General features: G+C 44.5%; 2 protein-coding genes across 4 annotated transcripts in view; both read left to right on the top strand.

Annotated features, from left to right (window-relative positions):
• Positions 1-14,388: 14,388 nt before the first annotated feature.
• Positions 14,389-44,511, top strand: ADA2 (adenosine deaminase 2). Of its 3 annotated transcripts, XM_023548974.2 has the most exons (11): positions 14,389-14,515; positions 17,117-17,211; positions 17,306-17,635; positions 19,008-19,233; positions 20,343-20,553; positions 31,770-31,897; positions 33,857-33,947; positions 39,486-39,594; positions 43,036-43,193; positions 43,787-43,989; positions 44,252-44,511. In XM_023548974.2, the coding sequence occupies exons 3-11, from the start codon at positions 17,314-17,316 to the stop codon at positions 44,343-44,345; spliced, it is 1,542 nt and encodes a 513-aa protein (XP_023404742.1). In that variant the 5' UTR covers positions 14,389-14,515; positions 17,117-17,211; positions 17,306-17,313; the 3' UTR covers positions 44,346-44,511. The 3 variants fall into 3 exon arrangements, with proteins under 3 accessions (XP_023404742.1, XP_023404743.1, XP_023404741.1); XM_023548975.2 differs by lacking the exon at positions 17,117-17,211; XM_023548973.2 differs by lacking the exon at positions 14,389-14,515 and having other exon boundaries at positions 16,924-17,211.
• Positions 44,512-65,942: 21,431 nt separating this feature from the next.
• HDHD5 (haloacid dehalogenase like hydrolase domain containing 5) overlaps positions 65,943-71,628 on the top strand; it is a 22,478-nt gene continuing 16,792 nt past the window's right edge. The window contains exon 1 of the mRNA XM_003410612.4: positions 65,943-66,068. Coding sequence (XP_003410660.1) covers positions 65,943-66,068 — 126 coding nt within the window. The remainder of the gene's footprint in view (positions 66,069-71,628) is intronic.

Raw genomic sequence — 71,628 nt, 5'->3', positions numbered from 1 at the left:
CCTAAAATAGTTCTTATCTACTGTCTAATTAGTGAGAATCCCTCTCCCTCCTTCCCTCCCCACTCTTGTAACCATCAAAGAATATTTTCTTCTCTGTTTAAGCTATTTTTTGAATGTTTGTAATAGTGGTCTCATTCAATATTTGTCCTTTTGCAACTGACTTATTTCACTCAGCATAATGCCTTCCAGATTCCTCCAAGATGTGAAATGTTTCACAGATTCATCACTGTTCTTTATCAATGTGTAGTATTCCATTGTGTGAATATACCGTAATTTATTTATCCGTTCATCTGTTGGTGGGCACCTTGGTTGCTTCCATCTTTTTGCTGTTGTAAACAGCAATGAACATGGGTGTGCATATATCTGTTCATGTGAAGGCTCTTGTTTCTCTAGGATATAGAATCGGAATCTTTTAATGTGTGTAGATAATGCCTTGTATTTTTATTTAATTTTCTCATGTGGACATGTCTGTATCCTGAAGTGCAGTGGTTTTTTAGCCCTGGCTGCACATAAGAATCATTAGCAAGGCTTTTTAAAAATACCACTGCCCAAGCCCCAAGCCCAGGGACTCTGATTTAATTGGCTTCGGTGGGGCTTTGACACCTGTATCTTTTACAAGTTTCCCAGAGGATTCTATTGTGCAATCAGGATTGGGAGCTTTCAGGGCTGGAACCTGGTCTTATTTTCCTTGCATCAGAGCTCAGCATTCAGTAGAGCTTTCTTAAGTCTATGTGGACTGAGGAAAGTCCCTGGGTGGAGCAAACAGTTAATGTGCTTAGTTACTAACCAAAACGTTGGAGGTTCAAGTCCACCCAGAGGTACCTGCCTTTGTTATCTAGTGCTGCTATAACAGAAGTACCACAAGTGGATAGCTTTAGCAAAGCGAAATTATTTTTCTCACAGTCTAGTAGGCTATAAGTCCAAATTTAGGTTGTCGTCTCCTGGGGAAGGCTTTCTTTGTTGGCTCTGGAGGAAGGTCTTTTTCATCAATCTTCCCCTGGACTAGCAGCTTCTCTGCATAGGAAACCTGAGTCCAAGGGACACGCTATGCTCCCAGGACTACTTTCTTGGTGGTATGAGGCCCCCAACCCTCTACTTGCTTCCCTTTCCTTTTATCTCTTATAAAAGGCGGTGCAGGCCATACCCCAGGGAATCTCCCTTTACATTGGTTCATAGATGTGACCTGAGCAAGGGCGTTATAATCCACCCAATCTTCTTTAACCACAGGTAGAAATCATGATTTATAACACATAAGAAAATCATAAAATGGAGGACAACCACACATGACCTAACCAAGTTGACACATATTTGGGGGGGACACAATTCAATCTATTATAGCACCTTAAAAGAATGGACTACCAATCTACTTCCAGAAAAGCAGCCATTGAAAACACTATGGAGCACACTCCACACTATGAGTTGGAGTGGACTCCAAGGCAACTGTTTTGTTGATGGTTGGATACGGACTGAAGTGTTGATCAAGTGGTCCGGTAAAGAGCAAGTGGCCTGAGGACTTAAGCTGGCATTTGCCCCTCAGAAATGGTAGGGGCAGGAGGCAAATAGAAGTGTCTAGTAAGAAAGTGGTGATGGTGATGGGTAGTGTGTGGTGGGGCATTGGCTAGCTTGTTCACTCTATGGAGCTTGTTCATACTATGATGCACTGAGAAGGAGAGCATGATGCAAATACAGACTCCTGGCTTCTTCTCTACCCCCAGCGTCTGACTCATGATGACTCCGTACACAGCAGAATTTTTGTGATGAGGGTTTTCATTGGCTGATTTTCAGAAGTAGATTACCAAGCATTTCTTCCTAGTCTTAGTCTGGAAACACGTTCAGCATCACAGCAACATACAAGTCTCCACTGACAGATAGGTGGTGGCTGCACATGAGGGGCATTGGCTGGGAATCAAACCCAGGTCTCCCACATGCAAGGTGAGAATTCTACCACTGATCCACCACTGCCCTCTTTCTCCCTCTAGGAAGCACTAAGCGAAGCCCAGGTTTAGTGTAGTGGTCATGGCCCAGCCACTTATTATGTGATTTGAATCCAGTTTATCCTCTGAAGTTGAGTTTCCTCATCCGTCAGATGGAATAAAGCACTTTATAACGTTATTGTGAGAGTAACTGAATGAGGGTTCTTGTCCTGTCCTATTAGCCGACTGAAATAAGATGAACGCCACACCACCAGTTGTAAGGGAAACAGCAAGTGGAAATTTATTTTCTGCACTGACAAGGAGCAACGGGGTCTAGTGACCATAAGGCCACGTGCTTGCTGTCTGAGGGGGTTGGGGAGCTTTTTATTTCCAGTGGCATCTGGAAGTTGGATTTGGTACCCTGAACTCTCCACCTTTAGCCCTCCCATGTCCACATTTGGAGGTCAGGATGTTGACTCATGTCGGTGATGTTTAGGTCCAAGGACAGACCAAAGACACAGCTCTTCAGGTCCTGCGTGTGCTACAAAATCTTGGTTCGTGCATGCACAGGATTCTGGCGCCAAATTCAAACTGTGGTTATGGCCGCAGCATGGTCGGGCCAAACCACAGTTAGAAGCTGTGGCTTGGTGGGCTGCAAGGGGAGCGGGGAGCTTCGGCAGTGGGGGGTAGGGGGGATGTCTCGGCAGAGGCTTCAAGAGGATTTCAAAAGATAATCTGTGTAATAGGCCCAGCCCACAGTAAAGGCTCAGAGAATGTCAGCTACTGCTGTGTTTTTACCTGGTCTCACCCCTTGGTAGCTACAGAATTGGCTGTAGGCTGCTTATTGAATGCTTGGGGCCTCAGTTTCCTCGTCTTACACAATAGGAACAGTAATAGTTACCTCACAGAACTGTAAGGCATTAGTAGGGAAAGGGCAGAGTAGAAAAGAGGCACTCAAAAAGTGTTGGTTCCTGGGCTCCTTTTCCTCCCTTTATCTCACTTGCTCCTCTAACTTCCTCTACCTCCTCTTTCTCCTTCCCCAGGCTCCTCCCTTGATTCTCCTGAATTGTCATAGATTTGGAGGCTCTGGATTAAGTGTTTAATTTAAAGAAGAGGTAGAAAGATGTGGAACAGGGATAAGGAAATGCACTTTAGGGATAAAGGACCTGCCTAAGTCAGTAACAAAGAGTCTGTCAGAGAAGAGTTCTTGAATCCCCTTTTCCTGATGTATCCTCTGTGACAAGCATAGAAGCCTAAAAGAGGTTAGGTAAACCATGTGACTTGTTCCATTCACTTATTCCTTCACTAAATGAATATTGGTGAGGTAGTTATTATGTGAGGAGCCCTGGTGGCACAGTGCTTAAGCACTTGGTGGCTAACCAAAAGGTCGGTTGTTTGAACCCACTAGCTGCTTTGGGAAAGAAAGATGTAGCAGGGAGCTTCTGTAAAGATTTACAGCCTTGGAAACCCTATGGGGCAGTTCTACTCTGTCCTATAGTGTTGCTACGAGTTGGAATCGACTTGAGGACAACAGGTTTGGTTTTAATTTTTCTAGCTACTATGTGTCAGACATAGTGCTTGGCAATGAGACCGCCTTTGCCCTCAAAGAAGGTGCATCCTAGTGGTGGAAACACACAGGTACCTGGAATGAACATCTCAATGTGGTGCGTTTAGTGCTAACATGGGGGGCAGAGCTTGGGAAGGACACCTGGTTTGGTCTTGAGCTTGGGGAGGGAGGGAGACACAGTCTCTGAGAGTAAAAGAAGTCTAAGCTGAAATTGGAAAGCTAAGTTGGAGTTGGCCAGGTGAAAGAGGGAGAAAAGTCTTCCAGGCTCAGTGAACATGTGCAAAGATCTGGAGGGCTGTGGGATCTGGGCTTGTTTGGGGAGCTGCAAGTGGTTCCGTATGACTAGCTAGAGTTCGTGTGGTGAGCAGGAAGGCTGGGGAGGTGCCATGGGGAACTGGAAGGGTTTTTTGGAGGGAAGTGATGCAATCTGATTTGCATTACTAAGGTCTCTCCAGCACAGCAGAGAAAATCCTGGAGGAGGTTGTGGCTTTACAGGGTAGGCAACATGGAATCAGTGGCTTAGAGGTACCAGTCAGCTGGACGTTGAGATGGTTTTCAAAGAAAGCTGGCTCTTTCCCTCTCCAGTGGCTTGAGAGATCTCCTCAAGAATAGCAGCAGCCATCAGACCAGGGGGTGTGGGCCGTCCTCTGTGGTCCTGTCAACAGGTGGAATTAAAGTGCTTCACCCCCAGAAGGCCATATAGTCCCTGTGTCTGAAATAGAGATGTTGGCCAAAATGTGCATGACCACACTAGAGGCCATTTTTTGTTTTTAAATTCAGAACCCTCTTTGAAAGTGGAAAGACAGAGGTGTTGGCATGATTGATGATGAAGCCCTGAACTACCTAGAGGAAAGGACCAAAATACAAGGTATGACAACTGTAATAAGGAAAAAGTTGCCCCTGTTTAAAAAAAAAAGAAAAATAAGAATGGAACAAAGTTATGGAGAATGCAAAGGCAAATATTGATGCTTGCAAAAACTCTGTTGGAGACTGGAAACAAAAACAAAAAGACTGGAAACAAAAGCCAAAACACAAAGTGGCTCTGCCTGATCCCTAGAGATACTTCAGTGTTTCACTGAAGATGGATAAAAACCTAAATATGAACAAGAAAATCCAGTCCAGGTTTATCGATATGCCATTGGCATCTATCATTGGCTCAAAAGCTGTCACGAGTGATTGTGCAGGTTGAGCACTGCTCAGTTCTAGAGGCCATCACTTATACCCCCATCATCACAGGCTCATCTATTTATTATAAGGAGCCCTGGTGGGGCACAGCAGTTAAGAGCTCAGCTGCTAACCAAAAGGTTGGTGGTTCCAATCCACAGCCGCTCCTTGGAAACTCTACGGGGCAGTTCTACTGTGCACTGTAGAGTCACTATGAGTCAGAATTGACTTGATGGCGACAGGTTTGGTTGTGGGTTTGGATTTATTATAACCCTTTTTCACCAGATGGCACACAAAGATGGCATACAGGTGAGAGGCTGTGCTGACTATCCTGCAAACCACTCTGGTCTCATTTACCTTTCCCCCATTACATCAGGTTGAGAAGACACAAATGTCCATTACCTGCAACAAAAAGCAACAGATACTCAGAATTCCCTTTCTTGCCATTCATTCATTTATTTATTCTTGAACGCCTGCAACAGATATTTTTTGGCTACCTACAATGAGCCAGGCACTGAGTAGACCCAGAGGACACAGGTGTGAACAACAGTTGGTGCCTGTTCTCAAACAGCTTTCAACCTAATATGGAGACATGTATTATACAAGCCATCACTGAAATATATAAATACAAAACTACAAATTGTGATACTTGCTGTGAAAAAAAAGAAAGGGATACTATGAAGAGTGGAACAAAAACCAAACCCATTGCCATCGAGTTGATTCTGACTCGTAGCGATCCTATAGGACAGAGTAGTGAAACAGAGGGTCTCAATTTACATTGGCTGGGATGGTCATTGAAAACTTCCTTGAAGAAGAAACATTGACACTGGGGCCTAACGGATGAACAGGATTTGTCCCTCTAAATGGGGGGAAAGAACATTCCAGCATAGGGAATTACAATGAAAATTCTTAGAAGAAGGCTCATGACATTTGATATGCTAAGAGAAGATTGGTCAATGGTTAAAAGGCAGTGGGTAGAAGAGAGGGTGGAGAGATAATCCCAAGGCCAGGTAAGGCATGGTGTCCTACAAGCCAAGAAAAAGGGTCTGGATTTTACTCTCAGTGTAGTAGGTAGGGTTTGAAATGTTTTCAGCAGAAGGGACATGATGAGATTGGTGTTTTTAGATCTGCTGAGTGGAAAATAAATTGAAAGAGGGCAAAAGTAGAAGCTATTAGAGTAGGTAAGAGATAATGGGGCCTGGTGTTGGGGCTGCAATTGTGGAAATGGAGAGAAGTGGACAGATTGAAGATACAAACATACTGGAAGGAAAATAGGCAGGGCTTGGTGAAGGTCTGGTATGGGAGTTATGGTAGAAATCAGCTACCTCCTCATCTACAGTGGGAATCAGGCTTCTGGCACATGAAGGTGCCACTTACTGAGAAGGGGGAAACTGAAAGAGGATCAGGTTTTGTGAGGAAGAAAGGTCAAAAGTTCAGTTTGAGATCTGAAAGTTTGCTCAGTTACTTTGTCACAGTATCAAGAGAGTCATGAGCTTAAGGACTTCTCCCTCACTAGGTATCACTTTGTGTGTTTGTGTCCCAACAAAAAGGACAATAAGAGCAAATATTTATTGAGCACCGTCTATGTGCTGGCCCTGTGCAAGGTACTGGCAATTCAGCTGGGAACAAGATAGCATGGAAGGCAGTAGAAAAGAGCGGCAGGGAGAAAGGCCCCTGGAGTCTGTCTACATGAGTTAAAATATTTTACTGAATCTGAAACTGCCCTTCTGCATTTGTGAAATGGGAGGATCACCTGCCTCACAGAGCTGTCTTAGGGCTGCATGAGGTAGTGCTGAGATTTGCCTTTTTAGATCTGCTGAGAGGAAAGTACTTCAGCATAGCGCCTGGTAACCAACCAAAACACCAAACCAGTTGCCGCGGAGTCGATTCCGACTCATGGCGACCCCATGTATTTCAGAATAGAACTGGACTCCATAGGTTTTTTCAATGGCTGTGACCCTTCAGAAATAGATGGCCAGGACTTTTTTCTGGGTAGATTTGAACTTCAAACCTTCTGGTTAGTAGTTAAGCACAAAATATTTGTGCCAAACAGGGACTTAGTACCTGGTAACCTGTTGCTGTTGTCACTGAGTTGATTCCGACTTACAATGACCCTATATAAATGTTAACAATTTTTGGCCAAATGTTTAATAAATGTTATAAACTTAATGGGGAAGATATACATTGAACAAATAATTTAGACAGTAATGAGTTTTATCTTTGAGTCTTGATTTTTCAGAGTTGGCCTTTTAGCATCATGAACTGATTGCTCCCCAAGAATTTTCCATTCTGGTTAGTGATAGTCTGTTGGGCTCTGATGGGGTGGAACATCTTTTGTTTGCCTATGACACTATTGATTTCTCCATTCTGCTCCAAGGTCACTTAACTGGCAAACCCAAGAGTCTGAAAAACAGGAAGAAGTCACTTTAATGAGGGCCATGCACTCATGCCCATGGTTTAAAGAGTCAAAGATTTCCACAACAGTCAGACCCAATCCCCACACCAACTAGTTCATGCTCTTCAGAAGCAGTGCTTTTCAAGTGTTTTAGCTGAATCTTTTAGTTATCTCACTCCATATCCTTAATAAATGTTTATATTGTTTTTTCTTGATTTTTTCCATTTTAGGCATTATTTGCTGGCTTCCCATTATAGAGGCTGAAGCTTTAGCTCTCTCTCAGCTCTGCCCTCCAGCACCAACACACACATACACATTTTCTATCACTCCATCATCCCAATATATTTATATCATAATTTTGCCAGCTCTATATTCAGTGTTTATATTTGTATGACTATATATAGATACCACGAAGCTGTGTAATTTACTATGATAACTTTTCCTTTTCTGCACAACTCTCTTTGTATTCCACGGAATTAATGATTGTCATACTTTTTCTTTGACTTCATTTTCGATGTCCTTTTTGTTCATTCATCCTCAAATTCTCAACTTTGTTGTGTGAAACTCTTATCAGTACAGTCAAACACATCAGGATCCTACCAGTTTAATCTTGAAAAACTCTCTCCCAAAGGCTTTTTTGCCAGCTCCAGCTGGTCAAGGACTGTTGCCCTTAGGCCTGCTGTATAGCTCTAGTCTTGGCATCTTCATCTTCAAGCTGGAAATTTCTTCTGCTTCTCTCTTGTGTTGGCTCCTCTAGTTCCTAAAATCGGTAATGATTTGCCATTGATTCTGACTCATGATGATCTCACGTGTGTCAGAATAGAACTGTGTGCTATAGGGTTTCCAATGGCTGATTTTTCAGAAGTAGATCACCAGGCCTTTTTTCCAAGTGCTTCTGTGTAGACTTGAGCCACCAATCTTTTGGTTAGCAGCCAAACATGTTAACCATTTGCACTACCCAAGGACTTCTCTTTTTCCTGGATCCCCTGATTTCCTTTTTCCTGGTTTACTCTCTTGTTTTGGATGATTTTAGATTCTTCACTTGTCCCTAGTGTTTTGAAACAAGATTATGATGGGTATTGTTGTGGTCAATTTTCATCCACTGTGCTGGGCTTTCCTAGTGCCCTTTCAATCTTGACTGCCGTGGCTTTCAGTTCTAAGATATTTTCTTGAATTATTTCTTTGATGATTTTCTCCACTTTGCTTTCTTTTTCTGGAACACTGAGTTTTCATTTATTGGATTTCTTGAACTATTTATCCTATATATATATTTTTAATCTCTTTCCTTTAATTACCATTGTATTTTTGCTCTACTTTTTTTTTTTGTAGAAGATATCCTCAATTTTATGGTTCAACTCTTTTATAGATTTTTTTTTTTAAACTCCCTTATTTTTACTTCCGGAAACCCTGATGGGGTAGTGGTTAAGTGCTACGACTGCTAACCTAAAGGTTGGCAGTTCAAATCCTCCAGGCACTCCTTAGAAACTCTATAGGGCAGTTCTACTCTGTCCCATCGGGTCACTATGAGTCAGAATTGACTCAACGGCAACAGGAAACGGGTATTTTTATTTCCAAGAGTTCTTTTTCATTCTTAGACTATTCTTCTTTCATAGTGTCTTGATTTTGTTTCATGGCTGCAATACCTTATCTCTCTGAGGTGTTAGTATTAGATGAAGTCTTCTCCCCTTTATTCTCTTTCTTCCAAGATGACTTTTGTTTATTTCTGAGTAACAGTGGCTTTCCTCGAATGTAGTGAATCTTGGCTTCCTGCTTATATTTTAAAGTGGGGGTACTAAAAGGATACTATAAGCTGTGTGTGTTGGGGGGAAGGAAGTTATCGCCTGTGAGTTTTACTATATAGTGATCCAGTAAATTCCTATCAGTGTCATCAGGTCATTTCACTGGGGTTGGTTAAAGCTGCAGAGAAGGTTTTTCCCTTTTCCTGCTTGCAGGTATAAGTTAATTGCTGTTGTTTAGGAGTCTAGTAGAGAAAGAAGGCTTAGGGAATTCAGTGTTCAATATACAAGATTTCAGTAATCCCCTCATTTTTAGGGTGGTACCCTCATCTTCTTTTTTTTTTTACCCTCATCTTTAACTAGACCAGAGACTCTCTGTTTTACATTCTTCAGAAAATAAACCTGCACCGGAAGAGAATGTCTGTGACTGCAGTTTTTTTTTTTTAAAGGTTTTCCAACCATCCCTTCTGTTTTGGACCCAGCTTCACCCCTATGTCCAGAGGCATCTAATGTTGTTTTGGCTTTTCTCACTGCTGGTTTAAGACTCAGCTTTTTTAAGTCTTCTAAATCATCAGCCCTTGTTCATTTACCTTCTGGCTTCCAAAATTTTGTTGCTATTTTCTCCTTTCCTGTTTTCTTCATCCTTGTGAATATGTGCGTTTCAAAAAAATCTCATTACTGTCATTTCAGTGGGGTTTTGGAAGGGAACTAAGGTTAATGCATGTTTCAACTGCCATCTTTAACTGAAAGTAAGCACATGCACTTATGAATATGCCCTGGCTCATAGGGAAATTGAAGAGCCTCTCACTCAGAACCTATGGACTATGACTATATACACAATCTTGCAGGTTTGGTTGTCTGGCTCTTCTGCCCAAAGACAAGAGATAACACATCAGAAGCAGAGACTGCTAGAGAACAGACCTGCAGGAGTAGCACCTTAACTGCTTGAGAAGGGAGAGAAATATCGTACGAAAAAAAGCACGTGCAAGCAGAACAGTCTAAAGCCATTTAAAACAAGTTCAAACGGTGATACATACCTCAGTAGCATCACTAAATATCATGATAGTGCAATAGCAATACAAAGTATGGTAACGAATGCTCATAACAATGACCCTGAGTCATCAATAAAAGGTCAAATTATATTTAGCTTGTTCTAAGATGCCAGAAAAAAACATACTTTAGAAATATTTGTGCAAGAAATATTACTTATTCTGTATAGTTGTATAGTTATTTTACTTTCAAGTTTTTAAAACATTTTCAGATATATTATTTCATACATACACACACACACAAATTTAGTTGGGCAAAAACTTAGCAAGAGCCACATGTTTTTTCTCTTATTGCAGATAAAGCACGAAGGCTTTAGGTTAAAAAAAAAAAAATTAGTCGAAATCACACAGCAGTTCAGTGGAAGAGTTAAATTTTCTGCTTCCTAAAAATATTGTGGTGATTAAAAACATAAGCTCCCATGATGAATCCGCGGAACATCTCATAACATGGATGAATCTGGAGGACATTATGGATGAGTGAAATTAGTCATTTGCAAAAGGACAAATGTTGTATAAGACCACTACTATAAGAACTCAAGAAAAGGTTTAAACATAGAAGAAAGCATTCTTTGATTGTTACGAGGGTGGGGAGGGGAATTCACTAACTAGATAGTAGACAAGAATCATCTTAGGTAAAGGGAAGGACGACATGATGCTGGGAAACTCAGCACAACTGGACCAAAGGAAGAGCTAAAAAGTTTCCTGAGTACAACCAAACTCTTTGAGGGGCAGAGTAGATGGGGCTGAGACTTGGGGGTTATAGTTTTGGGGGACATCTAGGTCAATTGGCATAACAAAGTTTATTAAGAAAATGTTCTGCATACCACTTTGGTGAGTGGCGTCTGGGATCTTAAAAGCTTGCGAGCGGCCATCTAATATGCATCAGTTGGCCCCAACCCACCTGGAGCAAAGGGGAATAAAGGATACCAAAGACACCAGGAAAATATTAGCCCAAGAGACAATGGGACCACATAAACCAGAGATTGTATCAGCCTGAGATAGACACTAGACACTAGATGGTGTCTGGCTACCACCAAAGACCACCCTGACAGGAGCACAACAGAGAGTCCCGGACGGAGAGGGAAAAAAGTGTGGAGCAGAGCTCAAATTCACATAAAACAAACCACAATGTTTTCATTTGCCAAGTGGGGATACCGATAGATGCTACCTTATAAGATTTCCATAAGAATTAAATGAGTAAATACACGTAATTCTCAATGAAATTGAACAATTATTATTTCCACTTTCTTAGATCCTGGGGGCAGAGAACCTTACTTACTTACGTAAAAATGGTGTATCCAGCACTTTAAACTTTACAGGGAACTCTCCCTTGGCTAGAACAACAGCATACAACTCATGTTTTGGTGGGAAGAAAGAAATGTTTTAATGAAAATGACTCTGATATATTTGTGTGGACTTACACCATCCCTAACTTTGAAAACGCCTGTCTCCAACTTTGGGGTCATAACCCACTTGCCTTTTTGGGCTTCTCTCCCTTTAGGCTTAGTTTTGTAGTAATTGAAAAGATGCTTTGAAGAACATCAAAGACACAAGGTAATTATGAGTCCAAGAGACAGAAAGGGCCACATAAATCAGAGACTACATCAGCTTGAGACCAGAAGAACTAGATGGTGCCCGGCTACAACTGATGACTGCCCTGACAGGGAACACAACAGAGAACCCCTGAGGGAGCAGGAGAACAGTGGGATGCGGACCTCAAATTCTTGTGAAAAGACCAGACTTAATGGTCTAACTGAGACTAGAAGGACCCTGGGGGTCATGGTCCCCAGACCTTCTATTAGCCCAAGACAGGAACCATTCCCAAAGCCAACTCTTCAGACAGGGATTGGACTGGACTATAAGATACAAAATGATACTGGTAAAGAGTGAGCTTCTTGGCTCAAGTAGACACTTGAGACTATGTGGGCAGCTTCTGTCTGGAGGGGAGATGAGAAGACAGAGGGGGACAGAAGCTGGCTGAATGGACACGAGGAATACAGGGTGGAGAGAAGAAGTGTGTTGTCTCATTAGGCAGAGAGCAACTAGGAGGCCATAGCAAGATGCATATAAATTTTTGTGTGAGAGACTAGCTTGATTTGTAAACTTTCACTTAAAGCACAATTAAAAAAAAAAGATATAAATAAATAAAAAGAAAAGATATTTGGTCCTCATTTTCTGCCCTGTAGATTTTCAGATTATGAGTACAATAAGCCCAGTTTTTGCTGCTGACAATCTTCTTCAATAAAGCTTAAAAACGACAGCCCGTTTCGCATTTTACGGTGCCTGCACTTGACAGAATATTCTTCCAAAATGGCCTCACAATTTTATACCCTGTTTCCTGCTGTCATCAGATGCTACACATTTTCTGTTAGACAATGTTGAGTCACACCTGAAAGAGGCTGACTCCTTTTGGAGGTGGCTCCAGACACAAAAGGCCCCCCGTGGAGATGGTTCTACCACAAAAGACCAAGATGTTGGCTCAGGACTGAGCAGCCACAACCTCAGCAGCATTGCATACCTCCTTTCAGCTCCTCCTGGGCCTGCTCCCTGCTCCAATTCATTGTTTCTGATCCTGTGACCAGGTACTTGCACCCAGCCATTCTCCTCTTTGTTTCTGCCTCAAGATCTAAGCTTGAGAAGGTTCTGCCCAACTTAGTAAGTCCAGCTCAAGGGCCACTGCTGCCAGCTGGCTCACCATTCTCCTTGGCGAGCTCATGAGCTGCAATCCCCAGAGCCAACCTTTGATATGTGAAAATTAGTTCCTGCTTCTAATCAAAGCATTTAGAAAGAAAAGCTATATCTTTAGTTCTGATCTGGGATTTGAAAAAAATCTTCAAATGATTTATTTTCAAAACTGGTGATTTGCTTGCCTTACCCTTCTGCTTGAATCGTCAACTTTGTTTTTCTTTTCTATTTGTGCGTTCCTTTTGATTCCTCTGACTTCTTAAAAATTAAATAATTTTGAACTTTGGCACATTCTTAATGGGGAAATTCCTAATTCCTTTACATTTTCACTTTAGAATTTCTTCTTTACTAAATGGATGACTCCTCACGTTTTTGAGAAGATGGCAACAAGGAGCCCAGGAGCTCCAGAGGCCTAGGAGCTGAAGAACTGAAAGTGCTGTGGGGTTTGTAAGTCAATGTAGGGGCGGAAGGCTGTGAGAGTGGGCCTGGGAAGGAGTGGGGTGCAGGCCAAGTATATAGACCATGTACGTGTCATAGAAGTCACTGGCACGGTCTCACATTTCTTAATTAGTGTGACCTGCATGATGTATCCCGACAGTCACTTCCAATAATTGTTATTAGTTGCCATTGAGTCAGCTTCGACTTGTGGTGATCTTAGGTGTAACACAATATAACGTTGCCTGGTCCTGGGCTGTCTTTACGATCATTGCTATGTCCGAGTCCATTGTTTTGGCTCTTGTGTCAATCCTTCTTGTTTTCATTTGCCCTCTTCTTTACCAAGCATGGTGTCTTTTTCTAGCAGTTGGCCTTTTCTGATTATGGGTCCAAGGTAAATGTGCCAATAATTGTAATTCCTGATATTTATTGAGAACTTACTGCACACCAGGCTTTTTGCATGTATTTCTCATTTAATTCTCATAATGACTCAGTGTGGTGGGTACTTTTATGATCTCCATTTTCAGATCAAGAAACTGAAGAGAGGGTAAATAACATGGCTACGGCCACATAGCTGGCAGGGGGCAAAGCTAGATCTGTCTCCAGCATCAGTGCTCTTAAACCCTCTGGCTCCTGGTCATCAGTGCTTTGTCCACTTACTCCCTCTTGGAGCCATTACTCTTCTTGTCAGTCTCCCCCACATCCCACCCTTGCTTCTTCCCTCTCCTGGTAATGCCCTGTCCCCATATCCCTGTGTTTTCTCCCTAAATCATTTACATTTTATCATATCTGCCTTCTACCCTCTGTCCAATAGGTTGCCCCAAAAGCCACAATCACATTTTGAGGAAAGGCACACTTCCCAAAGTTCATGATCAGATTTTGGAGGGCCTATTTGTGGTGCTTGTTGTCCAAAAACCTGCGTTCTGGACCTTACAACACGTACAAACATATGCATAAACCGACCTGTGCATATATACACACACCTTCACATACAAACACACATAAACTCATTCATACACATAAACCCGTACAAACACGTGCATAAATCCTCCCCATATGCACACATACAAACACACGCATCATCCACCTACAAACACATGCACAAACACATGAACTTACATACACACAAACACATAAATATACACACATGCAGAAATCCACACAAATACACAAACACAAATAAACCTATATGCACATACACAAACATATATAAGCACACACGTAACTCACACACACAACATAAACCCTCATATACACAAGCACATAAATACATATAGCAACATATGTACACACACACACCCACTATTCCCCACAAACACACAAATAAACCTCCATGCACACACAGAAACACACACACGTACAAATATGCTCAAAAACACACACCACACACACTTGCTGCCTAGGCCCTGTCAGACCTCCTCTTCCCTGCCTCCCCGTGCAGTGTGAGGCTGGAGTGAAGTGAAACCTGCCCTGACAGGAAGTGAAACTGGATGGTGAACTTTTCTGGTGCTTCTGACACAGCTGTTGGGGGGACTAAGCAAACAGTCTGTAGTTTCTGGAGCTGCTCTGAGGTAACTGGGATTCCCTGGGGTAGGGGTCTGAACAGCGGCTGTGAAGGTCTGGGTGGAGCTCTGGGCTTGTGAGCTGACAGCTGGGACTTTGGGGTCTTAGCCTTTGTTTACTTGTCAATATCCACCCAGTCCCCCGTCTTAAATCAGTTTCTAACTCTCAGTCAGGAGGAAGAACATAGGTTTTTTTCCACAACAGTCTTCTGAAAATGGTTGCAGGCCCAAGGACTTTTATTGAAGTCACAGATATACACCGTTTGTTTCTTTGTTCTTGGTCTAGAAACACACTATTTTAATTAAATTTTCATACACCCTCTTTTATAAGTAAAAGAAAAATCTGTGGAGACAGAGAGAACATGAGGTAGGTAGACCAATAAATGTTGATATAGATTATTTTTCCTTGTGTTTGACTGAGCTAGTCCTGGCCAATATTAGACGAACTTTTGTCTGGCTGGTCAGGAAAAGTCCCCAGACGATGTGCCACGTAATTCTGGACCAGTAATCCTCTCATTTTTTTTTTTTTTTTCCCTCATATTTTCGGGTCCTTCTTAGGGAGGACAGCGATGAAAATTTCTAAACTTGGTGGCTTCGGCTATAGGGAGAGAGGAACAATGGGGTGGGGTTGGTAAGTGGAAGATGCAGCAAGGGGTGGGTGTGATGGTGACTTAGATGTCACTGCCCACTTTCTCTGGTGATTTCAAATGAGGGCAAAGACTTACTTGGTTGTAGTCTGAGGAGAGATGCAAAGACTTAATGAAGTTGAAGGCATTCTTCACAAGTCTAACTCTCTGATTCTCAAGGTATATACCTTATGGTAACTGTGATACTGGAGTAAACAGCCATCTAGTTCTTCCTAAAATTCCCTCTCGGCATTCGATTTACCATAGAATAATTGAATGCCAGAGCTGGATAGAATCTTGCATGTAATCTAGTCCAATGTTTACCAAACTTTTATTTGTTGTCATATCCCTGTACCTCTATTTACTTAACATTTTTCTTTAAATTAACTTACTTAAAATTTTTTAGTTCAATTTAAATAACAATGCTAAAAAAACCAAACCTGTTGCTGTAGAGTCAATTCCAACTCGTAGTGACCCTACAGGACAGAGTAGAACTGCCCCATAGGATTTCCAAGGAGGGGCTGGTGGATTCAAACTGCTGCCCTTTTGGTTAGCAGACAATGCTCTTAACTACTGCACAACCAGGACTCCTAAATAACAATAGTCATAATGGGTGTGAGGTGCTAATACGCTTTTTAATACTACATGCTTATCAAAGTAATTCATAGTCATTATCAGCAAAACTGGAAACCCTGGTGGCGTAGTGGTTAGGTGCTATGGCTGCTAACCAAAAGTTTAGCAGTTCGAATCCACCAGGCCTGCCTTGGAAGCTCTATGGGGCAGTTCTACTCTGCCCCACATGGTCTCTATGAGTCAGAATCTACTCGACGGCAACGGGTTTTACTGATGATACACACATCACACTTTGGGAAACAGTAATATAGTCTAATTCATCCTTTTTACAAGAAGGGTGACTTGGACTATGTATGAGGAAACTGATATACACTAAGTAATTTGCCCAAGGTCTCACAGTTAAAGACTGATACTAATTTGGGACTATTCCTGAAGTCTCCTAATTTATAGTCTTCATTCTTTCCAATATACTGTATCATCCTTTCTGTTCTGGTACATATAATTCCAAGTATTCATAAACAATTCTTAAATGCAATTAAAATAGATAACCCATGTGAAATGCTTAACATAGTACCTGGTAAAAGAGAACTCTTAATAAATGCAAGGTTTTTGTTTTTCCTTCCTTCGCTAAATTCCTGCTCACTGTCAACTTGGACTAGGCACTCTCTGGAAGCTTTTAGAATATTTTTTAATGCCAGTGTTCTGAGATATCAAGACAATGTATCTTGGCATGGGTATTAATAATTCATTGTGCTATGCTAGGTACTCAACAAGTCTTTTCAATTTTGAGACTCAGGTCTTTAGCTCTGGAATAATTTCTTATATTATTTATTTGATTATTTCCTCCCATCTATTTCTTCTTCTTTTCCTTCTGAAATGTCTATTTCTTGAGTGTTGGATTTTCTGGCCCAATAATCCTCTCATTTTATTTTCTCCTACTTTTTAAGTGTTTTCTTCAACTGTATCTTTTAATATTTTCTATGTAAATTTTTAGACTTCAGCTTTCATATTTTTAATTTCTAAAAACTTTTGTATTTTCTGTTCATTTTTATAATCTGTTTCTGTTTTATAGACACAATGTCTTTTTTTTTTTTTTTCTAATTTCTCTAAGGATAATAGTTGTACTTCTTTTACATTTTTTCTTTTATTTCCTGAATTGCCAGTTTCTTCCTGGTTCCCTCTCTCTGTGTGTTTTAGTTTGGTCTGTGTGTGTCTCTCTCTCTCTCATGTTAGAGACTTTCCTCAAATGTCTCGTGATCCACTGTTCTGAGCTCTGGATGTATTTAAAAGTAAAACTCTAAAAATCTGATTGCAGTTTCTTTCTCTTTGTGTGAGCAAAGCTTGCTGACTGAAAAGCTTCCCTATAATGAGACCTCATATTTAGGAACCTCTTACATTTCTGTACCTATAGGTCTTTTCTCTGGGGTCTCAGAAAAAAATCCTTCAATATCCTGCCTGCTGGTTATCTGAGAACAGGGTGGGAGAAAGGAAGTGAGAGTTCCACAGGTAAATATGTAGATTTTCACTTACTCATTCCCCCTTTCTAAAAAAAATTTTTTTAGCTTTGTTGAGTCTCAATCTGATCAATTTCCTCTTCTAGGCATCGCAATGTCGGTGGGTGGCCCATCTAGGCAGGCAGCCCTGCTCCCCCTCCTTTTGGCTGTGGTGTTGCCTTTGTCCTGCTCAACCATATCCATAGATGAGGCACGGAATGAGCTGATAAAGAGAGAGAAGATGGCACGGCTGGGTGGGCAACTTGTGCTGAAGGAAGAAGAGGAACAGGCCAATGGGAAGCTCATGACATTCAAAAAGGCTGAGATAACCGAGGCCATGAGGACCCAGAGGTTCCCACCCAGCATGCACTTTTTCCAGGCCAAGAAACTCATTGAGGAAAGTGAGGTGTTCCATATCCTGAAGAAGATGCCAAAAGGTAGGTTTGGAGAGGGGCAGTTTGGGGGCCCCGGGAAGGTATGGGGAAACTTCTAGCTGCTTATTGGAAGTCTGTGCTACTTATTATTCTTAACAAGGACAGTATCTAAAGAAGTACTCAGCAGAGTAGCTGGGAATGCCACTCAGCAACCCTGATCCATTGTCCTCTCTGGAAAACTAGGAAGGCATGTTTGATGGTAGCTGCAGGTTCACCCTCAAAACCAGAAACCTTGCTTCTGAGGGAACTCAGCTTCAGAGAGGCAGTAGTGGGGTTGTGTGGGTGGGGAGTTGTCCCTGGTTGTTACTGGTCTTCCCTGACAAAGCTGGAAAAGTGTCTGGCCATAAGACAGTGTACAGGGCCTGTAGAATATTGTTATTCCCTTCACATCTTTCCTTTCACCTCATTCTCCTGTTCCTATTCCAGGGACTCAGTCACCAAATAGGATACAATATGATATAGTATCACCAGGTGGTATAAACAAATTTCCATGAATAGTAAAATAATTATAATCTCATACATAGAAATAGCAGTTTGCCACTTACTTTTCTATACCTTGCTTTATTTAAATGTTATAAGTTAAGATTAAAATAAAAATAACTGTGAGATTGGTAGAGTGTATCTTGTCATTCTCAGTTGACGGGGAACGTAAGGCTTAGAGATAGAGACGCTCCAGCCTCACACACCTGGGACACCTGCCACAGGTTCAGTGTCAGGACCAGGTACTGCGTAGAGCAGGAAGAGCAAAGGGACAGTGTATACTGTGCCTTGACATGCACTGGGGTCAAAACTGGCAGAAGTCTGAAGGGCCAGCATGGGGCCCCAAATGGCAAAGCCTGCAGGTCAAAAGCCCCACAGGTACTGGCCTTCAGCAGAGAATGAGAAGCAAGCATGTGGGTGGGGGGCTGGGGAGAAGAGTAAGGGGACCAACAGCAGCTGTACAAGCAGGGCCTGGGTGCCTGCAGCTCACTCTTGTTAACATCCCTTTATCCAGTGTGGGATGCAGAGGCCTTATTTAAAGACATGGGCTCCAAACAGAGAGCTAGAAGCTGGTGGAGCACCACTTGAACTCTAGTCTTCTGATTCCACACCCGACACACTTATGGTTTCTGACTAATGAGCGAGGAAGATAAGGAAGCCTCATTCTTTGCTACAGCAAAGAAGGCAGTGGCCGTAATGGGAAGACAAAAGCAAGAAATAGATCAGGTCTTGGAGCTAGAGTGATAAAGATATATTTTTCTCCAGAAGAACTTGGCCAGATAAAAATTCTTACGCCTTCCACTTCTTGTCCATTGGCACCATCCTCACAAGCCCCTAACCCTGAAATCAGGGCTTCCCTTCTTTCACTTCCCTCACCGTCTTCTTTCCCTTCCAGGGGCTGCCTTACACCTCCATGACTTTGGCATGGTGGATGTGGACTGGCTGGTGAAAAATGTCACCTACAGGCCCCACTGCCATATCTGTTTCACTGCAAAAGGGACCTTGTGGTTCAAATTTGCTCACCCAACCCCTCCCACCCCCAGTCAAGAAGGATGTTCAAAGTGGATTTTGCTGGAGCAGTATAGAAAAGATCTGAAGAACGTCACTGAGTTTGACAACAGGTGAGTGGTGATCCAGAAAACAGGGGTTGCACACCTGTCATAGGTAACATGCAGTATGCAGGTGTGTGTCACTTGGTACAAACTCTTATACAAAAATTTGGCCTAAAAAAAAAAAAATCAGGAGGTGTTTTCTTTTTAACTTTACAGACGAGTATTTTGCTTCACAAAAGCTTTTAGTGCCGTTTCTTCCCATAGTAAGTTCCTGGTGCATTTAAAAACCTGATTTGATCAGCAACGCTGTTGTTGCATAAAATGAAATTTGTCTTGATGATCAATGAGGCCAGCTCCTGGGATGATAACAAGCAGCTGGTAGATGAAACAGTTTAAAAACACGCTAAAGCAACTTAACAAACTTTTATAGTAATATTATTATAAGTAGTAATATTATAATATATACTATAAAAATAGTATATAATAATATAAAGAAGTAATATTATAAGAAATCATAGTATTGTTACTTGTATAGTAATGTTATAAAACACTTCTTTTAGTCATAGAACAACCTACAGAGTACTTTCATGAGGCTATTTACCTTTATGAAATAAGAAACATGAAGCTCAGCATGGTTAAGTAAGTGGTCCAAGGCCACACAGCTCATAAATGGCAGATCTGGGATGTAAACTATATCACCCAAAGAAGGTCAAACCCACCCAGTGGTACAAGAGAGGAAGGCCTGGTAATCTTCTTCCACTAGGAGAACCCTATGGGGCAATTCTACTTTGTAACATGGGATTGTCAGAGTCTACTTGATGACATTGGGCTTTATTTATTTATTTTTGTACTACTCAAAGAGAGCTTGGTCTCAATGTAAGTACCTAAAAGTCAGATGGGCTAAGCAAATGGAGGGAGAATAGGAGAGCCTGGCTGGGTGAGCCAACCTCCTGAGCTGCCTACTGGGGAGTACAAAGGCTACAGCCAGCTACCTGGTCACGGGATGGAGCCCTTGGGTCGGAGAGCCAGGGATACTACCTTTTGCCTCCTCCTTATCACCCTCACGTCCTGGTTTGCTTTTGGGTGGGAGAAGCCAGGCGTGTAGAAACCCTACAGGTGCCTGTATGCAATGGCCTGAAGCGTGCTCCTTCACACACAAACGCTTGTGTCCTGGGCAGCTTGCTGAAGAATTTCACTCTGATGACTGAGAACCCCGAGATGACTTATGCAAACCAAAGTGCTGTTTGGGCAAGGTTTGAAACCATCTTCACGACAATCACTGGCCTTGTCCATTACGCACCAGTGTTTAGAGACTACATCTTCCAGGGCCTGGAGGAATTCTACCTGGACAACGTGATCTACTTGGAGCTCAGAGCCAAGCTGTCTCAGGTGAGCTGGCCTTTCTCTCCTTTCTTCTCCATTGCTCCTCTGCTCTGTGCTTGACTTTCAGATCTCACCCTGTTGGTCTTCATAGAGTCCACTCTAGTGCTGGTGAGAAGACTGAATGCTCATGAATTCCTCCCCCAGGTCACTAGTACAAGGGGATCCCCAAATGGACTGCACTGGCCTAAGCAGAACTGTGGCCATTACCCTCACTGCTCTTCTCCCTTCCACGGGCTGCACGGTGCCTCCTAGGTGCTGGGGGTTCCCTGGTCTTGGACCTTGGCCTGGATGCTGGGACCTTTCATGACATGTCTTCTTTCACATCCCTGAGTCCCTTACAACAATGCTTTTGCTGATGAATCTGGTCATGGATCTAGTCCCATGTGACAATGGTGGATGAGCTCCTGAGGGGTCCTTTCTGTGGAACGTAGTTGCATTTTAAGTGGGGACTTCTATAGTCAATCCATGAGTCCGGATCAACTCAATGGCAACGTGTTTGGTTTGGCTTTTTATGGGCAATGCTGTAGTCACAGAAGCTGTCAGAAATAGAATTGGGGCAGGGTTAATGTGTAAAAACAGGTTTCATACTAGCACACTGGTTTTATTTATCTATCTATTTATTTATTGTGCTTTAGGTGAAAGTTTACAGATCAAGTCAATCTCTCAGACAAAAAGTTATACACACCTTCCTGTGTACTCCTACCTGCTCTTCTGCTAATGAGACAGCACATTCCTCCTCTCCACCCTGTATTCTCTGTGTCCATTCAACCAGCTCCTGTCCGCCTCTTCCTGCTCATCTTACCACCAGACAGGAGTTGCCCACCCACATAGTCTCAACTGTCTACTTGAGCCACGCAGCTCACTCCTTACCAGTATCGTTGTCTATCTTACAGTCCAGTCCAATCCCTGTCTGTTGAGTTGGCTTCGGGAATGGTTCCAATATTGGGCTAACAACGGGACCGTGACCGTCAGGGTCCCTCCAGTTCAGTCAGACCATTAAGCCTGGCCTTTTTACAAGAATTTGAGATCTGCATCCCACTGTTCTCCTGCTCCATCAGGGATTCTCTGTTGTGTTCCCTGTCAGGGCAGTGACCGGTGGTAGCCGGACACCACCTAGTTCTTCTGGTCTCAGACTGATGGAGTCTCTGGTTTGTGTGGCCCTTTCTATCTCTTAGGCTCATCTTTACCATATGCCTTTGGTGTTCTTCATTCTTCCTTGCTCCAGGTAGCTCGAAACCAATTGATGCATCTTAGATGCCTGGTGGATTCAAACTGCACACCCTTTGGTTATCAGCTGTAGCATTTAACCACTACACCACCAAGGTTTCCTTTTGGGGGGGAGGGGGTTTAGATGGCTGCTTGCTGGCACCTAAGACCCCAGATGTCTCTCACCAAAGTGGGATGCAGAATGTTCTCTTAACGCATTTTATTATGCCAGTTGACCTAAATGTCCCCTGAAACCATGTCCCCAGGCCCCCATCCCTGCTACTCTGTTCTTTAAACCATTGGTTATATTCAGGAAAATTCTTTGCTTTTTATTTAGTCCAGTTGTACTGACTTCCCCTGTGTTGTGTGTTGCCCTTCCCTTCAGCTAAAATAATTTTTGTCTACTATCTAGTTAGTGAATATCCCTCTACTTCCCTCCACACCCTCGTAATCATCGAAGAATATTTTCTTCTGTGTTTAAATTTTATCTAGAGTTCTTGTAATAGTGGCTTCAAACATTTGTCCTTTTACAACTGACTAATTTCACTCAGCAAAATGTCTTCCAGATTGTGCCATGTTATGAAATGTTTCACAGATTCATCATTGTTCTTAATTGTTGTGTACTATTCCATTTTTTTTTTTTTTTTTTTTATGTAAACATACCATAATTTATTTATCCATTCATCCATCTATGGCCACCTTGGTTGCTTCCATCTTTTTGCTATTGTAAACAGTGCTACAATGAACATGTTGTTGTTGTTGTTAGGTGCCGTTGAGTCGGTTCCGACTCATAGCAACCCTATGCACAACAGAACGAAACACTGCCTGGTCCTGCGCCTTCCTTACAATCGTTGGTATGCTTGAGCTCATTGTTGCAGCCACTGTGTCAATCCACCTCCTTGAGGGTCTTCCTTTCTTCTGCTGACCCTGTACTCTGCCAAGCATGATGTCCTTCTCCAGGGACTGATCCCTCCTGACAACATGTCCAAAGTATGTAAGATGCAGTCTCGCCATCCTTGCCTCTAAGGAGCATTCTGGCCACACTTCTTCCAAGACAGATTTGTTCGTTCTTTTGGCGGTCCATGGTATATTCAATATTCTTCGCCAGCACCACAATTCAAAGGAGTCAACTCTTCTTCAGTCTTTCTTATTCATTGTCCAGCTTTCACATGCATGTGATGTGGTTGAAAATACTATGGCTTGGGTCAGGCGCACCTTAGTCTTCAGGGTGACATCTTTGCTCTTCAACACTTTGAAGAGGTCCTTCACAGCAGATTTGCCCAATGCAATGCGTCTTTTGATTTCTTGACTGCTACAATGAACATGGGTGTGTATATATCTATTCGTGTGAAGGCTCTTATTTCTTTAAGGTATATGCCAAGGAGTGGGATTGCTGGATCATATGGTAGTTCTATTTCTAGCTTTTGTGTATAAGAATTCCAGTCTCTCCACAACCTCTGCAACATTTATTATTTTGTGTTTTTTGGATTAATGCCAGTCTTGTTGGGGTGAGATGGAATGTTATTGTAGTTTTGATCTGCATTTCTCTAAAGACTAATGATCGTGAGCATTCCTCATGTATCTGTTAGCAGCCTGAATGTCTTCTTTGGTAAAGTGCCTGTTCATATTCTTTGCCCATTTTTTAATTGGGTTATTTGTCTTTTTGTTGTTGAGTTTTTGTGGTGTCATATACATTTTAGAGATCAGATGCTGATTGGAAATACCATAGCTAAAAATTTTTGCAAGCCTGTAGGTAAATCTTTTTACTCATTTGGTGAAGTCTTTGGATGAGCATAAGTGTTTGAACACACTGGTTTTTAAAGGTATAAAAGGGTAGGGAGGCACTGGACAGCCTGTGCTCCCCCTGTCTCTCATATGCCCATTACTGGTGGCTTCCAGCAGAAGCAGAGCATTGCTGTTGGGGTCTGGCAGTGCTGGCTGGGTATCTGCAAGGAGGGCAAGGGCCTGGTGACTCCCAACTTCCCTTTTTCCCAGCCTGGGGCTCTCTCTACTGGAGTCTGCTCAGGATCAAGGCCCTGGAGGCTCCCTGCAGGAAGCCTTCCCCTGGCTCTTCCTGCCCTTTGAGTACTACCAACCCTCATTGCTGTTTCCTGTCTGTTCTACTACGGAAGCTTCCTCACTGATTTTCCTCCAAACCATTCTACATCCAACCTTGTCTTTAATCTCCCTGAAATATACTTTTTTGTGATTCCCAAGTGTTGATGGAATAAAGTTCAAACTCTTTGGCATGTAAGGAAAGTCACTCATAACACAGAGTGTATTCACCACCCCACCCTTATTTTTCAATCTTTCTCCCTTAATCCTTCCCCCCTCCCCTTTCATCAAACACCTGCAAGCTCCTGCTCTGTGTCAGGCCCTACGCTAGGTGCTGGGTGAACAAAGGCATATAGGACAGAATCCACACCCAATCCTTTCTCAGTGGGGAGACCAACAGGTAAAGAAATGAATGTAACCAATATTCTTATAGATGTTAAAGAACTGTTTATGCGGTATGGTGAGAAGACAAAGAAGAAAGTGGCCAGTGTTACCTTTTGGAGAATCTGATGAAACCAAAAAATTTCCTATTTAAGGTAGTGTTTCTCACACTTAAACCACATACATCTGTAAAATGAAACAAAGGTTTCAGGAAACATTGCAATATAAAATGACTGATATTTTACATTCTTTTTTTTTTTTTTTTTTTAGTGCTGGTTAACTCAGTGCCGTCGAGTCGATTCTGACTCATAGCGACCCTACGGGACAGAATAGAACTGCCCCATAGAGTTTCCAAGGAGTACCTGAGTTTCCAACTACGCCACCAGGGTTCCCTAATGCTGGTTAAAAAAAAAAAAAAAGGACCCCCTAAATTGATTTCACTACTCCCAGATTGATTTGAGGCACTGGTTCACTGGTAGAATTTTCACCTTCCATGAGGGAGACCCAGGTTAGATTCCTGACCGATGCACCTTGTGCACAGTCACCACCCATCTGTCAGTGGAGGCTTGTATGTTTTGTTTCTATGATGCTGAAGAGGCTTCAGTGGAGCTTCCAGGCTAAGGCAGACTAGGAAGAAAGGCATGGCGATCTACTTCTGAAAATCAACCAATGAAAATCCTGTGTGAATCACAGCAGCCTGATACCATTGTGCATGGCGTCACCATGAGTTGGAGGACGACTCAATGGCAGCTAACAGCAACAACACTCCCAGGTTGATGTAAATGGCTCACAGGCTCCCTAATGAAGGATGAACCTGGCCCCCAAAAAACCAAACCCAAGCTCACTGCCATCTAGAGGCCCTATACCAAACCTCAACCATACTCGTTGCCGTTGAGGAGATTCTGACTCATAGCCACCCTATAGGACAGAGTAGAACTGCCCCATGGGATTTCCGAGGAGCAGCTGGTGGATTTGAACTGCTGGCCTTTTGGTTAGCAGCTAAGCTCTTAACCACTGTACCACTGGGGCTTCAGAGGCTCTTGAGTTGATTCTGACTCATAGTGACCCTATAGAGTAAAACTGCCACACAGGGCTTCCAAGGCTGTAAATTTTTATGGAAGCATCTTTCTACCGTGGAGCAGCTGGTGGGTTCTAACCATCGACCTTTCAGTTAGCAGCCGAGCACTTTAACCACTGTGCCACCGGGACCCACACCTGCTTCAAGAACCAGTTATTCTAGTTGTGGGTCAGGGCTCCCTCTCTCTTTGTAGGAAACCAAGCTTCAAGTCTCAACTCTCCTTTTTCTTTGCCTGCGGGACTGACCCACCTTTTTCCTTAGATATGTTAATACCTCAGTAAGGTTATCTTTAGGCTGGGCCCTGCTGAGTCCAGCCTCCCAGGAGACTTTGCATATCTCCACTTGGATCTGCTGTCTGTTTGACAGTTTAGCTATCTGAGCACACACTTATAATCCTTTTTCTGAGTTCTTGAGAGGTGAAGTGAGGCTGTCCTTGGCTCCTCAGTAGAGCTTTCATCAGTTTTGTGAGCGGAGTAGATAAGACCTAAAAAAAAAAAAAAAAAAAAGACCTAGGTACAAAAAATTATGGATCAGTGCATTCAGTGCTAAATGATAAAGAGAACAATCCTTTTAAAAGAAGAGAGAGGCCCTGATCCATCTTCTGGAGAGAACAGGATTCTTGAAAGAGATGAGCTGGCACAATTTATTCCCATGTGTTTGGCCTGGAAAACTCTTCTCTCCACCACAGACCTGCCCCATCTAAGCCCCAGCCTCCTCTCTGGGCCCACTTAAGTCCTGCCTCCTTAGTGTATCAGGTCCTTCACTGCCTTCCTTGTCCTGTGGCATTCAGTATTCCCCTCCTTTGTCTTCCTTCGTGTTTTTCTCCAGGCCCCCTCTTTTGTTACCTCATGTTATTTATGTCATAACACATAAGTACTGATTTTCCAACTAAATTGTGGGTTATTTCAGACTGGCACCAGCTCTTATATTTTCTAATATCCTCGGCAGGCACCAACAATGAAATCACACTTGTTGGTGGTAGTTCTCAAACTTTGGGGTACATAGGAGTACTTTGGAGGTACTCTTTAAGGTTCCTGCTTTTGGACCCTGACCTCCCAGAATTCTGATTCTGAGTGATGCTGTAGGGTGGGGTCAGGAAACTACAATGTTAACTAGCCCTTAAGTGGTTTGATGCAGATGGATGACCCAGACCACACTTTGAGAAAGGGCTTAATTCACTTTGACCTTTACAAAGCACTTTGCCTACAAGGCATCTGAGACTGAGTGGAAGAAAAGATATTAATTCATTTCCTAAATGTGGAAACTGAGGCTCACTAAGGCCATGATGGTAGTAACAGGTGACCAGATAGAGGCTGCACTCCCAAATTCAGTGCTTTTCCCATTGCGCTGGGCTTTCTGAGCTTCAGGGCAGCCACCTTCATCTCAAAAGAAGCTCTCAGGGAGGATATCCAGCTTTTTTTGTTTTGTTTTGTTACTTCCTGAGGGGAAATGACATTCCCTAGGATGAGCTGAGTTGGTGCTTTACCTAGAACTAGCCCCTGGCAGGGGAGTAGCTTCCCACTGGACAAATCCCGGCAGTGTCTTCAGCGTGAGTGCTGAGAGCCATCTCTTAATCTTATACAACCTCCGGCTCTTGGAGGGTGACAAGAAAAACAAAACAAAACAAAAAAAACCCCAAACCCATTGCAGCCAAGTCGATTCTGACTCATAGTAGAGCCACATAGAGTTTCCAAGGAGCACCTGGTGGATTTGAACTGCCAACCCTCTTGGTTAAACAGGCTTAGTACTTAACCACTATGCCACGAGGGTTCCCAAGAGAAGGGAGGGAAAAAATTGCTGAGATGGTTTGGCTCTTGGTGGGTTTGAGGTCTGTGACTTTCATCTTGAGCCTAGTGGGGATGTATCTGGGGAAGTTGCTGAGAAAATGGATTGGAGAGAAAGGCTGAAGCAATGCTTTCCTGTTGCATCCCTCCCCCTTTACTGTGGTGGGTATTTTCTCCTTACTGAGTTTGACATGACAGGAGTAGGACTCTAGGATAGGCAACTTGCGGGAGGACACTGCCTCGCTCCCGTCCTTGCTCCCCTCTTTACACCCCCCACCCCACTCCAGCCAGCCTTCCTAGAAGGTAGAGGGCTGCTGGGATTTCTGATTCCGGTGGACACTGAGGGGGATGGGATAGACCATTTGTCCTGGCCTGACCCTCGAACAAAGGCTTCTTGCAATGGAGAGTCTGTGCCTTAATGCCCCCCATTAGCCAGAGTAGGGGGAGCCATCAACACATTAACAACTAAAAACAGTCTTCACTGGAATTCTTTTGCTGAGCCGCATTACCTCCCCCTTCTTGGCTGTGGGGCTAATTCAGAGCCTGGGGATGATGTTGATGGACTATCCTGGCTGCTCAGCCTCCTATTGTGTTACTAATGCTCTATAACAAAGGCTACTAGCCTATAGCAACAGTTGCTAGGCGGGTCTTCTGTCCTGGGCTCCGGCCCCTTCCCCCACTGCCCAAATCTGACGCTCAGACTGGGCCTAGGCAAGTTTTTGGTGTGGTACTCTTAAGAGACCCAAAAGGATTAGCAACAGCAGACCGCCCTGCTGGCACTTACTGATGGGAGACATGTCGGTGGGAAAGAGAACCTTGATGGTCGCCCCCAGACATTTTTGGTGGATGCTGTGTGTAACAAGCGCTCCTATTGCCCTCCTACCACATCCCCAAACACACACACTTTTTCCTGGATTCTTGGCAGAAGGAAACCTTGGTGGCATAGTGGTTAAGAGCTACGGCTGCTAACCAAAAGGTCAGGCAGTTCGAATCCACCCAGGCACTCTTCGGAAACCTTATAGGGTGGTTCTACTCTGTCCTATAGGGTTGCTATGAGTCTGAATTGACTCGATGGCAGTGGGTTTTTGGTTTGGTTGGCAGACAGTTTTTTGAAAATTGTTGCTGAATACTGGTGTTCTTGGTGTTACTCTGCAAGAATACTATCGAGGCTAGGGCCCCTCTCAATTGCTCCTCTTTGTGGTAGCGCTTATTCTACTATGTTGTAATTGTGCTGTTTACTTTTCTATTGAATCTGCAGAAATGGTAGCGCTAGACCCTGGCTATCAACGGTAATCACCTGGGGAGTTTAAAAACACCGGTTTCTACCCCCAGAGATTCTGATTTCGTTGCTCTGGAGTGGGAACCAGCATCACCAGTCCCTGTGATTCTAGTGTGCAGCTGACGCTGTCTAGAATATGGAATTGGTGAGGGCTGGGGCCACCCTTAGGGAGGAAGGCACCTCAGGGTAAACGTCATGCTGACTTTCAGCAGATATTCAGCCCCCTTCAAATATGGGGTGAGGCTGAGTTCTTTAACCTTTTAAGGCCTCCATATCCTCATCTATAAAATGATATCTACCTAACAGAGTAGTTTGAGGATTAAATGAGATGATGGATGTGGAGCTCTGGGTACACACTGGGCACATTGTAGAAGTTCAGTTAATACTTGTGGAATTTATGATGCTCTAGCAGTGAAAGTCAATTGCATTAAACCAAGAAAAAACCGAACCAATTGCTGTTGAGTTGATTCCGACTCATGTCAACCCCATTAGAGTAGAACTGCTTTCCATAGGGTTTTCCAGGCTGTGATCTTTCAGGAACAGATCACAGGCTTTTCTTCTGAGGCACTTCTGGGTGGGTTTAAAACACCAACTTTCAGGTTAGTAGGTGAGCTCTTGAGGGACTCCATTAAATGCATTGGAAGTTAGAAACTTTGGGTTCTAGTTTATGGTCTAATACAAGCTGATTGTGTGAATTTGAGCAGCTCTCTGCTCCCAAGTTTCCCTAACGGTTCCTTCCTGCTTCAAAACTTTATTTCTCCCTCATATATTAGACAATAAAACTTTGAACCTTTTATCAGTTTATGTAAATAGTATGTAGTTCAAATAAGTTCCCCACAGATTTATAGTTTCTCAGTTAAACTACAGTTAAAAATTGAGATAATCTAAATTGAGTTCCATGTACTTTTAATTCAAGACTTAATCAAATGGATAGAGCAGCTTTTTGTATCATTTACCCATGCTTACAAATTATTTAATTCTGAATTATTAACTCATCTTCCTAAGACAACTGTAGGTTCTGAGTTGCTTTTTTGAGACCTGGTGATAGATGTGTAATAATAATAGTTATTATTGAGAGTTATCATTTCTAAATGTTTTGCAAATACTAATTCATTTGGCCCTTGCAATAGCCCTATGAGGTATGATTGATTTGGGACAGACTGGATCTCCAATCTGAATTAAGAAGGCTCCCCAGACCCCCCACATCAGCTGAGAACCTTCTGTAACCCTGGGTTCATTAGCAGTATCTAACCACACTAGCTGTGAGGCTGTGTGGAGTTGCAGGTCTTCCCCAACTCCAGAGAGAGGTCTCCCACTCCTTCAAATAGGGTGCTCTTGAGCATTCAGATCCTTTTCTGGCACTTCTGTCCAGCCGGCAGTTTCTTTGCAAGAGACTGTAGCTGCAGGAAGGCAGGGCAGAGGCAGCCAAGGCGTTGATTTACTGGGGGCATCAGTAGACTAGGAAACCATTCTGAATGCCGCTTCAGCATCTGCAGCCCCAGAGGCCAGATTCCGACTTTGTGGAGCTCCATGCTATGGGAACTAGCAGTGGGGTTTGAACCCTGGAAGGCAGGGGTCCCAGACTTCTCTAGAGATAAGCACTAGATTGACAGGATTGATGACTTGGAACCACTGCCATATGCAAGCCCCCATCATGCCTCTGGTTGCATCATTTGCATAGTTCTGCATACTTGATTAATCTGACAGGGATCTCCTTTTAGGCAGAATTATCATCTGTTGTTTTTTTATTTTGTCTTTTGCTTCTTTCTTTTCTCCATGGAACACTTGCACAAACAGCCATCTATTCATCCATTTCCTAAAATGTGCCTGGTACTTTTACAATTCCACAATGAACAGCACTCTTCTTAAATTAAGAAGAGTTATTTATGGAGTGCCTACTCTGGTGCAAGAGGAGGGGAGATGAGGGATAAAAACTACTTGGACCCTACCCTCAAGGGACTCATAATCCCGTTGGGGTATCTGGGCAGGTGCCTCAGTAGTGATACAGCACTGAAGACTATTTTTCCCTGCTGCTAACCTCTGGGCAATGCCAAGACTATTTCAAGTAGCAATTCTGGGTTGAGTTAAAACACTGGTTCTCAATCTTTTTGGTCCCAGGACCCCTTTGTATTCTTAAAATTTTTGAGGACACCAAAGAGCTTTTGTTTATGTGGATTTTATCTACTGATGTGTACTGTACTAGAAATTAAAACAGACATTTTTAGAACACAGTAATACACAAGCACACAATCCATTAACTGCCGGAGCCATGACATCACCACATACCATGCAGTTTCTAGACAATTCTACTGTACACCCATGAGAGAATGAGAATGAAAAGACAAAGAGCATCTTAAAATTATGAAGAGTTTTAATTTGGTAGACCTCCTGAACCAGCCTAGGAAACCCACAGGAGTCCTTGGACCATACTTTGAGAACTGTTGGCTAAAGCATATAGGCTTCTTTCAGCATCGAGGATTTGAAGGTTCTAACAGAGTGCCTGGAAGTCTGTTGAAGAGAAGGTTGAATCTCTGGATCAGTGAGAGGAAAAGCTCATTTAAAAAATTCTTGGTAAATGAGCATAATAACAGGCAATACCAGATACTCAGGTAACAATACCTATGGTTCTCTCCGTGGAAGGTGCTGGCAGTCTTAACGGTCAGTAATGCTGAGCATGTCCACCCCAGGCCAAGCAATCAGGGAAACTTCCCCTCACAACAGGGAGCCCAGGGTCTTTGTTGGGGGGGGGGTGGTGCGAAGACTTGGCTGCCTTATGGGGGAGTGTGTGAAAAACACCAGGCTTTGTGGGGCAGCAGCAGAGGAAATCAAACAGCAAAGACCAATAGGCCCAAGGAGGGGCTGGACGCAGCTGTCCACTCACCGCACTTCCGCCAACCCAGGCAGCACAGAATCCCTGGGAGATCAAAGAGCAAAAGGCTACTCCAAAGGCCTGGGGAGGGGAGAAGAGCTGGGCAGACACCCAGAGTGCGAAGGGCAGCCCTGATAGAGGTGGCCGTGGCGCACACGATGGCTCAACCAGGATGAAAGTGGGAGAGTGGTGAGAGGCATAGAGATGATCCCCGAGAAAACCCTATGGAGCGCTGTTCTACTCTGACACACATGGCATCACCGTGGGCCAGAATCAACTAGACAGCAATGGGCGTTTTTTTTTTTAACCTCGTGCCATACACTGTTCTAGGTGCGGAAGCCCAGTAATGAACAAGACAGGCAGAAATCCCTGCCTCATAACGTCAAAGCATGTTATCCCAGAGGGAGGTAGGACTTCCAATAAAGCAGCAAAGAAAATGTAAGAGGCCGTAAAAAACATTGAACAAGGAAAGTACAAAGTCCATCTGGTTTTAGAGAATACTGGCGTTTAGCAAATATGTCCTACTCTGCCCACTTCTGATGTCTGTTTTCCACCATGCTTTCCTCCCAGGTGTACGAACTGAACGGGGAGACGCATGACGAAGCGTGGAGCGTGAAGACTTACAAGGAAGTGGCTGAGGTATTTGCGAAGGATCATCCTGATTTTCTTGGACTCAAGCTCATTTATTCGGATCGCAGGTAAGAAAAGAGAGTCTGCCTGAAGCTACAAGAGTTGGGTGTATTGGATGCGGGCAGACGCCAGGTTGGGAAGGGAGAGAAGGGGAGGCAGAAGGGTAATCTGGAGGCAGCAGGCTGGGAGTCAGGCAGCTTGATGGTAGACAGCCATGTGCTGGGCCTGTGTGTTTGTGTGTGATCCCACAAAGCGGGGATATGTGTCCGTTACATCACCTCTAGTTTGGGCATCCATAACAAACAGAAACAAAGAACTCTGGCAATATTCCAGATAATTCTAGGCTGTAAGCCCACATGGGCCTGGATGACTCACGTATGGATATGTTGTTTTTGCCTGGATTTTTGGATAATTGGCCCATTTCTTTGTTTCAGTTTGCCACTGGATTCTGCCAAATGTCACCATGTGCTTCGTGTGGCTGTGGGGGATGCCCGGATAGGTGAGGGGACCCTGGGTACAACCTGGCTCAGCCTCATGCGTGGAGACCCCACAATGCTATATGTGTGTGACCTGGGGGTATGACGAAGGGACTGACCAAGCAAATGCAGAAAGCTTACAGACTTGACTTTCCTTCTTATCTTACCAAATGAAGAGCTCTCTCCTCATGTCAAAGCGTAGTCAGACTAAGGCCTATGACCTGTACGTGTCCAAGAACACAAAAATAGCAGCCAGATGGGATCACTCCGGTCAGGACAGGGGAGGGGCATGGCAGGAGTGGGCAGAACTTCCATTCACTCGGCCCTCCCATGCAGCTAGGCATTCCTGGATAGTGAAATCGGTTAAGAGCTTGACTACTAACCGAAGGGTTGGTGGTTCAAACCCACCCAGAAACATCTCGGAAGACTAGGCCTGGTGATATGCTTCCAAAAGGTCACAACATTGAAAAACCTATAGAGTACAGTTCTACTCTGCACACATGGGGTTGCCATGAGTCAGAACTGAATCGACAGCACTGGTTTTGGGTTTTGTTTTCCCACAGGGCTGGCTCTGCAGCAATCAAACTTCTCAGAGCCTCCTCCCCAAATCCCCTCCCCTCCTCCTAGGGATCTGGGGGACTGCAGGAGTGAGACCCTGCACGAGAGAGCTCCAGCCCAGGATGGAACCTGTGGGATGGGGTCCAGCTGGTTCCACTCAGAGGCTCCCTGGCACCAACTGCCCCCTCCCAGGGCCAGGAGCAGGGGAGTGTGAGTGCGTGAGGGTGAGCTCTGTGGCTAAATGGCCCCCATGCTCCCTTAGGGCTCTGGAGGAGAAGAGGTGGGTGGGGGCTGGGAAGCAGGACAAACTAAGTCCCCATGGAATTGAGCAGAGACCTTTGTCCTGTCACAGAGTCATGCCAAACGTTTGTCTTTTGGTGCTTTCACTGTTACGCTGTTAGCTTCGTCCCTATCCTGGACTTGAAGGGAGAGAGTGGTGTCAAAGAGAAGTAAGACAGCTTGGTTATATGGTTCTGGAGGGCCCAGGACTCTGGGACCAGTGCCTAACCCAGGCGTTTCTGCTTGAACCAGTGAAAGATGAAATATGTTTCCTGGGTCCCACTTATCCGTCAGGAACTTGAATGACCTGTGGCATTTCACAGGTGTCCAGTAAATGGGGTCCACGTCCAGGACCCAGGAACCCTCTTAGGGAGGCAGGGCAAGTTTTAGGCAAGGCCACTTTGCTTCATCCAAATGTAGACAATTTGCCCCCTGGGAGCCCTTACCCTGCCTGCTTCTCAGAGACAGTAGGTCCCTCTGGAGCCAGCTGGGGTCTTCAGCAGAGATGGATTTGGGAGAAATATCTAACAGGTGGAGCCATTTAAAGGGATCACCACAGTCTGGTGGGGATGAGGCCATATGGGCAGTGGGGCTGAGGATTTGGGAAATGGTTGCTCTACTCTTGGACTGGATGAGATCAGCCCCAAGAGGGAACCACTCCACAGCTTACATAGTCCAAGTCATGCCATCTCTGTGCTTCTCTCTGTTTCTCAGATTCAAGAATGTATCTGTCATCAAAACATCCGTCAAAACAGCCATGGCTCTTCGAACCAGTTTCCCCACGATGGTGGCAGGGTTTGACTTGGTAACCTGGGCTCATTAGTCCCCAGCTCTGTACGCAGAAATGGCCAGGCAGGCAGCTCTTCGTGAAGGGACCACACGTGGCGCTGCACACGAGAAAACCCTCTGGAGAGGTTCAGGGCTGATGGCACAGGCCTGGCCAGAGTCCTGAGCTGAGGATCCCTAGGAGCCTGCAGCGGGTGGCAGCCATGGGAGGAGGGAGAACAGAAAGGGCTGGACAGCTGAAAAGGGAAGTTTCTGATAAAGGAAGAAATTTAGCAAGTTCGGACAATAATTAAGGGCTCCTTCCCCATTCCCCTGCTTGCTGACCCCTTTTCTAGCCCAAATTGCCCGCCTGTTTCTGACTCTTAAAATCATACCCACACTCCCCCTACTCCACCACAGCACACAGACTGAGTCCTGTCAGGAAGCAGAGCCTGAGATGGGGCTAGTCCCAACAGGAAATTTGTCCCCTCCCTCGCCTTCATCCTATTTCCTTCTCATCTTTAAAAAAAAAACTTTTTCTTACTGTGGTAAAATACACATAACACAAAGTTTGTCATTTTAACAATTAAAAAAAAAGTCTATTTGCTTTAAGTGAAAGAAGTAGTCGATATTCAACCATTTCAAGAGGTAGTATATGATCAGGAACTGATGGTACTGAGGGAAGAAGTCCAAGCTGCTCTGAGGGCACTGGCAAAAAAACAAGGCTCCAGGAATTGATGGAATATCAATTGAGATGTTTTAACAAATGGATGCAGCACTGGAGGTGCTCACTCATCTATGCCAAGAAATATGGAAGACAGCTTCCTGGCCAACTGACTGGAAGAGATCCATATTTATGCCTATTCCTAAGAAAGGTGATCCAACCAAATGCGGAAATTATAGAACAATATCATTAATATCACACACAAGCAAAATGTTGTTGAAGATCATTCAAAAACGGCTGCAGCAGTGTATAGACAGGAAACTGCCAGAAATTCAGGCTGGTTTCAGAAGAGGACCTGGAAGCAGGGATGTCATTGCTGATGTCAGATGGATCCTGGCTGAATGCAGAGAATACCAGAAGGATGTTTACTGGTGTTTTATTGACTACGCAAAGGCATTCGACTATGTGGATCATAACAAATTATGGATAACATTTCGAAGAATGGGAATACCAGAACACTTAACTGTGCTCATGAGGAATATTTACATAGATCAAGAAGCAGTTGTTTGGACAGAACAAGGGGATACTGATTGGTTTAAAGTCAGGAAAGGTGTGCATCAGGGTTGTATCCTTTCACCATGCCTGTTCAATCTGTATGCTGAGCAAATAATCCGAGAAGCTGGACTATATGAATAAGAACGGGGCATCAGGATTGGAGGAAGACTCATTAACAACCTGCATTATGCAGATGACACAACCTTGCTTGATGAAAGTGAAGAGGACTTGGAGCACTTATTAATGAGGATCAGAGACCACAGCCTTCAGTATGGATTACATCTCAACACAAAGAAAACAAAAATCCTCACAACGGGATGAATAAGCAACATCATGATAAACGGAGAAAAGATTGAAGTTGTCAAGAATTACAATCAACAGCCGTGGAAGCGGCAATCAAGAAATCAAATGACGCATTGCATTGGGTAAATCTGCTGCAAAGGGCCTCTTTAAAGTCTTGAAAAGCAAAGATGTCACCCTGAAGACTAAAGTGCACCTGACCCAAGCCATGGTATTTTTGATTACATCATACACATGTGAAAGCTGGACAATGAATAAGGAAGACTGAAGAAGAATTTACGCCTTTGAATTGTGGTGTTGGTGAAGAATATTGAATATATATCATGGACTGCCAAAAGAACAAACAAATCTGTCTCGGAAGAAGTACAACCAGAATGCTCCTTAGAAGCGAGGATGGTGAGACTGCGTCGTACATACTTTGGACGTGTTGTTGGGAGGGATCAGTCCCTGGAGAAGGACATCATGCTTGGCAAAGTACAGGATCAGCGGAAAAGAGGAAGACCCTCAACAAGGTGGATTGACACAGTGGCTGCAACAATGAGCTCAAGCATAACAACGATTGTGAGGATGGCACAGGACCAGGCAGTGTTTCGTTCTATTGTGCATAGGGTCATTACGAATCGGAACCAACTCGATGGCACCTAACAGCAACAAGTGAAAGTTTACAAATCAAGTCAGTCTCTCACACAAAAATTTATATACACCTTGCTATATACTCCTAGTTGCTCTCCCCCTAGTGAGACAGCACCTTCTTCTCTCCACCCTCTGTTTTTGTGTCCATTCAGCCAGCTTCTGACCCCTTCTGCCTTCTTGTCTCCCCTCCAGACAGGAGCAGCCCACCCAGTCTCATGTGTCTACTTGAGCCAAGAAGCTTGCTCCTCACCAGTATCATTTCCTATCTTATAGTCAAGTCCAATCCCTGTCTGAAGAGTTGGCTCTGGGAATGATTCCTGTCTTGGGCTAACAGAAAGTCTGGGGACCATGACCTCCAGAGTCCTTCTAGTCTCAGTCAGACCATTAAGTCTGGTCTTTTTACCAGAATTTGAGGTCTGCATCCCACTGCTCTCCTGCTCCTTCAGGGTTTCTCTGTTGTGTTCCCTGTCAGGGCAGTCATCAGTTGTTGCCGGGCACCATCTAGTTCTTCTGGTCTCAGGCTGATGTAGTCTCTGGTTTATGTGGCCCTTTCTGTCTCATGGGCTCAGAATTACCTTGTGTCTTTGGTGTTCTTCATTCTCCTTTGCTCCAGGTGGATTGAGACCAATTGATGCATCTTAGATGGCCACTTGTTAGTGTTTAAGACCCCAGATGCCCCTCTCCAAACTGGGATACAAGATGTTTTCTTAATAGATTTTTTTATGCCAATTGACCTAGATGTCCCCTGAAACCATGGTCCCCAAACCCCTGCCCCTGCTTCATTTGCCTTCGAAGCATTCAGTTTATTCAGGAAACTTCTTTGCTTTTGGTTTAGTCCAGTTGTGCTGACTTCTCCTGTATTGTGTGTTGTCTTTCCCTTCACCTAAAATAGGCCTTGTCCGCTATCTAATTTGTGAATACTCCTCTCCCTCCCTCCCTCGCCACTCTTGTAACCATCAAAGAATATTTTCCTCTCTGTTTAAACTATTTCTCAAGTTCTTATAATAGTGGTCTGAAACAATATTTGTCCTTTCGCAACTGACTTATTTCACTCAGCATAATGCCTTCCAGGTTCCTCCATGTTATGAAATGTTTCACAGATTCATCACTGTTCTTTATCGATGCGTAGTATTCCATTGTGTGAATATACCATAATTTATTTATCCATTCATCCATTGATGGGCACCTTGGTTGCTTCCATCTTTTTGCTATTGTAAACAGTGCTGCAGTGAACATGGGTGTACATACATCTGTTCATGTAAAGGCTCTTACTGCTCTGGGGTATATTCCAAGGAGTGGGATTGCTGGGTCATGTAGTAGTTCTATTTCTAGCTTTTTAAGGAAGTGCCAAATCGATTTCCAAAGTGTTTGCACCATTTTACATTCCCACCAACAGTGTGTAAGTGTTCCAGTCTCTCTACAATCTCTCCAACATTTATTATTTTGTTTTTTGGATTAATGCCAGCCTTGTTGGAGTGAGATGGAATCTCATTGTAGTTTTTGATTTGCAATTTTCTAATGGCTAGTGATGGTGAGCATTTCCTCATGTATCTATTGGCTACCTGAATGTCTTCTTTAGTGAAGTGCCTGTTCATATCCTTTGCCCATTTTTTTAATTGGGTTGACTTTTTGTAGTTGAGTTTTTGCAGTATCATGTAGATTTTAGAGATCAGATGCTGATCGGAAATGTCATAGCTAAAAACTCCTTGCAAGTCTGTAGGTAATATTTTTACTCATTCGGTGTAGTCTTTGGATGAGCATAGGTGCTTGATTTTTAGGAGCTTCCAGTCATTTAGTTTCTCTTCAGGTGTTTGTGCTTTCTTAGTAATGTTTTGTATACTGTTTATGCCATGTATTAGGGCTCCTAGCATTGTCCCTATTTTCACTTGAACCGTTTTTAAGTGTACAATCCGGTGGTATTAATCACATTCACCATGTTGTGTAACTACTATCACTGTCTATTTCCAAAGCTTTTTCATCACTCCAGGCAGAAACTCATTAAGCAGTAACTCTCTACCCACCTATTTTTGAAGCTGCATACCCACAGCTGTTGCTGCTGTTCACCCCTACCCCCTACCCCACCAGGCCCTAACAGACAGGCCAGGCTCCCCAGGTGACAACTCCTTACTGTAATTAAGTACTTAATCTAATTAAGAAGTCTAAATTAATTTAGACCCTCTAAAAGGCAGTCTTGACTCCCTCTTAGATAATCTGTACATTTTAGCTGAAACTGTGCTTAAGCTTTTGCCTTCAGACCAGCCAGAGCCCAAAGGAGTAGATTTCATGAATCGTTTTAGTTTGGGCTCAGGCTGTCCTCCTGGGGTCCTTGTGAGTGCTCAAAGGGTCTGGCCTCTGGAGCAAAGGGTCAGAAGTTTCCCCCATCTCTTTTCCTCCCAATGTGTACAGTACTGACAAAGGCTGCAGTGGATGTCAGAACTTAGAGGGAGCACTCTTCTTACAGAACTTCAGAAATAGCCAGACCCAGTACAGCTGATGGACAAGTACTTGGGAGACAATGGGGTCAGAGGGCGATACATGGTTGTTCAAAGGGGTCCACTTGCAAGCCCTAAGCTCCTTTCAATTCTATACTCCATTCTACTCCATTGAGTATCCACGCTTGTTTTATTATAAAAATGTCATCCCCCGCCCCCGACACACACACATCTTTCTACCCCCACTAATTATAACTAGCATTCTGTAGGAGGCGTGCTTTTTATTCTGAAGCACCTTACTGCTAGCACAGAGCTACAGAGCCCTGCGGGCAAGTGTGGCTTAGGTTGAAAAGCAGGATTTTGGTCTAGTTGCTCTTCATGTTACAGCTGAGCAGCTGAGTCACAGGGAAATTGATGTGTGCAGGGCCTCACAGGTGATGGATGGCACCTGGGTCCTCCTGACTCCTGGTGCAGGGTGTGTGTGCACTCTGTCTCTGTCTCTCTGTCTCTGTTCCTCTTTCTCCCTGTGTATGTCTCTCTCTCCCTCTGTCCCTCTCTGCTTCTGTCTCTTTCCCTCTGTCTCTCTACTTCTGTCTTTCTTGCCCTCTCTCTCTGACTCTCTCTCCTTCTGTCTTTCTGTCTGTCTCTCTTTTTGTCTTTCTCCTTCTATCTGTCTCTTTCCCTCTGTCTACTCCCCCCACTCCCCCAAGGAGTTCAGTGCTGCAACAGAGGTGATGTGAGAAGACAAGTTGGAAAGGGCTGGGAGCATAGAAGGTAAAGCCTCTGAAGAAGGGAGAAATTATTTCAGAGCAATACTGCACTTTCTTCTCTTTCCCAACTCTGCTACTGGTCATTCTTAACAGGGTATGTGACCAAGAGCCCCAAGCTGTAGTGGCAGGGTACAGTGGACAGTGTTTACAGACTGCAGGGGGCACCTTAGCAAAGTGAAGCATGAACCAAGCAGACGCCCCCACGTCCCCTCTTTGTCCTACAGGTGGGGCATGAGGACACTGGACACACCTTGTACTACTACAGGGACGCTCTGCTGATTCCAACTTTGGAAGGCGTTAAACTACCATACTTTTTACATGCTGGAGAGACAGGTGAGCCACCTGGATGGGATTCAAACAGTGGGTGACAGTGGGTGGAGGAGGTGGTGGACAGGGGAGTTCCTCACCATCATCCAAGAGTACTGGCAGGATACTGGGGCAGTGGTACCAATATCAAATCCTTTTAGTCTACAGTTGTTTTATTTACCAGTTGTCACCAAGTCATCTCCAACTCCCGGCAACCCCATGTGTGTCAGAGTAGAACTGTATGCCACAGGGTTTTTGATGGCTGATTTTTTTGTGTGTGTGTGTGCTTTAGATGAAAGTTTACAAATCAAGTCAGTCTCTCATACAAAAAGTTACACATACCTTGCTGTGTACTCCTAGCTGCTCTCCTCTTAACGAGACAGCACATTCCTCCTCTCCACCCGGTATTCCCCGTTCCATTCAACCAGCTCCTGTCCCCTTCTCCCTTCTCATCTCACCACCAGACAGGAGTGTCTACTTGAGCCAAGAACTCACTCCTCACCAGTATCATTGTCTATCTTATAGTCCAGGCCAATCCCTGTCTGTAGAGTTGGCTTCAGGAATGGTTCTAATCTTGACCTAAGAGAGGGCCTGGGGACCATGACCATCAGGGGCCCTCCATTCTCAGTCAGACCATTAAGCCTGGTCTTTTTACAAGAATTTAAGATCTGCATCCCGCTGTTCTCTTGCTCCATCAGGGATTCTCTGTTGTGTTCCCCGTCAGGGCAGTGATTCATGGTAGCCAGGTACCATCTAGTTCTTCCGGTCTCAGGCTTATGGAATCTTTGGTTTGTGTGGCCTTTTCTGTCTTTTGGGCTCATCTTTACCATGTGTCTTTGGTGTCCTTCATTCTCCTTTACTCCAGGTAGACTGAGACCAATTTATGCATCTTAGATGGCCACTTGCTACAGTTTAAGATCCCAGAGGTCAATGGCTGATCTTTTCAAGGTAGATCACTAGGGCTTTTTCCAAGGTGCCTCTGGTTAGCGACCTTTTGGTTAGCAGCTCATGTGTTGACCACTTGCACCACACACGAACTCTATAGTTGTTTTCTATCCCTTTCGCATACATTGTGCGGAGCCCTGGTGGTGCAGTGGTTAAGCGCTCAGCTGCTAACTGAAAGATTGGTGTTTGAACCCACCAGCCCCTCCGCAGGAGAAGGATGTGGCAGTCTGCTTCCATAAAGATTTACAGCCTTGGAAACCCTGTGGGGCAGTTCTACTCTTTCCTATAGGGTCTGTTCGAGTCAGAATCGACTAGATGGCCACAGGTTTCATATCCATTATCTCGTTTATTCTTAACAGCAGCTCTGCGGAAAAGGAATAACTATGGTAATAATAATAGCTACTACTTATTAAGTGGCTTTTGTGTATCAGGCACTTAGCATATATTATTGTTAACTCTCACCTCAGTCCTGCTTGGTAGGTGTTTTATCCCCATTTTATAGATGAATAAGCCTAAGGCCCCAAACACAGAATGACTGGCTCAGTGTTAAAGTACTAGTAAGCCGTAGAGTCTCAATTTGAAACTTTTCCGACCATCACCATTTCATAATGAGTGAATTGAGCTTGAGAGGTTAACTGGCTTGTCCAAAGTCACACAGCAGCAAGTGGCAGAAGAGGGACCAGAACTAGCCTGCTCTGTCACCTTAGGAGGCTCTGCCCACCACCTATGAGTACTGAGGAGACCCTGCCCTGCCATAGCAGCCCCTGCTGCCTTTCTTTCTGAAATGCCATTAGTCCAGCCACTTCTTTGTTTCCCAAAGCTCATTCTACGGTCTTTCTCAGTCTCTACCTTAATCCAGTCCCTAAAATGTGTAAACCACCAGGTTATGGCTGAGCTGTCAGATGAGGAATAAAGATTTGGGGGGAGGGAGTTCACAGGGAGACTCTGACCAGAAGAGAAGCCCCTGATACGTCCCCACCCCCTGCTCCCCACCCCCCAGCATCCCTCAGAGAGCCTAAGGCACCTGTCACCCTCGGCAGACCAACAGGAGAAGGAGGGAGCAGTGGGAAGCTTGTATTTCACAACCAGGCTTAAACCCCAGTGTATCAGGCCATCTCTCAGGGAAAGGGTCCATGTGCATTAATCCCTTTTCCTGACATTTTGAGTCAATTTAGATCCAATTTAGATCAAAGTCTGCTCTAGGAGATTTAAAGAATTGTATGTGGGAGATGGGAGTGGGGTGGGTTTAACCTTAAAGTGCTTGTGGTCAAATTGGAAAGATCATACCTAACTTGTGTGAAATCATTAAGAACAGTACAAAACAATGTAATGTGGAACCTAATCAAATTTCAGGATGTGTGGTCCTAGGAGAGGATTTTGCTTGAACTTGGGTATTTAACACCCGAGAGAAATGTCCTTATTTAAAAAAAGAAGACGTCTTTAAAAAGAAAGTACTAGATTAAGAAACCACTAAAGTCTACCTGATATACATACTTTAGCCAGCAACGGGAATTTTGGGGTTTTATTTCTAACAATAAAATAGAATTTTCATATTTTGCATGTAACTCACGATGCTTTTGGCTACAAGGAATGGAGTGTACACATATGTAGGTTTACAATAAGATCATTTATTATCTCATATAACAAGCAATTTCTGCCATCCTCATCGAGTTGGTGATTTTGCCCCCACTTGGTCATGAGATGATGAAGTCACATTCAGGCTTGCCACATCCCCTGACACAAAAGAGAATACATTTCCCCCAATGCATGTCTTTTTAATTAGGGAGGAAGATCCAGAAGCTCCGCCAGCAGAAAACCTCACAGGTCAGCATTAGGGCTAGCTTAGCTGCAAGGGAGGCAGGAAAGTCAGGATATGGAATTTTCACCCTTGAAAGAGGGCCCCGTCAGCAAGGGAGGTACAGTGGGGACGCCTGGTGAGTAGGCAGCCAACAGCACCTGCTGCAGCTTTATTAGTTGGTGGTGGTCATTGCGATGTCATAGATTGATCCTGTCCCAAGGGCACTGTTAAATATATAAAGTCAATACATACAGATAATTATAATGACATTACATGTAAGAGAATCAGCAACACTTTGTTACAAGAACCATAAGCATAAAATTCCCAGAAAATCACTTTAGAAACAAATAAAAAGGGGAAGAAAGAATATGGACTTGAAACCCAGTTTTGAAGCTGGGGTCTGATAGACCAAGGCTTGAAACCCAGTTTTGCTACTTACCAGTGGAGTGTTCTTAGGCCATTTATAAAACCTACTTAAGTTATAATTAAGTTACAAATTCCTCATCTGTTACCAAAAAAAAAAAAAAAGGGGGGGGTGGAATGCAGTACATCTCCTTAGCGTTGCTCTAAGAAAAAATTTTATATATGTATATGCATGTGTATGTGTATAATGTTAATGTTAATTTCTCTTCCTTTTCTTGCTGGGGGTGGGATCTGGAACCTTTGTGTGAGGATGGTCTGTGGGTCAGATCCAACCCTATTGAAGACTATCTCTACATCCCCAGACTGGCAGGGTACTTCCATAGACGATAACCTTCTGGATGCCCTGATACTGAACTCTACCAGGATTGGACACGGATTTGCTTTGAGCAAACACCCAGCAGTCATGGAAGATTTAAAGAAAAGGGACATCCCCATAGAAGTCTGTCCCATCTCCAACCAGGTATATATGATCCATGGCACTAATCCAATTTGATCTTTGCCCCCAGCCTCAACCTCTGCCCTATTTCCCAAGCTTTCTCCTATATAATTCCTCTCTCTGTAACTCACTGGTTTTCTATATTCCTCAACTCTCCCACCCCCATTTTTAGTAAAGATTTTTAGGAATGGACCTTTGCCTAAACTGCTCATGATAATGAAGGAGCAATGAGAGTCTCCACTGGGGTGGAATTTTGGGCAAAGCTGTGGGCAAAACTGAAGTGACATTTGCAGAGGCCAGTGGAGTGGGAAGGAAAGGGCAATAGGATATTGCTGTTTCCAGCAGTTTCCTGGATCCTTTGAACACCTGTCTCTCTTACTGTTCTGAGCAGGACCAAGCAAGAGTCAGACCACAAGTTTGTTGTGGTGATGACACTTGGAAAAAGTCAGGAAGAGCTTGAGGACTGGATCTACTTCTGGTGTCAGAAGTCATCCTGATATTCAGACTGGTGATAGGGATAAGAAAGGAGCTGCTCAAGGTCTCACCTCCCTTGTGCCTTGTGATGACTCTTTTTATGGATCCAAGTTCATCTTTTTCCCTTGACTTTTCTTGCACAGGTTCTGAAGTTAGTGACTGACCTGAGAATCCACCCTGCAACTGCTTTCATGGCTGTTGGGTACCCCATGGTGATCAGCTCTGATGACCCAGCTTTCTTTGGTGCCAAAGGCTTGACCCATGATTTCTATGAGGTCTTCATGGGCATTGGGGGGATGGATGCTGACCTGAGGACACTCAAACAGCTGGCCACTAACTCCATCAAGTGAGTGTCCTTGTACATGTCCCATTTCCCCTATCTTCTCTTCCATCCCTCCATACTACCATGCGGTAACTTGTGTTTATCTCTCCTAGAGGTTTGGGGTAGAAGCCTGAATGGTCTCTGGGTTTTCCCTACATCTCTGTTCTGCTCCCGTTATTGGACTAGGGAGAAATGTGCTCTGTGAGGATCTGAGATCCCCTCACACACCCTGTCCTGTTCCTCGACCCTTCACCTGGGGCTGACCTAGGTTATTCTTCTCCTGCAGATACAGCGCCATGTTGCCTACTGAGAAAAAGACTGCCATGAAGATCTGGGAGAAGACATGGGATAATTTTATACATGACCTGATTAAGAAGTGAGGAGAAGACAGCCATTCCCCAGCTATTCTCCTGCTTCCCTTCATAAAAAAAAGAAAAAAATTTTAGCCAATCTCAAAAAGAGTTACCCTGTACCAGCTATCTTTACTTTTTGTTAATCATTCTCAAAACCACTCCAATATAGTCTCCATTACTTTATCAAAACTGACCTTGTGAAGGTCATCAATGTCCTCTGTATTGTTTGACTCTAGAAACATTTGACCAGCTGACCAAACTCATCGTTTTTAAATATTCTTACCTCCGAAACTAAGTGACATCAGCTACCTTGGTTTCTTCTTCTCTTTCTGTGGCCATTGCTTCTGGAATCCCTTCCCCAAATCCTCCTTCTCTATCTGATCTCCATGTTGGATTTTCTTAGGGCTCAGTCTGGGCTCTCTTATCACTTCTTCATTTCTCTATACTCTTTTCCTGGGTAGTCTCATCTATTCCCCTGCTTTCAAATACCGTTTATTTCCTGGTGATTTCAAAATGTATTTATTCATTTTGATGACTCACAGAAATCTCAGAAACCTACTATGAGCAATTTTGAACTTTGGCTCTGTTTTCATCAAACTGCTCATTTCCTATCCTGGTAAATGACACCTGTATCCATTCCAACCAGTTGCCCAAAGCCAAAATTTTCAGAGAAATTCTTGGCACTACTCTCTCCCCTGCTCCCTACATTCAGTTCATCATTAAGTCCAATTAGGTCTACCTTCAGAATGTATCTTGTATCTGCCTACTTCTTTCTACCTCTACTGCTATTATCTGAGTCCAAGCCATTATCACCTCTTGCCTGAGTTACTGCAGTGGCCTCCTAATTGATCTCCCTTTTATTCTCTTTGCCCCTCTAATTCATTTTTTACACAGAGCAGAGTGGCTTTTGTTAAATTGAGGTAAAATTCACATAACATGTAATTAACCATTTTGAAGTGCACAATTCAGGGGCATTTAGTACATTCACAATGTTGCATGACCACCAGCTCTATAGAGTGACTTTTTAAAATTAAATTAATTTGAGTACTCCATTGCTTACAACCCAATGCACTTAGAATAAAATCTGAAAGTCTCAACAGGGCATATAGCTCCCTGTTTAATCTGGCACCTGCCTCTATTGCCCCTAGTGCTCTGGCCACACTGGTCATTTGTTCCTCAAATATACAAGCTCCATTCTAACCCTTTCTTCATTCTCTCTGCCTTCAATGTTCTTTCTTCCCACTTTTATCTAACTAACTTCTGTTTATCTTTTAGGCTTCAGGATTCATATCACTGCCTCAGAAAGGTTTTCCTGAGCCTCTATTATTCTCCTGCATACCACCTTCTTCTTTTTCTTCATGACTGTTATGTGATTTATAATTATGTATTTATTTCTGTGTTTACAGTCTCCCCTCCCTCCACTAGATGGTAAGTTCCATGTGGGGAGGCACTAATGCATGTGTCATTCACACTATGAACCTAGAGCCTAGCTCAGTACCCCAAACCTAGTTAGTACTCAGTAAAAGATTTGTTGAAGGAATGGCTGTATTTTATATCTGTTGAGCTAGTTGTTGAGGCAGGAGGGAGTAAAGCAGTGTCTCCCCAAATAAAAGACCTTGTGGGATCACAGTCTGACTCCTTGCCTGATCTTTGAGAGAAGAAAGGCAAGAAGCTAGCTCAATCTTCACTCCACTAAAAGAGATGAGGGAGAATCAAAGAATTCCTTAGAAGTCCCAGGTGACTTCAAATGTCTTCCCATCCATCATCCATCACCTGTATCACGTGCCGCCAGGCAGCAGCCAGCTAGCAGCCAGCTCTTCTCTGCTTAATGGTATGGGAAAAGCCTTGCTGACTAGGGGTCTTCAACACAGGCTGGGGACCCAGTAGAACAAAATGACCTCTAGGATCCTGTCTATTTCTGAGGGTCTTTGAATCAATCCCAGTAGATTTCTTTTAGGCCTCAACTGAGCAGATTTAGATTTAATAAAGGGTGATGATAGAATTTAGCAGCATGGGTATCAGCAGCAAGTTGCCATGGCTAGAGGAGGCCTCCAGCACAGGCAGGAGCTTAAAGTCTCTGAGCTGAACTTGGTGTGGTCTCTGACTTGGTAAAACCAACCAGCTGTTGCCTTCTGTCTTGACTACCTGCCTAGTTAGTTGAACAGGCTGAGTCCTAGTCAGAGAACTAGGAACACCAGGTGAACCAGACCCTGAGTTATGAAGATGAGATCAGGGAAAGGAAAACTAGTCTTGGAAACAGGCTCTAGCCTCCTCGGACCTGAGAAACATTTATGCCAGGGGTAGACTAGATAAAACTGATTCCGCTCATTCTTCATCAGGACTTCCGAGAGGGTGCCCTGACTTTTGGAAAAGTTTGTGTTAATTAAATTTTTACAAATTAAATCATGCAGCACCTGAGAGGCTTTCCATCTATAATTTACTTAAAGGAAATCAGCAGTAAAACCTTCTATTAACATCTTTTCGTAATTTGAATTAACACACTGTGTTATTATTTTCTTAGCATGAGGTTAAATCTTTTTTTCTTCTTGGTCAGATGAGTCGTCTGGACTGGTACGCTCAGAGTCACTAACTTCCCAAGCTTATCACCAACAGTCTCCATGTCTGACCCTTGGTGATGGTCCCCGCCCAGCCTGCTCCTCCTGAGTCCTGGAGCTTGTGCTTCAGTCTGCACAGCTCCTGGGGGAAGGGCAGGGGGCTTCTGGAAATGCAAACAGAGGAAGCGCTGTTGCCAGCGTTGCCTCTGGGAGGTGCAAGTCATCCTGTTTCCCAGCAGGTTAGAGGTCGGGATTCAACCTCGGGGGAAACCATAGAGCTATGATTTTTTATTTTGAAATAATTTTAAACTTCAAGAAAAGTTGCAAGAATAGCACAAAGAACTCATATACTCTTTGCTGAGGATCATCAATTGTTAACACTTAACAACATTTGCTGTATCATTCCCTCTCTTTCTCTCTCTCCATATATGCATATATATGTGTGGTTGTAGTGTGGTTACAGAGGAGAATGTCGCTGTCTTTTAGGAGATACATGCTGGAGTATTTAGTTGTAATGAGGCATAATGTCTGCAACTTACTCTCAATTGGTTGGATAAAAATAGCACATATATACATGTATATACACACACACATACATATACATTGTCTTAGTTACCTAGTGCAGCTGTAACAGAAATAGCACAAGTAGGTGGCTTTAAGAGCAAAAATCTATTTTCTTACAATTTTGGAGGCTAAGAGTCCAAATCAGAGTCTCAGCCATGTATGTCGGCCTCTTTCTATGGGCCTCTCTCTTAATTTCTAGTGTCTGCTGGTAATCCGAAGGAGCCCTGGTGGCGCAATGGTTAAGTGCTTGGCTGCTAACCGGAAAGGTGGGTGGTTTGAACCCACCAGTGGCTCTGTAGGAGAAAGATGTGGCAGTCTGCTTCCGTAAAGATTATAGCCTTGGAAATCCTATGGGACAGTTTTACTCTGTCCTATAGGGTTGCTATGAGTCAGAATCAACTTGACGTAAGGGGTTTAATGGGCTGGCAATTCTTGGGGTTCCTTTGCTTGTGGACGGGTCCTTACATGGCACCTGTCTTCTCCTGTATTCCTCTATTTTGCTCTTCTTAAAACTCAGAAGTGATTAGGTTTAAAACCCACCCTACTCTGGTATGGCCTCATTAACATACAAGAAAGCTCTATTTCCAAATAGGATCACCTCCACAGGTACAAGGGTCAGGACTTTAATACATATTTTGGGGGGGACACAAATCAATCATATATATATGCTTTTTTCCCCAGCAGTGGGACACACTGAAAAAAAAAAAAAACCAGATTGCCATTGAATTGATTCTGACTCACAGAGACCCTATAGGACAGAGTAGAACTGACCCATAGAGTTTCCAAGGAGCACCTGGTGGATTCAAACTGCCGATCTTTTGGTTAGCAGCCATAGCTCTTAACCACAATGCCACCAAGCCACCAGGGTTTACATCCATCTAAATTAGGAAATTAACATTAATAAGATACTGCCATCTCATAGTTTCTGTGGGTCACGAATTTGGGAAATGCTCTGTTGGGGAGTTTTGGCTTGGGGGTTTTGCATGAGTTTGCAGTTAGATGGTGACCTGAGCAGCTGGGGGCTGGCTGGACATCTCTTTCTCATTATGCTGTCGCAGGGCCCAGCCATGTAGTCTCTCTGCGTGGGGTAGTTTGGGCTTCCTCACAGCATGGTGGCCTCAGGCAGTTAGACTCCTTATACAGTGGCCGAAGCCTTCAAGGGTGAGTGTTCCAAGGAACAAAGCAGAAGGACCATCAGCTTTTATGACCTAGTCTTGGAAGCCATGCAGTATCACTTCTGCCATACTGTGTTGGTCAAAACAGTCACAAACACCCTCCCAGTTTCAAGGGGGAGGGGACAGAGACAAAATGTCTTGGTGGAGCACTGTCAAAGTTGCCTCGTAACAAGGCCATCCAGAACAAGAGATGTTGTTGGAGCCCCCTTTTGGAAAACAATCACCAAATGGGGATTTTCTAATCCCACCACTTCCATATTTATCCCTCAGTAATCTATTATAAGGAAAAGCTTTCTCTTATTTATTTGTTTTCTGCTATAAGTATGGCTTGTGGATTCTGATTTGATGCAATGAGCTGTAGTTTATTACTATTATTATTTATTTTAGTGCTCAAAGTCATCCCAGACTTGGCCATGGGAACCTGTTAAGCTGGCTCCTGGGACCTTTTGATAAATCCCCATCATTTTCTGAGCACTTTCTTATTTTCTGACACAATAAAATGTTCTAGGTTCATTTTGTACATGCCCTGTTCCACCCCTGGGACCAACCATTTCTCTAAGGAGCACTGGTTATTTTTAGTAGGGAACAATATATAGAAGCCATAGTCTGGGCTCTAGATGTGCCCACTGCTATGGTGATACATGTATCTACACACACACACACACACACACCCCTATGTATGTATGTACATATATATATTCAAGCAGGAGAAAGATGTGGCAGTCAGCTTCCTTACATGGCAGTTCTACTCTGTCCTACAAGGTTGCTATGAGTTGGAATCGACTCTACAGCAACAGGTTTTTTGGCTTATCTATATTACACGTAAATATAATTTATACTTATTTTAAAATACAAAATTACATAAAAATATATGCACACATACATCTATATTTATTTCCAAAATTCTATGTATGTTAAAAAACTATGAGTCTGTATGCATACCTCTAACTCCATTCAAGACCATAGCATTTATTCCAGTCTGGCCCCTCTCGTGTCTGTAACTCCATTCCCCAACAGTGAGAAACCTCTTTATCCGCAGGGCATCTTTGTATTTGCCAATTCCCCCTGCCTGTAACCCATCTTCCAACCCCGCTGTTGCCTCTTTAGTCCTGATACCGCACGTCCCACTGGTCCCAGCTGTTTCAAGGGAAGGCATGGGAACCAACAAAGAAAAGAAAAGGGGAGAGAACAGAAATGATTTGGAAGAATAGAAAACCGTGGAGTTTTCAGAGCTGGAAGCGACCTCTGGGTTGGACCAGGTTTAGTTTACTATGACTCTACTGAGGCTTCAGCTTCAGGGCCCTTTCTGCACACTCGTGGACCTCGTTTCAGAGAAATTCTGTATTAGTGATTTTTTTTTTTTTTCTTTAAGAAGATCCTTCAAAATTGCATAGGCAACAATGGTCCACAAAATCAGGACTTGTGCCTGTTCTAGGTCAGCTCTTCATTTTGGATGAGGAAAATGAAGAGGAAGCATGTTAAGTTGAAAAGACTGATAAGATGAGATGAAAATTATAAAGCCCTCAGCCTGGAAGGAATCTCCAAAGGCTATCTAAGCCATCTCTCATCTTTAGGAAGACCTGCCCAAATGTTCTCAGGGAGATGTGCCTGTTGAACCTTAAAAACTCACCAGAATAGGATTCTGTAACCTGCTTCATTTTGGGAATCCCAAAATGTCCCTTTTCCCAGGGTCAGAATTTTGAATGGCTGGAGGGGCCCTTCTCATAAGAGCTGATCACAGGAGGATTGGCTACACTATCTAATTGTATCTAAAGGTCAAAATTAAGGAGCCCTGGTGGCGCAGTGGTTAAAGCACTTGGTTGCTAACTGAGGTCAGTGGTTTGAACCTACCAGCCATTCTGAGGGAGAAAGATGTGGCAGTCTGCTTCCGTAAAGACTATGGAAACCCTATGGGGCAGTACTACTCTGTCCTATAGGGTCGCTGTGAGTTGGAATCAACTTGACAGCAAATGGTATAGGTCAAAATTAAATTAACATACTAAGATTATAATAAGTATTATTTTCACATTCATAATATATGTTTCTTTAACCAGAGGTGATCCTTTCTTCCCTGTGTGGGAATGGTATAAACAGAATATTTGGGGGCTGGAAATGCTGCTCTGGTGTCTAGGGGAAGGAGGAGCAATTTTGGATTGGCTTGGCCCTGAGATCCTGGGTGGTATAAACGATTGATTAATGTGCCTGTCTACTAATGAAAAAGTCAGAGGTTCAAGTCTACCTAGAGATGCCTCAGAAGAAAAGCCTGGAGATGGGCTTCTGAAAAATCAGCCTTTGAAAACTCTGTGGAGCACAGCTCTACTCTTACACACATGGGCTCAATATGAGTTGGAATCAACTCCATGACTACTGGTCGGTTGCCCTGAGAACTGTCCACATCCCTCAATGCTCACCAGTAAAGATGTGGCCAGGGCAGAGCTACTGGTTTTCATTTTGTCCAGGCTTTTTAGCCAATAGCTTTATCTTCTTCCACCTTCAGGGTGGCCTGGATCTTGCCTTCCAAAGGGCCTATTTCCAGGAATTGTCCAGGGACCATATTTTAAGGAGAAAAGACCTGTCCCAGTTCAGTCAGACCTCCCTGGGGCTAACCCAGCGCTACGGTGGGGAAGGTGGAGCGACTAGCTAGTGTGTTTTAGATTCGTAGAATTCCAGAGCTGGGAGAGGCCTTAAGATCATCCTATCTAACTTCTCTATGCATAGGGTTCTCACTGGCCAATTTTTTTTCAGAAGTAGATCTTCAGGTCCTACTTCGTAGTCTGTCTTAGTCTGGAAGCTCCGCTGAAATCTGTCCACCATGGGTGAGCCTGCTGGTATTTGAAATATCAGTGGCATAACTTCCAGCATGACAGCAACACGAAAGCCACCACGGTAGGACAAACTGACAGATGAGTGGTGGACTTGAAGCACTTACTGATAAAGATCATAGACTACAGCCTTTAGTAAGGATTACATCTCAACATAAAGAAAATAAAAATCCTTGCAATTGGACCAATAAGCAACATTATGATAAATGGAGAAAAGACTGAAGTTGTCAAGGATTTCACTTAGATCCACAGTCAATGCCCATGGAAGCAGCAGTCAAAAAATCAAACGACATATTGCATTGGGCAAATCTGCTGCAAAAGAGCTCTTTAAAGTGCAAAAAGCAAAGATGTCACCTTGAGGACTAAGGTACAACGGACTTAAACAACAACAACAAAATCAGACCCATTGCTGTTGAGTTGATTCCAACTCATAGCAACCCTATAGGACAGAATAGAACAGCCCCACAGAGTTTCCAAGGAGCAACTGGTAGACTCAAACTGTCGACCTTTTGGTTAGCAGCCATAGCTCTTGACCACTATGCAACCAGGGTTTCCCTCTGTCCTATAGGGTTGCTGTAAGTCGGAATTGACTCGATGGCAACAGGTTTGATTTTTTGTTCTTTTTAATACGACAGAGTTGAACTGCCCCATAGAGCTTCCAAGGAGCAGCTGGTGGACTGGAATTGCTGATCTTTTGGTTAACAGCCTAGCTTTTAGCCACTGTGTCACCATGGTCCTGCAACTGACCTAAGCTATGGCATTTTCAATTGCCTCATATGCCTGTGAAAGCTGGACAATGAATAAGGAAGGCCAGAGAGGAATTGATGTCTTTGAATTACAGTGCTGGAGAGGAATATTGAATACACCATGGACTGCCAGAAGAACAAACAAATCCATCTTGGAAGGAGTACAGCCAAAATGCTGCTTAGAAGCAAGAATGGCAAGACTTTGTCTCGCATACTTTGGACATGTTTCAGGAGGGACCAATCCTTGGAAAAGGACATCATGCTTGGTAAAGCAGAGGGTCAGCAAAAAAGAGAAAGACCCTCAACAAGATGGAATGACACAGTGGCTGCAACAAGGGGCTCCAACACAGCAACGATTGTGAGGACTGTGCAGGACTGGTCAGTGTTTCATTCTGTTGTACACAGGGTCGCTATGAGTTGGAGCCAACTCAATGGCAGCTAACAACAACCTCTCTATGTTACAGGTGGTGAATTGGAGGCCCAGAGAGGAAAGTAATTCTCCCAAGGTCTCACAGTAGGTGGTGGCAGGTTTCCTGATTCATTTCAGAACACAGGGCTGTTTTCTCTCAGGGCTGTTTTTCTCATTGTCAGAAGTGCTTCTCAGGGGCCTCACCCCACAAAGTATTTCTGCAAACCTCCTGGTGGGGACAGGACAGTGCTCTGGCTCAGAGTGGGGTATGGGCAGCCTCAGCCCCTTACCTACCTACCCTCAGACACCCCATCCACCCTCCTCTTGCTTGATTAGGCCAGAACGCATCAGCCCAGCTAGACGCAGCTATTTCCCTCCTGGACACCCTGACCCCTCCTCTGACCTCGGGCTCTCCTTTGGCCAATGTCCCAGCCCCGGAAACGCCCTCAGTTTCCTGTCCCCCTCTCCCCAGGGAAGAATGGATTCTTGGAGCCAGGAGCATCTGCCTAGGAGCCTTTCCTTTGTCCACGTTCCCTCTGCAGAGCACGGTCCCAGGAACCTACCCATACACACACTGCTCCCCAGCTTGCAGACATCTGTGGCCCTCGGAGAAAGCAGTGACTGCCATTTAAAGGGAAATGGCCCGAGACAGAAGCATGGGGAAAGGAAATGGCGATTAGTGTGCGACAGAGGATGGCAGGAAGGACCTTTCCCGGAGGGGGCCTCCTGTCGATCACCTGTAGGTGGCTTCTGGCAGACTGCGTGGTGCTGCTGTCCCCTGGTGGCTACTTCTGGTACCACAGGAATTCATGGGGATCTGGGTTCTCTGTTTGATTCCCAGGCAGAAGGGTGTCCTCTGCTGTCGCCTCCCATCAATGCTGGGACTAACACTTAAATAATAATAATTTCGGATTGTAAAACATGCTTGTGGTAGAGAATTTGTAAAATTCAGAAGAGTATAGATGAAAACAAAATCAGCCATGATTCCACCGCCTGGAGTTACCCGCTGTCAACATTTTGGTCTGTTTACTTTGCACAGAATGCCGTACAGTTCCCCTGGCTCCCACTCCTGCTAATTTCTGCCTTATCACTTGCCATTACCTCCTTTTGCTTCTGCTGCCTCCTGTCCCCTCCTAGATAGGAAGGGCTGCTCTGGACTTGGGGCTGTCCAGTACCCTGCACAGATTTAGAGTGGAGCTATGTTTAGCTATGAAACCTGTCATAGTGAGCAATGGGAGAGTAGCACCATGATAAATTCTTATTTTATTGTATTTAAAATAAAATTTTGAATAGGTATACATAATCACATTTCAAAAATTATATATATATGTATACACACACACGCACACACACACACACACGTTGTTAGCTGCTGTGGGGAACCCTGATGGCATAGTGGTTAAGAGCTCAGCTGGTAACCAAAAGGTCGGCAGTTCAAATCCACTAGCCGCTCCCTGGGAACTCTACGGAGCAGTTCTGCTCTGTCCTATGTCTCTTTGCGTTGGAACTGGCTTGATGACAACAGATTTTTTTTTTTTTTTTGGTTTAATTGCTGTGAAGTTGGCCCTGACTCATGGCAACCCTACGTACAATGGAATGAAATGCTGTCCAGTTCTGCACCATTCCCTTCATTGGTTGACGACCGGGCCATTGTGATCTGTAGGACTTTCACTGGCTGATTTTTGGACATACGCAGTCAGGCCTGTCTTCCTAGTCTGTTTTAGTCTGCAGGCTCTGCTGAAATCTGTTCAGCGTCAGGGCAATACGCAAGCCTCCGCTGACAGATGGGTGTTGGCTGCTCACGAGGTGCATTGGCTGCGAATTTCCTGCATGGAAGGTGAGGATTCTACCACTGAACCACCACTGCCCGTGTGTGTGTGCATGCACCCATGTGTGCACACACACTTACATGTATATAAAACCTACGGCTGTTGAGTTGATTCTGTCTCATGGAAACCCCATGTATGTCAGAGTAGAGCTGTGCTCCCTAGAGCTTTCAATGGCTGATCTGATTTTTCAAGAGTAGATCTCCAGGCCTTTCTTCCAAGACATCTTTAGGTGGATCTAAACTTCTAGTCTTTCAGTTACTAGCAGAGCATGTTAACCGTTTGCATCATTGCAGGACTAGGGGTAGAGCTAGAGCTGGAGCTAGAGCTAGAGCTAGAGCTAGAGCTAGGGCTAGGGGTAGAGCTAGGGCTAGGCTAGGGCTAGGGCTAGGGCTAGGGCTAGGGGTAGAGCTAGGGCTAGGATTAGGGCTAGGGCTAGGGGTAGAGCTAGGGCTAGGGCTAGGGCTAGGGCTAGGGCTGGGGCTAGGGTTAGGGTAGAGCTAGGGCTAGGGCTAGGGCTAAGGCTAGGGCTAGGGGTAGAGCTAGGGCTAGGGCTAGGGCTAGGGCTAGGGCCAGGGTTAGGGCTAGGGCTAGGGCTAGGGCTAGGGCTAGGGCTAGGGCTAGGGCTAGGGCTAGGGCTAGGGCCAGGGCTAGGGCCAGGGCCCAGGCCAGGGCTAGGGCTAGGGCTAGGGCTAGGGCTGGGGCTAGGGTTAGGGTAGAGCTAGGGCTAGGGCTAGGGCTAAGGCTAGGGCTAGGGGTAGAGCTAGGGCTAGGGCTAGGGCTAGGGCTAGGGCCAGGGTTAGGGCTAGGGCTAGGGCTAGGGCTAGGGCTAGGGCTAGGGCTAGGGCTAGGGCCAGGGCTAGGGCCAGGGCCCAGGCCAGGGCTAGGGCTAGGGCTAGGGCTAGGGCTAGAGCTCAGATCTCCCGGGCCAGCCAATGCTCTCTTCTCTTTAGCACCTTGACCCCCGCAAATACAATTCCACATGACCTTCCCTCCAGGTTGTCTTCCCAGGCAGCTGGCGGAAATTAAGGAGCAGAGGTCAGGGCCCCACTGTTTCTTCCTTGGGGAGCAGGTCCCACTCTCCTTCACTCCAGTCACCTTTGTTGCACTTGGCCCTTGGTGAGTTATTCGAGGATAAAGAAGGGCAGAGGTTTTCTGAAAGAGGTTCTGGGACCTTAGATACAGCTACAAGTGGCAGGATGTGCAGGGTGAGAAAGCATGTGATTTGGGCAAGATAGGAAAGCAGAGGGCTTCTTTCCCAGGATTAATTCAGGGTTTGGTTTTTATTCAAGAAGATGGTATTTCCTTATACCTCCACCCATTGTTTCCGTTACCTTCCCATTACCTTCTGGTGAGGACAAGTTGGGAGATCATGCAGCCTGGTGGTTTGGGATGAGAGGTCCTGCTCCTTTTTTATGGGCTGCTTCCAAAGTAACATGGCAGATTGCTATTGTCCCCTAGTATCTGTTCCTCCTTTTTCCTTAGAAATAAACCTAAAATCAAACCTGTTGTCATCCACTTGATTCCAACTCATGGTGATCTCATGCATAACAGAGTAGAACTGTGATCCACAGGATTTTCTTGGCTATAATCTTTATGGAAGCAGATTGCCAGGACTTTCTTCTGCAGCACAACTGCGTATGTTTGAAGCACCAACCTTTAGGTTAGTAGTCAAGTGCAAATTGTTTGCGCCATTCAGGGATATTCCTTAGAAATAGATTTTTAGTTGGGCACATGGCACATAGCTGTGTGAATGAAAACTACAATTCCCAGCTTTCCTTGCAGTTGTGTGTGACCATCTGACTAAGTTCTGATCAATAGTATGTGGCTAGAAGTATGTGAATTCTGGAAACGATCTTTAAAGGGGCAGAGCATACCCTTCTGTCCCTTCTGCCTTCTTGCTAGCTGGAATATGGATGTGATGGTTGGAGTCTAGGTAGCCATCTTAAGCCATGCGTCAGAAGCTGTTTGTTAAGGGCATGTGCTGAAGAAACCAAATAGAAGGAGCCTGGATTTCTGACACTGTGGAGCATCATGCCAGCCTTGGACTGACTACCTTCGGACTTCATTTACATGAGAGAGAAATTAACTTTTATCTTGTTGAAGCCCTTGTTATTTTGGATTTTATATTTCTCATCACCAAACCCAATCCTAACTGATAGCAAATATAATCCTTGGAAGTGGCACGCTGTATGTGAAATTGCCTAAAATATGGGGTTTTAGTTTTGCAGGAGCAGTCAGGCGGCAGAGAAAGCAGGTACTGCAGGCTAGAAAGCTAGGACCTTGTACATTCAGTGGTAAAATATTTATTAAACCTGTTGTCTGCTTGGAACCTTGGAACCTGTTGTCAACCTTGGAGGGCAGATCATGTGCTAATCAAGGATGTAAAGCCATAAAACAAAAGTTAGAAGAGGTCAGAATATTGGTATTTGCTGGCTCCTTCTTGCTGCTTTCAGTAAGTCATACAAAATCATACAACTCCAGATTAGATGGGCGGTTGGCAAGCAGAGAGGGATGGGACTGGGAATACAGCTTTGGAAGGAGAGAGAGGACCGTGCTAGAACCCTTAAGTTAAACATTTGATGTCTTTTTCCAAGAACTGTGCCTCACTGAGAACCACAAAAACAGTTTAGAACCAGCCTTGACCAGTCCCAGCGCCCTCCTGGTGACTCAAAGAGCATTAAGTGCCTTGTGCATATTAACTCCTCTGGCCCTAGGGGGAGTTCAGCTGCCATTTTTTGAACATGTGACCTATGCAACAGTATGTATCCCCCACTTTGCCTGTGTAATATGACCAAGATGTTAATATGAGTTACATGACCTCTTTGTCAGTAGCTTGTTCACTAGCCATTGCCAAGCAGCCTTGGAAGCACTAGCCCAGACTCTTCCTTTCCTTGTGCAATGAAATAAAGGCGCCTTTCTGATTTCCCACCTCAAACTAGTTCCAGCCTTAGCAGGAGATGAGTTAACTATATTTCCGAAGAAACCACAAAAGCCTGTGGCTTGTTTTAACCTTCTACTGTTTCTTTTTGCAATACAAGCATAGGGGTGGGGTGTGAGGATGCTGTTGGCCAGAAAAATGCTACTAATCATCTTACAATACACAGAATGGTCCCTCAAACAAAGCATTATCCTGCCCAAAAAGTCAGTGGTTGAGAAACCCTGATCTAAAGTAAGAAATAGCAAACCGCCCATTTGAACCCTCTCCCAAGAACTCCCAAACCAAAGTAGCAACAGGGACTCAGGCACTGGGGCAGAAATAAAGTGAGGACTAGAATGGATGTTTGCGAGTCATTGGTGGTTTGGTAGTCGAATTCTTGCCTTCCACGCAGAAGACCCGGGTTCAATTCAATATTCACAGCCACCACCCATCTGTCAGAGGAGGCTTGCATGTTGCTATGATGCTAAATAGATTTCAGAGCGACTTCCTTTTTTTTTTTTCCATACTAAGAAGGAGTCGGAAGAAAGGCCTAGTGTTCCGAAAATTGGCCAGTGAAAATCCCCTGGCTCACAATGTTCGTTTTGCATGGGGTCCCCGTGAGCAGGCGGTCACTCAACAGCAAACAACAAGAATAGATGTTTGCATGTGGTTCCTTCTCACCACCCCTGACTTCTAACAATGATAACTGAGTTTCCTTCCAACAGCATTTCTAGAACTGTCTGTCATTGTTCTCTTTTTCTTTTGTTTTTTGAAAATTATTTGGTGAAGAAGCCAGGTTTTTTGTCTCGTAGCGTGTACCAAGTCTGGAATTTGCTGATTGCATTTCAGGCTCCTTTGACCCCCATATTTCCTGTAAATTGGTAGTTTAACCTAGAGCCTTGGTAAGACTTAGGTTTGATTCTTTTGGCAAGACTGTTTCAAAGGTGGTGCCCTCACCTATTTACATATCAATGAAGTGCAGCCAGACTAAGGCCTGTGACCTGTTCATATCTGGGGATATAAAGGCAGCAGCCACATGGGTATTACTCCAAGTCAGGGCAGGGGGAGGGGCATCACAGGGCTCATAGAGCCTCTGTTTGCTCAGCCCTCCCTCCCAGGCAGCTGGCTCCGCAACAATCAGACTTCTCAGGAATCTCCTCCCCAGCCCTCCCCCTGAATCCCCTCCCCATCTTGTGGGGCCCTGGAGGGCTGCAGGAGTAAGACCCTGCATTAGTGTGCTCACCGGCCCAGGCTGGAGCCTGCAGGATAGGGCCCAGCTAGTTCCACTCGGAGGCTCCCTGGTGCCAGGTGCCCCCTCCCAGGGCCAGTGGTGGGGCTGTGCAAGGGTCCAAATAGTGGATAAATGCCCCCCATGCTTCCTTAGGGCTCTGGAGAAGAGGAGTTGAGCAGGGAGCCCAATTTGGAGGAGCCTGGTACTGTCCTGACCAGGGAGCACAGTGCAGCCTGGGGAAACAGGGACAGGCTGGGGAATTTCAAATGTCCAGAAGGGGCAGAGAGCAGGGAGTCCAGAGGATGGTCACCAGGCTTTGAGCAGGGAGGGGTGGGTTCTGTAGCCTAAGAATCTGCCACGGCTAAGAGACAGTCCAAGGTTCACTTGGACATCACACCCTCCTAACTGCTTTGAACTCTCTGTCTTTTGGAGTTCCCTTCCTCCTTCTTCTTCCTAGTCGCCTTCCTGCTATGTTTTAAAACTTTCCTTGACCAATCGTCTTTCGGTTCTTCCTCCATTTCTCTCATCTCTTCCTCTCCGCTGTCTACTCTTTTCTTCCACTCTCTCCTCACCTTGCCTCTTTAATGTCCCCACCTTTTTTTCCCTCAGGAATCAGCCTGTCTTCAAGATGGACACACTGACAGAGCAGCCCTGAGGCTGGCCCTAGGAGCAGAGGCCAGGCAGGGGGAAGCAGGCTGCCGCCCGGTTGAGCCGGCAGCTCTGGCTGAGGAAACCTCATCCTGTTTTCTGAACCCTGAGGAGCTCTCTCCTCACTGCCTGGACTCAAAGCTCCTTTCTCTTCTCATTTGCTGCGACCTAGCTGGGTACTCAGGACAACCAAACCCTCCACAGGGCCAGCACCAGGGCCTCTGATGTCACTCCCATGCATCCCTTGGGCTGCCCGGCCTCTCTTAGGGTGGAGTTCCCTGGAGCAGGTGGTGAGGGGGCAGCAGGAATGTGGACTCAGAAAGGGAACATGGCAAGCTGAGGCAAGAAAACCTGGGCAGGTTTCGGGGAGATGGAAGGGCCTGGGCAGGAGCACTGATGCTGTGAGGAGATTGACCAAGTGGCCACCTTAGTTCTCTACAGATTTCCCTCTACAGATGCATCAAGATGTCAGAAAGTCACACTTCCACCCTCCCCCAGCTGGGGCCAGGGGTGTAGAGGTCTAGGGTAGGTGGGCTCAGTGTCATGATGCTTTAACCTAGTCGGTTTTTATTTTTTTCTGTAAATGTTAAGAGTCAGGGTCACACATTCTACGGAAGGCTGGGTCACCATCTCAGCTTACATTTTCCACCCCAACTGCAGCACCTACCCTCTGATGGGAATCTCAGGCAGGCCCTGGGAAGTGCCTCATCAGCTCCTTCCCCAGGCTGGTGGGCACAGCCACACTGAGTGACCTGAGACAGTTTTGGAACCAAAACCATGTGACTCTCAGCCCAGAATTAACGTGGTTACACCTCATGCTTGACTTTTCCATGCAGGGGAGACAGGGGTGCTTAAGAATACCTGTTCATCATTCAGGAGATGCTTTCCATGAGGTGCTGAAGTTTGTCATCTGTGCCTATCTTTTGCTCTATGCCTGCCATTTTCGTTCTGTACCTCTAGTTCTTTCTTTCCCTCCGTCTTACTTGCAAAATTTGCTTTCAGGATAGGAGCAAGTATCAGCTACTTATACCATGGAGTGAATTAGTTCACTTTCTACATTGCCTGTTGTAGGTGTCTTAGGTCAGAGGTCCTCATTGTGGTATAAAAGATGTGGCTCCCTGGCCCCCAGGGGTTTGGGTGGGGTGGTCTGGGAGATCACCTGGACACCTGGAACTTCATTACAACAGAGGTGGCTAATGAGTCCACCCTTTGTATGGGACCGTAAGGTAGGGGTCTCTCGTCTGGGGCCAGTGGGGAAGGATGCTGTTGGGGTCTTAAGAAGGAGTGGATAAACAACAGCCCTCATTTCCTGGCTGAATTTAAACCTGTTGAAGAATAGACACAGGACCCGCCAAAAGCCAAACCCATTGCCACCGAGTCGATTCTGACTCTTGGTGACCCCATGTGTCCCAGAGTAGAACTGCTGCATAGGCTTTTCTTGGCTGTAATCTTAGCAGGAGCAGATCACTAGGCCTTTCTTCTGTGGACACAGCACAGATGGAAATAAAAATGTCAGCTTTATCACTGATCATAGCTTATTGGAAAAACAAAATGAGCTTGCTATCACTCTCCCCTTGAATTACACACATCCACCCCATCACTGGCACAAGTTTAAAACCCCAGCTGTCCTCACTACAGGGTCAGCCCGGAACACCCACGTGCCACTGACAGCTGGTCCCCAAGACAAGAAAGGATTCAGCCACATATGCTCAGGTCTTTCTTCCAAGCTCACCAATCTGGTGAGTCACTTTTCCTCTTCCCCAGGTGGCGAGAGGCCAGGAGTGTTATTAATAGAAGTTCCTTTTCAGGGAAACATGAAGAAGTAGGAACAAGTATTTCCTACAGAGATTAATTACACTCCTATCTCAGGATTCCCCCTCACCAAGACTGAGTGGGGGGTGGGGAAACTCGTGTGTGTGTGTGTGTGTGTGTGTGTGTGTGTGTGTGTGTGTGAGAGAGAGAGAGAGAGTGAGGGCTGGGGAAAGTCGTGTGCGTGTGTGTGTGTGTGTGTGATATAAACCATCCTCTAATCCCTGTACTCACCACTCGCTGGGTTGACCCACCTCCATACTGTCAGTTATCCATTCTCTGCTCTCCTCTTTCTTCCAGCTACAGCCTTTCTGTTACTCCTCTATTGGGACCCTATGGACTCTCTCTCTGATATTTTTCTTTTGTCTGCCTCCTTCTGGTGTGACAAAGAAAATGTCAGTTGTCCTCCAATATTTTTTATGCCCTTCAACAACCACTTGCCATGGAGTTGATTCCAATTCATGGTCACTGCATGTGTTGCAGAGTTGAACTGCCCCATAGGGTTTTCATGGCTGTGACATTTCAAAAACAGATCACCAGGCCTTTCTTCCGAGGCTCCGCTGGGCGAATTTGAACACCAACCTTTGGGTTAGTGTCCGAATGCTTAACCACTTGCACCACTCAAGTACTCCTTTATGTGGAAGAGAAACCCCTGATTTTTGGCCAGGCATAAGACTACGTTTCCTAGCCTCCTTTGTAGCTAGTGTGGCCATGTGCTTATGTTTTGATAAATCTGGTATAAGCAGAAGTGGAATATGGCACTCCTTGGAATTACATCTTTAGGGAGATGGCATACCATTTTTGTCTCTTCTTTTTACCTGTTGGCCGGAATATGAACATAATGGCTGGAGCTTGAGCAGCCATCTTGGGCCATGAAGCAGCAGCTATGCATTGAAGATGGTGAAGCAGCAAAAGAGGAGTCTAGATACCTAACAAATTTCGAAGCCACAATACCAAACCTGTATTGCTGTCTCCCAACTTTGTTTACATGAGAGAAATAAGTTTTTTTTTCCTTATTTTAACTACTGTTTTTTTAGAGGTTTTTGTTAGTTGTAGCAAACCTAATCCTAACTAATACGAAGTGTGTGCATGGGTGTGAGCTGGTTTATGCACACATATGCATATGCAAATGTGTAAGTTTGTTTATAGGAAAAATAGGAGTATAGATAAGTAAATTTATAGGGAAAGTTGTTGTGTGTGGTGGAATAGATTTTGACTCATTGCGACCCTATAGGACAGAGTAGAACTGCTCCACAGGGTTTCCCAGGCTGTAATCTTTATAAGAGCAGATCGCCAGGTCTTTTCTTCCACAGAACAGCTGGTGGATTCCAACTGACAACCTTTTAGTTAGCATCCGAGTGCTTAGCCTTTGTGCTACCAGGACTAGTTATAGGGAAAGTAGGAGTATGGATATTCATTTATTTGTCTATTAATATTAATTGAGCACCCATAATGTGCAAAGCACTGTGATAGGACCTATGAGGGAGATGAAGATGAATGCAACAAAGACCCTGTCCTCAAGAAGCTTAGAGTCTAGGACAATGAGCTTGTATATGTGTGATAGACAGTTTGAACTTCCCAGAATGTATCTTCTGTCAACATTTCTGAAAAGACCACCCCACTTCTAATTCTTGCAGAAATGGTTGCTATTTTATGGAGTTCAGTCCACAGTAGAGGAAGACTGAAAACAAGGTAGACCTAGATGAAAAATAGGAAACACAAGAGAGGTGGAGGGGCCACAAATATCAACGCTGGGCACCAGTTGAACACAACTGGTCATGTAGGTGTGGTTGTGGGGGTGAGACTGGGAACACAGACAAAGCTGGGTCAGAGTCTCTGTTCCAGGGTGGGGGGTAGAGGGGGGAGCTCGCAGGCTCCAGAACTTGTCCAGCGCTTGCTCAGATATACTCAGATCCTGAAGGCAGTTATTAAAGTAGGCCAGCAGCCATCAGCATCACCTGGGAGACAGGGACGTGGGGGAGGGATGGTTTAGCCAGAGTATAGGAGACAACAGGTTTTGACCCTCAGGGACAAAAACTAATTGAAAAAAACTACATGAACAAGTCCCCTGAGTAACTTGAGTGAAGAGCTACTAAACCCTCTTAATAAATAATCACAGTTCATTTGTACAAAACATCATATAAACCCATTGCTATCCAGTTGATTCTGACTCATAGCAACCCTATAAGACAGAGTAGAACTGCCCCATAGGGTTTCCAAAGCTGTAAATCTTTATAGAAGCAGACTGCCACATCTTTCTCCCATGGAGCGTCTGGTAGGTTCCAACCACCGACCTTTCCGTTAGCAGCTGAGCACTTAACCACTGTAACACCAGGGCTCCTTAAAACATAATATAGAGGGTATGAAACATAATAAACTCAGTAGATGTGCTACAGTAGTGACTTGGGAATCTTCCAAATTCAATCAGCATGAACTGAGTACATTTTCTCAGAACCAGAATATTAAAGAACATTTTAATCTGATTAAATGTGTTGCATCATAACTGGGAAACAAAACAAAGATGTGTTAAGTAAAAGGGCAGTGGTCTGCCTATAACTTAAACCACAGAGCCTGTGTTTGTTAGTGTTTATTCAGCACCGCCCAAGGGAGAGAGATGTGGGAGGGGAGGCTGTGTAGGTGCTTAGAGGAGAGGGCAGGGTGTGAGAACACCTGGAAGAGTATGTGGCAGACATCAGTATCCCTATTCCTGGGCTTATGAATTCTTTAACAGAGCAAGGATTATTCTTTAGATTTCTTCTTAGAGGATGGTTCTTAACGTTTTCTGGTTCAAGATGCCCCAGAGAATCTAATGAGGGATTATCAATATTTAAACACACAGGCAGACACACACACACAGTACTGGATACTGTAATTAAGTTGGAACCTCCCAGAATATTCTGTTGTGCCATCTTTCCTGAAAAGAACTAGTTCATTTCTTGTTCTTGCCAGGAATAGCTGCTGTTTTATGGTATTTAGTCCACGCCTAAAGAAGACTGAAAACAAGGCAAACCCAGATTAAAAAAAAAAGGAAACAAACCTGACCCAGGTTAAGTACCTCTGGAGACAAAATAGTAGAATATGATCCAAATCTGATCATCAAATGTATTAGTTATCTATTGCCATGTAACACATTACTCCCAAAAGTTAATGACTCAAAATCACAAATGTTTTTTATCTTCCAGTTTCCCTGAGTTAGGAATTTGGGAGTGGCTTAGCTCAGTGGTTCTGCCTCAGGGTGGTTCATGAGGTTTTGGCCAAGATGTCTGCTGGGGCTGGTGGATCCGCTTCCAAGATTATTCTCTGGTTCTCACAAGACTGTTGGCAGGAGGCCTCAGGTCCTCACCACATGGGACTCTCCATAGGGCTGCTTGAGTGTCCCCGTGACACGGCATTTGGCTTTCTCCTAGAAGAAGTGATCCAAGAGAGGGCAAGGTGGAAGCCACAACATCTTTTATGACCTAGCCGTGGAAATCACACACCATCACTTTGGACCCATTTTATTTATTAAAAGTGAGTCATTAAGTCCAATCTACACTCAGTGGAAGGGGGATTAGACTCCACCTTTTGAAGAGAGTATAATTTGTGAACATATTTTAAAAACCACCATACCAATAAACCTAGTGACTAAGTCAGTTTCCAGGTAGTTTGATAGCAGGAAAAGATATTAAGAACATCCCAATCCTGGAAAGCAATGTCCCCCCGCAGGGTTTCTCTGTGGGGCTATTGTGCTTTTGGCTAATGTGTGTCAGCCTTCCAGACCTGATCAACTGTAGGTAAACTGACATAATTAAGATCTGGGCCTTCACAAGTGAGGACCAACGAGTATTGCTAACCTCAGAGCCTCTATCCACTCCTGGCCCCCAGCTCCCTCCCTCCCTCTCCTTGCTAAACACGTCCATCCTTATCATATACCCAAGGACAGGTCAAAGGGTCTGGAAATGGGCCTCCTACACAGTTCAAATGGTAGAAAATGAGACTTTTCTGCAACAGAATCCCCCTGACCTGGGATTGTGAGACCCTGCTCAGAGCCTCCACACGAGTACTCTCCTTCCTCTCAATTTCCAAAGCCCATTCTTTCCATACTCATCTCTGTATTTACCCCAGGAGCTGGCACGGTGGCGAGCACACAGCTGTGCACAATAACTGTTGCTGCATTAATTATCTGTACCTCTCTGGAGACACTGATTTTCTGCTTTGTATTATAGCCCTGACTCAACTTCCCTACAAACTGTGAGTTTGGTGGCATTATTCTTGTATATAGTCTCCCCAGGCGTTAACGGAGAGCCGGGTAGGAAGGAGGACTTCAAGGAATATCCACTGAACGCAGGAAAGAATGAATAATTGGCACCCAATGAGCAGTCCTTGATTGGGACTCAGGGAACATGAACACCAAAAGAAAAGTCTGCTTTTCACCCTCTTCGTGCAATCAAGGTTTGGTTCTCGCCAAACAGGCCCCCGCCCCCACCCCCACCGTGAAAGTCACCGAGGGTTGAAGCAGCTGGGACTTCAGCCTGAAACGTACATTCCAGGAAGTCCATAGGTACGCAGAGACAGCACAGTTTAAGTGCCCAGTGCAGTTAGTACACTCCGACTGACTGATTCCAAGTCTACGTCTACGAAAGCAGTTGGACCTTGTGCCTTTTCGCTCCAACCGCGCCCCCTCGATCCTCGGGGCAAACACCCTCCGCACCCTCCTCGGTTCTGCTCCCTCCCTGGCTCCGCTGCTCAGCGCCCTCCCCGGGTCAGCTACCGCGCCCTCGGAGTTCGCACCTGGAACGCAGGGAGAAAGACTACAACTCCCGAGATGCTTCGGGCGCCGCCCTGTCCCTCGCTCCCGGGCCGCCGATTGGCTGCGTGCGGAGGCGGCCGCGCGGGTCCCGGGCCGGCGCAGTCCGCACGTGCGTTCAACGGGCAGCCGGATGGCTTCGCTCGGCTGGATCGTGGCGGTCCGGGCGGCGCGGGGGCCCTGGCGGCGGGTGGCGCGCACGGCCGCGGGGCTCCGGGGCCCCTGCCCGGGGAGGGGCTACGCCGTAGGCTCTGCTCAGGTGAGAACGTCCCGGGCCAGGCAGAGCTGGTCCTCAGTACTGGGGGTGGGCCCGGAGCTGCGGTGAGGGAGGGGAGTCCGGCCGGCTGCGCGGGCATCCCCCCGGCCTCCTAGAAAATGGTCTTCTCCAGGCCACTGACCTCAAGTAAACTTCGTTCTCTCCTGGAGCCCCAGAGTGCCCGCCGCGCCCTGTGTCTTCTTGACTTACAGGGGATTTGCAGCGCTTTCCTTCTAGAAGAAAGGTCACTCCAGCTAGAGAATTACCAAAGCAAACCAAAAAGCGCGCACCGAGATGGTTTCTTGGCGTCATGATGCTTCCAACCCCAAAGTTCCTTGGCGGTTTCCTGGTTCCTCTTTTTGTCGTCGAATATTGATTTCTGAGCAGTTCTTCCTCTTTGGTTTTCACGTTGACGACTTTGCTAGTTATGATTTGCAACTGCATTTTAAAAAGAGTTGGGGACTCGAGATGGACCCTGCCCGGGACAGCTCAGAGGTGAATGAGGATTTCGCACGAGCTTTTCACTTTGGCCCCATTAGCCTGTGGGCTTGCTTGTAATGAGCAGCTGTTGTGTCAGAGAGTGTAGGGGAAGATCTGAGGGGCGTGTGGGGACAGAGAGGAGAGCTGGCACAGGGTCCCTAATTTGTACCAGGTACTTAAGGGAAATCGAATTCTCTCAACAACTTTGGAGGAAGGTGTGACCTGGTGCTAGTAAGGAATCTGAAGCTTGGAGTCAAGATTTTTTTTTTTTTTAATTTTTATTGTGCTTTAAGTGAAAGCTTACAAATCAAGCCAGTTTCTCATAGAAAAATTTATATACACCTTGCTATGGGTTTTTTTTTTTATAGATGCTTATTTGCTCTCCCCTTAATGAGACAGCACACTCCTTCTCTCCACCCTGTATTTCCGTGTCCATTCAGCCAGCTTCTGTCCCCCTTGGCCTTCACATCTCCTCTCCAGACAAGAGCTGCCACATAATCTCATGTGTCTAGTTGATCCAAGAGGCTCACTCATCACCAGTATCATTTTCTCTTACAGTGCAGTCCAATCCCTGTCTGAAGAGTTGGATTTGGGAATGGTTCCTGTCTTGGGCTAACAGAAGGTCTGGGGACCATGACTTCTGGGGTCCTTCTAGCCTCAGTCAAACTATTAAGTCTGGTCTTTTTTGGTGTCAAGTTTTAAGATCTTTTTCTAAGATCAGACAGGTCAGAAAGATAACTGGCAGGACACTAAGCCTGGTGAGTCCAATCGGAGGCCCTCCCTTTCCCTGGAGTCATTTTGACTTTTCTTTAAAGAGGATCACTTTGCACAATTTCTGTATGTGATATATTTATGTAGTGCTTTCACAGTAACTGGCCAATGTATTTCAAATTATTTATTATAAAATAAAAACTACATACCACTTACTTTGTGCCAGGCACTATTCTTTCACAATTACACCTTCTCCTTACTTAACTACCTCAGTGTCCAACATTTTGCATTTATGACGATAGTAATAAGTCTACTGTCTGACTGTTTTGCATGTTAATGATGTATGTCTGGCAGTAATGAGCAACATATGTCTGGCAGTAATGAACAGTGGGTGCGAGGCGAGAGTAACGCTGTCACTGATGGTTAAGATTGTGTGTCAACTTGGCTGGGCCATGATTCTCAGTGGTTTGGCTGTTATGTAATGATGTAGTCATGCTACATTTTCCCATAGCACTGATTTCAAATAATGACCTGGCTTTAGAACCTAACCATGTCGATAAGTGAGGAGAGGGTGTATTAATTCATGTAATCTTCATAATAACTCTGTGAGGGAAGTACTGTTATTATTCCATTTTTATAGATATAGGAACTGAGGCATAGAGAGATTAAGCAGCTTTCCCAAGGGCACACAGCTGGTGAGTGGCAGAATCTGGAACCTAGCCAAATTTTGGTGCCAGAGGCTGAGCTCTTACCAGCTCTGTTATCACTGTCGTCATTTTACATATGGAGCAGCTGAGGTTCAGAGAAGTTAAGTGACTTGGTCAGTGTCACAGAGCCAAAAGCGGCCAACCTGGAAGTATGGAATGAGAATATGTTGCTAAAAGGACTTGGTAAACAAAAATGATATAAAGAATTATTATCATCTATTATTGTGTTGTTCTGGCAACTTTGCAGGTTCTGAGATATCTCTGAGTGACTTTTCTGATAGAGTAGAACTAAGTCGAACAGTTAGGAATGCAGCATAGTGTAGCGTTTTAACATTAACAGCTTAGGAATTGAATCCTGCCTACACTGTTTACTGGCTGTGTGACTTAAGCCAAGTTACTTAGCTTTCTAAGTTTCAGTTTCCCCATCTGTGTAATGGGGATATTACCAGACAGTATTTTTGTGAGAACAGATAAGACAATATAGGTGGAGTACTTTACATAGTGACTGTCACATAGTAAGTCCTCCCAAATTTGGTAGTAGTTGTAATAATAGTGTACGGTACATGTAATGGTTGGTATTCTTGCTACAAAACCAACTTCAAGAAAGAAACGGAAACACAAAGGAACATCTTAGTGGTCCCTTCATGTTACACTAATCTTAAAACTCCACACATTTTATCACGGCCACAAAAAAATACTTAGAGGAGCAGACCCTAATACCCAGGACTAGTGAAAAATCAAATACAGAAGGAAAATCAGAATACAGATACAGAAGAGGATAAAATGAAAGAAAAAAAGAAAACAAGATCTATCCTCATTTCTAAGCACTTCACTTTTTACATTGCTGGGCACCTGATCATCTGTATTCACTGAGGGTTTGGGCTGTGAGATTACCCACTATAGATGAGGAAACTTTAAGAATATTGCTAAATTGTCCTGACCTTTCTTTCCTAAGTAGCAGGAGCTGTGGATTCTTATTTCCAAGACAGCAAATCTCGGGAATGTTTAGGATATGACCACTAAGACCATTGAAGCTGTGTAAATTTCCTAGCCACTGCCTGGTGGATTTTTTTTTTTTTTAACTATGTAAGTTTTCAAAAATCCAGTAACAGAACAATATGAATCTCATAACTCATCTCTCAGATTCAGCAATTATTAGTATTTTGCCATACTTACTCAGCTTATTCCTTTTGTCTCCTTTTTTGTAGCTGTAAGATTTTAAAACAAGTCCCTAATGTTTGTCATTTCACCCCTAAATTCTTTATTGTGAACCTCAAAAAAAGGACATTTTCAGTATAACCACAATGCCATTATCATACTTAGCACCATTAATAGCAATTCCTTAATATCACCTAGAATCTAGGCCATATTAAAATGTCTCTGATTGTCTCAAAATTATGGGCAAATGAATTTTAAGTGTAAATGTTCCGAAGGGTATGCTCTGTATCTATAACTGTACAAAAAAGGCAAACTATGTGCTAAAATGACAGTCCTTACCTCCAGGGACTTACCTTCTAAGAGTCATCAGCTCTTTACTTGGGAAGGGATAGAGTGGTTGAGAAGTGCCTGAAGAAATAGGTTTGCCTTATTTCACACTAAACCATTCATTCTTTGGGTCATTCACCATCCATTCAACCTTTGTCGAGGACCTGTGCCAGGTATGCAGGTATAAGGCAAACCCCACACCTTCCTCATCCCTTCAGACCCTTGTAGCAGTGATTCTTTTTGAGAAGAATAAGATGATAAAACCTGATGAATGCTAGGCTCCCATTCCCAGAAAAAATGCACATGGGCTTTTAAGGGGTTTTGCGGGCACCCTGAAATCTATCCGTGGGTCTGAGGTTAGGACATGCATTCTAGTGGAATTTACTGAGGAAGAGAAGAAGGAGCTTCAGTGGTCCTTCAGGGCCATCGGGCGCATGGGTGCATTGAGCACAGAGAATAATGGAACTAACGGCCTGGAGGCTGGCAGGAGGTGTGAGAAGCAACATTCTGGACAAGGAGGACCTGGTATCTCCTGGATTTCTCAGTTGCTCTGGGCTGCACACTTCCATCTTCCCTTTTCCCGCATGGAGGCTGTGGGCCAGCTGAAGGAGCTCTGCTTTGTTCTTTGACGGGTGTGAGGTTGAATCCTGAATCCAGCACTTGTGAACGGGGTGACATTTGACTGGTTATTCTCTCTGAATCTGGTTTCTTATTTGTGCCATCAGATTATTCAGTGAATATATGTAGGGCACCATGTATATGCCAGGCACGTTTCACTAAGTGCTGTCAATTGGAGATAATGACAGCTACCCCAACAGTGCTGGTGCAGATTAAATCAAAATACTTGGTCACGTGTCTAGCTCAGTGCCCAGCACTTGGTAGGTGTTTTACAAATGTTTATCTTCAACCACCTCTCCCACAAGCCCCAGGAAAAAAAAAAACAAAAACTGCTGGCCTAGGGTGCAACAGGATCAGCCTTTGGAGCGAAGAGTTAGAGGCATCGTTTCTCTAGGCATTTCCTTCTTGGCATGTGAGGCTTGATGAGTTTCTCTCTGGCAGCTCTGTTTTCTGGTGGTTAAAGCAATATTTTGTTGGTTTGAATTGCTTCCTCCTGTTTTTTCAGTGTCCCTTCCTGCCCCCAGCCTGCACTGTAGTTGTCATTGTCTCAGTTTGGGAGGCTCTGGGCACACGCCAGCATAAAGGAGCCAGAAGGCTGTGTCCCTAGTGGTTTTCCTTGTTCCGTGGAAGGGAGATGGGCATTACTCTACACTCACCCAGTTCCTATTTTACTTGACCCAGAAACTTAGCCCTCAGCTTCCTGACCCCATAGCCCCATACCTTCTTTTCTTTCTTTTCCTTTCCTTTCCTTCTCTGTCTCTCTTTCTCGCTCTGTTTGTTTCTTTCTAATAGACTTCTGACTGCACGCTGTTTCTCCTGTTACTACCATCTCGCATTCCATTCCAGTTGAATGTATACTCGTTAAAATTGTTATTGATGCATTATTATTAACTAACTGAAGTTCATGGTTCACATTAAGGTACACTGTGTTGTACGGTACTGTGGGTTTTGACAAGTGCATAATATCATTTATCCACCATTACGGTATCATACAGAACAGTATGCACTGTATTTTAAAACTGTCCTAAAAACGTGCTTCACTTGTTCAACATTACGAATCCAGGAAATTCACTTGTTCAACATTACGAATCCGGGAAATTCAGATTGATAAAAATACAAATCATCTTTTTATTGCCTCTTTAGTTTTGCCTTTTCCAGAATGTCCATAGAGTTGGAATCATACAGCATGTAGCTTTTTCAGACCGTCTTCTTTCACTTAGCAGTATGTATTTAAGAAGTTTCCTCCTTGTCTTTTTATGGCTTGATAGCACATTTCTTTTTATTACTGAATAATAATCCATTGTGTGGATGTACAACAGTTTATCCATTCACCTATTGAAGGACAGTTTGGTTGCTTCCAAGTTTTTTTTTTTTTTTTAACAGTTATGAATAAGGCTGCTTTAAGCAATCATGTGCAGGTTTTTGCGTGGACATAAAATTTCGACTCATTTGAACCCGCACCTTCTTGGTTTTCCTCCTTAAACTGGCAGCTGCTCCTTGGTCTTTTGCTGGTGGCCCTTAGATGGCCCATCCTTAAATGGCATGTCCTTCCTCGCCTTCTG

The sequence above is a fragment of the Loxodonta africana genome, chromosome 4 (assembly GCF_030014295.1).
Source record: "Loxodonta africana isolate mLoxAfr1 chromosome 4, mLoxAfr1.hap2, whole genome shotgun sequence".
NCBI classification, from domain to species: domain Eukaryota; kingdom Metazoa; phylum Chordata; class Mammalia; order Proboscidea; family Elephantidae; genus Loxodonta; species Loxodonta africana.
The sequence above is the reverse complement of the archived record's forward strand: the minus strand, read 5'-3'. Positions and strand labels throughout refer to the sequence as shown.

Excerpts from the sequence above, each read along its gene's own strand:
- ADA2 (XM_023548975.2), top strand. The coding sequence starts at position 17,314 with ATGTCGGTGGGTGGCCCATCTAGGCAGGCAGCCCTGCTCCCCCTCCTT. Across the intron at positions 19,234-20,342 it reads GTCACTGAGTTTGACAACAG|CTTGCTGAAGAATTTCACTC; the intron begins GTGAGTGGTGAT and ends TGTCCTGGGCAG. Across the intron at positions 43,194-43,786 it reads TCTGTCCCATCTCCAACCAG|GTTCTGAAGTTAGTGACTGA; the intron begins GTATATATGATC and ends TTTCTTGCACAG.